We start from the raw sequence: 72,089 nt of genomic DNA on the forward strand, positions 1-72,089 counted from the left end.
TTGATTGATTGATTGATTGATTGATTGATTGATTGATTGTGTTACTTTCGCACGGGTGCAGGCGGTAAGCGTTCCGGCAGCCTCAAGCGAGGTTGGGGAACCGCAGCGGCGCGGGCCAGGCCCCGACCCCTCTTGCGCACCCTGACCGGAGTCGAGACGGGCGGCGCGAGCTCCAGCGCGGCGCCTGTGCCCGCGTTGAATGACGTCATGCTCCTGGGAGGCTCAGCGCCCGCCATGACGCCCATCGCGCTGACGCCTCCGCCCCTGCCTGCCTTGGAACAAAACGAGATCGACGATCTGGCGCAGAGGCTCCGCAACCGCAACAACAAGTTCGCGGGCAAAAAAGAGGAGGCGTTCACCATCATAGAATGGAACGCTTCTATCGACTGAGCAGCCAGGCGTTGGCTGGACGTATTGGCAACTATTAAAATTCACGCCTGGAAGGAGACACCGGTTTTGGGCACCGCTTTTCTTTGGAATAGCGACATGAAAGACAGAGGCAGAAAAGTAAGAAAAATCAGGAAAACCTAAAGGCGTTTTTTTTTTAATTGCTACCATGTGACGCTGCAGATGGTGAGGCAATGTAAAGTTGAGAAAGAAGTTTCTGAAATTTGAATGTGGAAGTAATTATTAATGATAGTTAACTTGCGCTAAACTTTATTGTACTCTTCATAAAGGAAAAGGCACATCGAAGTGGAAGAAAATTACTTGCACCGATGAGAGGCGCACCCACAACCGTTGCACAACCCGTGGTATGATTTAACGACTGCCAACTCTGCTCACATTCTTGAGTAATTTTGTACGGTACCCAAGATTTCTTAGCCAGTTTGTCAATCATGGTCGTGGCGGACATGACAGTATCCTTTCAACTGCATGCGTCACGTAGTGCGTGAACTCGGGTGCAGGCCACGAGTCATTGAACCCCTCGTATGCTAATTCGAGAGGAAGATCCTCACGATTGAGAAGGTTCAGCAATAGAAACTATTTTGGGATAGAGGTCATTCTGAGTGATTTATGACCTTGAATGATCTTGAGTCGCATGTGCTTGTACAGGCTGGTACTCGCGAGCACTAAGGTTCCTGTCCATACAGTGCAGAAATAGATATTTAATTTCATTACCTCAACACATAAGCAAAGTCTGCCCGACTCTTGGCCAATACCCGTGAGTTGGTATGCGCCAAACTCAAGGGCATCATCATCATCATATTCAGTGTTTCTGTCGGAACGCGTGCCCTCAGGCCAACAGTTTCCAACGTGTGCGAGCCTGGCCACTAGGTGCACGGTTGATTACGGCGCTACTTTCAAGGCACCAAGAAAGCAGACAGATTTGTCAGCGCAGGAACAAAATTTAAAAAAAACACGATAACACAAACTCCGAGCACAGAAATAGCGGGTTGAAAGGATTGAGGTCACCTTGAAAAGGTGCGACTGAATGAACGAGTAAGCGGCAGAGACTGCAGCGCAGTGTCTTCAACAAGCGCAAAAATAACAAGTGAACGCTTTCGTGAATCAGTGTGCAGCTCCTGTCGTGCACAAACCGACCAGACAACGTTTCTCCAATCCAATCCAATCCAGACAACGTGCCGTAGCCGCTGTCTACTTCCTCTTCGCAACGTTGCAGCTTTCTGCGCACAGATCTCTCGCTTCGCTATTTTCTCACTGGCCGAATCAGGTAATGGACGACAAAGAAAGGAAAAATTCCACCTGAGAACACGTTCGTTTCGATTATCGAACGCTTCTCATCTCCATAAGAATGACATGCCAGTAGGGTAATTTTCCTTTTGAGAGCTCGGCCTTTTTTTTTCTTTTCAAATGCTGGTATGCTGGTTCAGGCACTTTGCGGTTCGAGTTATCGTATATATATATATGTCGCAAATAGAGAGCAAGATAGAGGGAAGTTTCCTTTCTTTATCTTTGCTCGTTCGCTTTTTCTTCTTCCCAAGAAAATCAGATAAAAGGTGGCGGAAGAGAAGAAAGACCGGCCCTTGGGAAAGAGTCCTTCCTTTACTCATGGTATGTGGAAGGAACGCTGGAGGGCAACACAACACGACCTCACTAACTTTATCACTATAGGACTGTATTTTCATTAACTTCGCAGGTAAAATTCTTGGTTGCTACTGGAGACAGGGTGGGCGAAACTTCCCTTTTTTGAATTTTCTCTTGTAGCCTCAGTGCCTTTAGGTCTGTGTGACGTCATGTATTTCCAAGGCACTTATTTCGTATTGGTGACCAGTTTGGCGCACTACAAGTTAGAAACATTCCGTGAACTGGGTAAGAATGCGATGTAATATTTTGACGCTTTTATAGGCTAATCCCTAAGGCCAAATGTGTAGACGCCGCCAATTTCTATACGATGTGGAGGCGTGCTACTACGGGAACTTTAGCACGACCTTGCCATCCTGCTCTCGTTTCTACGCCTTGTACGACAATGCCGGCCTTTCTCTTAAAATAAGTATAGCAGCTAACATAGTACAGAAGCGTGATTTGCAAGCTCATCTCGACTGAACCCTATATAGATGATTTGCTTAAAGGAAACACAACAGAAAGGAAAATTTGATGGAACCCATTAGTTTTTACAAACGTTATCCCTTCACTTTTGTAACCCGTATACCATAAGTAAACGTCATTTGTGTCATTTAACCTCGGGCCTAAAGTTAGCATCATTCACTGAAATATATACAGGAACAAATAACATGCAATGCCAATGCTAGGCCTCATGTTACCTCGTTCATTACTAACTGTTCAGAAGTATATTGACATACGATAGATGGGAGGAAATACCATTTGTCAGGAATTGTTGTTCACAGACCGTGAAGCAGTCATGTGGAAAGTAGTTGTTAACACGGCAAATCGGTCTCAGCTGGAAAGAATGAATGAAATTATGCGGTTTCACGTACCCAAAACTACGATTTCATTATGAGGCACGTCTCCAACGTGCCCATATGGGTGCCTATACGGGAGGCAACTAGACCTAAACATTAACAGCGCGATAGTTTCTGCATGAAACATCAGTTCTGGTGGTCCGCAAAATATATATAGGCTATCTAGATAACGCAAATTCGTTTCTTGTTTGTCTTCTATGTAAAGTGCGGCGGCACTCAATCAGTAGAGAACTCCTCGGAAAACGGCGGGACAAAGTACCTACAAGAAAAATATTTTATAGGTCTACAAGAAATGTACAAACTATATATAGACTGTACAAGTGTTTTTGCATGGTGCCTGTCTCCTGCGGAGATGCGGCGTTTGCTCGGAAGACAACTTCTTGAAGAACTAGGAGACAGTCCTTACAGTACGTTGCGGAGTTAGGCGTTCATACCAGCGCTCGCTTGAATATGAGCTCGTCACTCTGTAATAATAACAACTTTGCTCATCTACAAGCAATGTATGGACCTTTCAAGGATTATCTAAATTAATTATTGCAATGTCTGTCACCTGCGCCGACACGCTGCTACGCTCTCCTCCTGGTGTGAAATGCGGGACAAAGTGTATAGAGGAAAATATTTTCTTTGCCGATCTAAACGAAACATATATGCTACCAATAGATGATGTACATTCACTTTTAGGATACTCTTTTTCTGAGGCACCTTGGGGTCGACTTGAAAGACAACTTTGACTTGAAACGTTACAGTCCCTACAGAATAACATTTGTTATGTTCGGTGGTCTTCGATAAGCTATAGACTGTCTGTAGATTGTCCCAAAAATGTGTTGTAAGGTTTTTCTCACGCGATGCAGCGCTAACCACTCGGGAGAAGACTGACGAAAAATGCGACACAGTCTCTGCAAGAAAACGTGTCGACCTGTGACCCACAAGAAATAGGCAGGGTAGCGCGGTAATCTATATATTTTCATTTTCGTAATGTTTGTCCTTTAACCCATGGCCGGGGCTACTTCGAAGATAGGTATAGTGAGAAGTCCAAGACAGTCCGTACAAGAAATATATGCAATATAGCATAAACGACCATCTATGGACTGTCCGATTTCCTACTTCTGCGGCTTGTCTCCTACAGACGCGACGCTGCCAACTCGGAAGAGAGCTTTGACGACAAACTGCTGCGGACGGAGTCTCTGCGGGAAACATTATTTTTGGCGGATGAAGGCGCCGCCACGCCCCTCCGGTCACCGCGGCCAGCTACTTTTCTCCGAACGCTTCGCCGAGCGCGGAACAGGCGAAAAGGAACTTCCTCCGGGCCTTTCTGCCGGACATTCTATTTCCATCCGACACGGAGAGGCGCCGAACCGCTACGTGCCGGACACTGCTGCGTAAGCCTGGGACTCCCTCCCAGGCAGGATTCCCCGCCGACTGTCCGACTGACTGCCTGCTGGCATTCGGTCGAGAATTCTTTCTTTCTCCGAGCTGGCCTTAGCCTTCGTTTCCGCGAGACTAATCTCGCGGACCGGAGGAAGTCATAAAGACCACTTACCGTGACTTTAAGAAGAATGAGTGGGAGAAGAAGAAAGGAACTTGAGAATGTTACTTTCGGTCATTGTTCAGCGACCACGAGAAAGCTTGGCATTGGGGAAGTCCCTCGCATTCTATTCGCGGGATTCACACGCGAACCCGCGAGAGCGTTTGACACTCCGACGGCGTTCTTCCTCTAGCCGCGGACGGCGTGGAATAGCCGTAAAACAAGAAGAAGAAGAAAGCGTGGCAATTTGACAAAGGAAATATAAGAAGAGAGGGGAAGAACTTTCTTTTCCATCTTCTTGGGGCGACAACGAAAGACGCAGACGCCTATTTGCATACACGGAAATGGGACGCCTTTAGAAAACAGCCACATCCCCCCACATCCAACCGCCACCACCGCCACAACCACGCTCCTCTGGTCCAATCTTTTGGTGGCCCCGCGCAATCACGCACGAAAAGAAAAAGAAAAATGAAAGAACGGGACGGCCTGGCACAGCGGCGCTAAACGCCAAGCCCTCGGGGGTAAGATCGACTTTCCAGATGGTTGAAGGAACCTCCGTGCCTCAAGCTCTCGCTCGGCGGGCAGCGTTCGTGGGCGCTTTCGTCTCAGTCATTTCTGCTTTCTCTTGTTTCTTTTTTTCCTTTCCTTCATAGAGAAAACTTCTACGGCGCCCACATTCACCTTATCCTCGCATCCCTCCCTTACTACTCGTCGCCCTTCCTCCTCTCATCTCGGTCTGCCCCGTACACCTCGTTCTACCTCCTTGCTTTTTTTTTTTGTCGGTCGGAGGAGACCTCGTTGTTCCTCGTATGTACGGGCGCATACGAGAGAGACGCGACGTCTCGTACGCACGCGAGCTATAGGCCCGCTCGCAGGCACCCCAAATGGGTCATTGCCTCCCCTACCATCGGCACCTCTTTCGTATCCTCTCGTACGCGCCTAACCTTGGCTCCTCCTGCCGAAGCAAAACAAGCCTCTCTCAGTTTCGCCAGTACGACGATGAAAGAGAGAGGGATCGTGCGTTGTTAGCGGCGTCGGCCTTTTTTTTTCTTCTCTTTCTCTTCCAGCACCTTCTTTCTTTGACTTCTTCTTCCATCTTCCTGGTTCCGACGTTTATATAAAGAAATGGGCCGGCTCCATCCCTGGCAAAAACTGCGAACCTAAGCACCTGATCGTCATATCCATACCGTTACGAAGGAAGGTGGGGAACGGCCACGAAGAAGCAACATGAGGACCCGTAGCCTGGCCTTCACCGGCGTCGCGATGCTTCTAGTACTGCTCGCCCTGACGGAGCGATCCACGGCCCAGAACGGCATTGGCACTGTGGCCATGGGCCTGATACAGTCTCTCTTCTCGGGTCAGCTCGGCATCGCCGGAATGCTTCTCCGTCTGCTGACTTCGGGCGCGTCGTCCGCCTTCGGCTGGATCGGACGTCGCGAGGCCGTGAACCCGTCGTCGCCGGAGCAACACCCCGAGGACGCGTACTTCAACGCCATCCGGGCGCTGGACGACAGGGACTGCATCTCGGCGCTCCTGTGTCACGTGGCCAAGGCTCCGACCAAGTTCAAGTCCTTCGGACGCGACGTGACGGCGTACTTCAAGCGGCACGAGTTCGACGGCTCGCCGAGCGTGGCCCACTACCGCAAGGCGTTCGAGCGGGGCCTCGCGGGAGAAGAGTGCACGGTGCCGACTTGCAAGGCCGACGTGGTGCTCCTGGGAAGCCTGCTGGCGGGAATGGTGTCCAATCCGTGAGGTCGACGCGACGTTTGTTCGAGTCTTTGTTGTGGACTGGATGTCGTGAATTGAAATGCCATATTCTAGAAGAGGCAACGGCGTGTTGATAGGGGCGAGCAAGTTCGGCTATGCCAGCTCTGTCGCCTCATTCGAAGCTTGAAGAGCACTCCACCCTTGCATGGCCCCGTCGGTTGTTATGCCTTGGAAACACGCGTTATCACAAACTCATATTCAGGAATAACGGTACCAATATAAAGCGACTACGGAGAGGAGACAGTGAAGACGTCCGGTTAGCTTAATACGAAATGCCGTGACAGTACTGACCATAGAAATCCGACTTATTCGAACATCGAAAGCACCTGGACGATGTACGTTATATAATTGAAAAGTAAGCGCTGCGAGCATCTACCAAAGAATGAACACGCCTTTTATGCAATCATCTGTGGGTCTTATAAGGACTACATCATGGAGGGTTCCGAGATGCTGGACTAAGTGTGATGGGAGAAGGGGAAGTCCATCTTTTCACTGTGTACAAAGAAATGAAGGAGTCGCACAATGTCACATCCCAGCAATTGCTTTATCTTGTACTTAGTCTACAATCATTTATTGGTGGAGCTAAAATATTCTCATTACTTGTAACCCGCAGCTCTGTTAACAACGAGCGTATTGCTTATGTGTGCGATGGCTTCGGAAAAGTCCAGAAGTACAGCGTTTTTATAATCAAGCTGTCACGTGTGTCATGTGCGCACTATTGCGGAGAAGCGCCGCAAGAGAAGTGTCTTCTTTTTATTTGACCTTTTTTGCTTGCGTGCAGACTGTGTGTCTATTTAAGGTCATCAAAATTTCTTCACCAAAGATATTCGCACTGGTGTTCAGATTGTAAGCTTCAAAGAGAAAAACAGCAGTCGTTAAAGACCGTGGCATGCCAGTTTTGGTTCAGAGCACCGAGCATCATAATATCAGATGCTCGGTGCTTATCAGAGCATCATAATAAATCTTTAACGCCTATATCTCCACAATTGATCGTAAATAAACCTATGAACGACCTTCAGCCTATTTAAAGTGATATGTGCTAGAGTTTTCTAGTTGAAACTAGGGAATCACCGATCGCTAATTCTTAAAAGCGGTTTTCATCGGCCACCGTCAATAGCGAGGAAGTAACCCAACTTAGTCATGGTTTTTCGCGTCCCTCATGCCGTTGCCTTTCTCCTCGCCTGCTCCGTGGGACTCGGTAGAATTTTCAATCTCCTCTCATAACAGGTAAAATTGGCAAACATTGGCCGGAAGCATTAATCACTCCCTTCGGCATGTTATTCTTCCAGCGTTGGCCCTCGTCTGTCGAGAAAACGCAGTACTCATGGCGGTTGTACGAAAGTTTCCATTACATCGTTTCGGTCATTGTTATGCAGCCGATATTTCACTGAGGCCTCATCACTTCTCAAAGTGGACAATTCTTAGTCATTAAGAGCGTGCATGTCGTCACATTTATGTTCTAACACAAGTGGCATTTTCGTACAAGATGATGTCAAACCTACCTACCTCTATTTCTGTAAAATAAATACTCTTTTTGTTAAATCCTACATTGGCGTTCGTCTCGACTACGGGGGATAAATCCTTCGCTGTTTCTTTCACGCTGTTGAGCAGCATATCTGCAACAAGTTTCTTGGCGATTGTGGCGTTCTCCGGTTGGGCACGAGATGACAGAGTATCCAGCTGCGAAGGCTTTTACAAAGGTGACATTCTCGAAATCAGCCTTGCACTTCAGGAGGTAAGCGCTCATTCATGTTTACTGATGGGCGCCTCTGGGGCATGGGGCGCTGCTTCTGTCGCGCTATCTCCAGCAGAAAGCTTTGTTTGCGTTGGTAGATTTGCAAGGGACCTGGCCAACTCCGCCACTGATCTTGCAGTGTCCAGGATACACTGCATTTACCACTCGCCAAGGAATTGCCACTTTCACGCACGTGCTAAACGTGTCTTCAGTGTACCTTAACCGCCATTCAAAAGTGATACCAACATCTAAGAAATGGCGCGCAAACGCCTCGGATGTCTTCCCTGAGGAGGAACCATATATACGTTCTCACTTCTGTCGAACGTGCACTTCTCATAAGGTATGAAGGATCTCGCACGTGTGTGTGTGTGTGTGTGTGTGTGTGTGTGTGTGTGTGTGTGTGTGTGTGTGTGTGTGTGTGTGTGTGTGTGTGTGTGTGTGTGTGTGTGTGTTTGTGTGTGTGTGTGTGTGTTTGTGTGTGTGTGTGTGTGTGTGTGTGTTGAAGGGGCTCATGGATGTTTTTCGTTAATTAGGGATAAATGTACTTATGTTTCCTGAGAAGGGATATCCGCCTGGCTGGGTAATTCATATATGTAGAGACTTTCGTAACCTTTTACGTATCCGTTTATGCGTTTGTACGAAGTAACAGACAGAACTGTGTTCCTTGGGAACGCCAGCTGAAGCGGTGCCGGAGACCGTCCTGTAGAGTACTATTTCCAGAATTCGTCTATAACGCGACGGCGAGAACCGCACCCTGTCCTACTTACTACCCGTGTGTCAAAGTAAACGCAAAATTTGTGCCGCGGGCACGGAAACCTTGACATTTTAAAAAGAGACCAACCGCGCACCCATTTTAGGGCGGCGGCGCTTTCAGGCTTCCTGACGCAAATCACGCAGAAAAAAAAAAGAGAGAAGCAAAGAAAGGAAGGTCAGCCTACTGCCGTCACCTGCCGCCTACGTGTCATCACGAATGCAGAGAGGGCCTTAGCGAACCTATTTCGAGGAAGTCGCTTCAGTCATTACACCACCTCCTTATACGTGCAAATCTGCGCACCGGTCCTGATGGAGGAAATGAACGCGTATATAGGCCACGCATGCCAGCGCATAACTGAATGCGCCGTGGTGAAAATTTAAACGCGGCCTTTGTCGGGAATAGTTGTCGCCGAAAATGGCCGTACGCATACCGAAGTAAAGAGTGCAATTTGAAAGAAGGAAATATTTTATCACATTAAAGTATGGATCCTTTCTTTCCCTTTTTTTTTTTTTTTTGAAGAGTTTACTCGGGCGTGTTCTATTGTGCATTTCTGTGTGAAGATAAACGTTTTGTACTTACGCGGCCGTAATATCTTAATTCAACACGGTAGTTTTCCACGGTGGGGAAATCGCCAAGTATTTCGCTTGGCGCTACACATTGTCGTAAATGCAATACCATCAAAAATCTCTCCATCTGCGACCCCTTCCGAGGCTACACTTGTTAAAGGCTGGCCATTAGACGTCTCTTCTTTGTGAGGTCGGGACACCGGGAAGCATTATTGTGACGGACCGGTTATTTTTCTTTTCAACGAGTTGAATTATATAAGCTAATGACTTGAAGTGCATAATTTGAGATATATCTTCAGATATAGTATTCTCCGCCGTTCGAAAATTGATACTAGAGGAGTTACAGAACCGTCATTTTTATGGCAAATATTGGTTTATAATGATCGAAGATTACAAAAAATGGCGTTGCCGCTTGCGGTGACGCAAGCGACACGTGGTCGCAAGCTTGCTACGTGGTCGCATTTCTACCTAATGTGGGCAAGTTACAGTGCGTACCTCACGGCAATGACAGTATCACTTGCTGCGATTTTAAGGAGAAAGCCCTAAGTGGCTCATAACCCAATGGCCTTGAAAAAAAAACGCGCCGTACGGTCCCATGGTACACCAACTATCATCATCATCAATGGCTCATACCCCTAAGCAAGCAAAAAATACAATGACTCATCCCTTTCGTAATGCTGAGGCTACAAGCACTCAGCAAAGTGACGCGGACAGTACACACATTCATTGGAATCACACATACAAACGCGCAGAAACGCGGCATCTAGTCGAGTGGTAAAAAAAATATCCACGCCACCTTCTCCATGACTCATACCCCAATATATGCGACGGCTCATACCGCCGTAAGGCTGAGGCTACAAGCGCTCAGAGCAGTGAAACGAACAGTGCGTGCATTCATTGAAATCACCCGTACGGCGCATATAAAAACATACGTTTCAATCCACAGCTGAGAGGATGCATCCTCAAATCCAAGAGGAAAGTCATTGACACGAGTCTGACCCCGCTATACGGGCGCGCGAAGACGCAGCTAAGCGTCGAAAACGAGCCCAAGAAGCGGAACTGCGAAGGCAGCAACGCGACGATGCGAGACGGCGCATAATCAAGTGCGCAGCAGACTTTCACCTTTACGTATCACAAGAGTGTAACAAGCTGCCTAACTCCTCCGTTATTTAACTGGGTGCAAGAGCAGGGCGTCAAGAACTCTTGGCGGGACACGGATTCACCTGTTCAGACGAGAACCACTATTTCGACCAACTATCTTTTCTGATTTCAATTCCACAACGAGAAAGCATTGTTTATAACCCGCTGCCATTTGCAACATCTCTTTCTATTATTCCGAGTACGTGTGTAGTAAATATATAAACAAATTAATTTATGAGAGAAGCATTTCTTAATCTTTTTCCGACCACGCCGGCTGTCATTCGGCATGTTATATTTGAGGAGGAGGAGGAGGAGTAAGAAAAACTTTATTGGTTAATCAGAGGGAAAAGGGAATAAGGAAAAGGGTAGGGCGGGAGGGAAGCGGTTGGGTGGGTCCCCATTCCAGGACACCAGTGGTCCTGGCTACTCTCTCCGCCTGGTCCAAGAGGCCCCTTTGGGCCCCCAACCCCGGCCGGGCGAGGAGGATCTCCCACGGCTCCCTATTGTAGGTAAGCATCCCAGTTGAATGTCTCCTCATCAACGCTTATGTCTTTTTTTAGTGCCATTCTTTTTTCTTGTCGAATGCTGAATAGCAGTTCAAAACTTTGACGCAACGCAACTTTGCCGCTTTTCTGTTATAAAACAAATGTGCGTCTATCTCCGTAGACTAATGAAGGTGCGCCTGTCTTCTTCGAATAGAATCAGCGTAATTGGCCTATGAAACTTATCGCCCGTAAACAACCGTTCATAGACGGCGGGCTGACCTTGTCTGCAAGCTCGCACAACTATGCAATTTCTCTCTGTAATGGACCTTGTCCCAGGGCACAGCCGCAGCCCTCGGCGACCAACCGCTGCAGACGTAGGCGTAGAGCGCTTGGTGCCCGTCGCAGGTCTTCGTGTGCAGGGTCCCAGGCCCACTTTAGAGAAAGGGTGAGGTCCGCCCCAGCCGAAAGCCTCCGGACATAGACTTCCCGCGCCTTAGTGAGGTTACTGTGTTCACGATCTGTCAGCGCAACAATAGACTGAGACTAAAAAAAAAGAGAGTGGCGATCAGTTAATTGTAGCACTGGAAGAACGTGAACATATTCAAACTCGCACCGCCCTCGCTACTTGTGTAGGAGATTACTACGCTTGCGGGCTACTTCATTTTGCGGCAACGCAAGAAATGCTAGAGGAGGCAGATGGCGCACTAGTAAAAGCGCTTCTGAAGGAAAAAGAAATACCCCATTCTTTATCCGCGTTACTCTAGGCTGGGGAAGAGTAAACATGTTCTTCTCTTTACACCAGCCAAATAAGACCAAGGACACTGCTGAGTGCTAAATTTGACACAATTTTTTTTTCTGCCTTCCTCTTCCGCGTCTCGGCAAATGCGAAGCGGTCGCACGTGGTATAGCTACGATGACTCCAGCCTCTATTCCGAGAAGCCTAAAGCGCATTCAAACGCTGCCGGACTAGTTGGCGTAGCAACGCATCTTCAGAAGCTCCACTTCCGTGGCTTTCCCTGCGTTACCACAGAAAGTCATCCGCAAGTACGGAGCGCACACGAACTCGAGCCCGTATGCATCGTCGGCAGAAGAAAAAGGTGCAAACACATTCGCGTATACTGTAAAAGAAAATCACTGCAATATCGTCGCTCACTGCGGCCCGCCACGGTGATACAGCGGCTATGGTGGAATGCTGCCGAGCTCTAAGTACGTGGATTCATTTCCTGGACCTAATTTAGGTGGAGCGGAAGGGAATGACGCTCATCTGTTCTCTAATTCGCTTTGTGGGGTCGTTAAAAGAAAACCAGGTGATTGAACTTATTCAGGCACCGCCCGCTTCAGTTCCTCTCCTAGTCTCGTTGTTGCTTACACAGCGTTTGGTACTCAGCAGGCGACATTGAGAAAGCCACGCAAGTAGTTCGGCCGGGGAGGCGAACTACTTGCGTGCTACGCGCGTTACGCTGAGCACTTGTTTCGGATCTGCTTGAGGTCCTACTGAATCATTGCTTCATGCACTAACAAACTAAAGCATGTAGATGTAGGTTACGTCGAATCAAGCGTTCTCTTCAGCATGCGAAGCACCATGTTGCAGTTGTGACCGCTGGTCGCGGGAATGTGTCGTTCCAAACCTTTGGTGCTGAATAGGTTGAGTCCTGCGATCCCGCTTCATGCGATAAATACGCCATACATTGAGACATAAAATTGCGAAGCTGAAGGTTTCCTCGAAATTACGTGACACGGGCCCGTGCCTTTCTTATATGCACACCTCACTTTTTATCTTCTTTGGTCGTGAACGTGTGCAGTCACAGAAATCTGTCGAGCCTTCGCAGCGCTGCATGCTATGTGCGTAACGGAGTACAGAATCGTTCAACCCCGTCATTCAAACTTTATTTCAGAGTCTTAAGTTTCATTGAGTGGGCAGTCACAAGCATGCAGACATATTATTTATTAGACTGGTTCTCTTTTTTTTTTATTAAGGTAGAACTGCCACCTACGTAATGCTCATTTCTTCCCTCAGTAAATTACTTCGCGAATAAAGTAATGGAGGATAAAAAGTAAGAGCCCCTTTAATGGAAGCGCTTAGCGTAAGCGATCGTCTTTTGCTGCAGCTGCCCACTGTTTGAGCAAAGGATTAGAATTCTCCTAAATTACTGAATATTTTAAGCTAGGTTGAAGAGCACATCTGTATAACAAGGGATCACCTAATTAAACTCTGCGCGCCTAGTTCATTTCTTTTTATACCACGGGTATATTTCAGAGCCTTGTCTGCGTAGTTACTTATATTTGGCATTCATCAAAGGCATATGCTTCTCTACGGACTGAGATTAATGCATTATAAATGCCCTGAGGCCCACCTACAGATCGCAGTTATGTAGGTCACAGCCCTGTGTGCGCTCTTCCTGCGGCTTACTGGGGTAATGGCAATGTTGGCAAACGTTGGCACTGTAGCCATAATGGCCGTGACATTTCAAAGGGGTGGAGTCACTTGCGTGTGGAGCGATGTCAATGTCACATTGTCCCCTTCGGCTCATTGTAGCCGAATGGGACAATGGGCGCTAATTGGAAATTTCGGTATAACCAGCACACATGAGAACGACACTTCTTTTGTGCAGTAAGTTAGACGCTAGAATAATGGAAAGTCTTAATATGGGAGGGGGGGTGCATTGCTTTTTCGATAAGCGAAGAACTGTTTGGAAGTGTGTGCGTCCATGTGTGGTGTGTGGTGTTAAATTACGCGAAGCAACTTCACCTCCAGAATATACGGACAAGTGGCCTCACAAAACTTTTTATCTAACCTAGTCAGATAGGACTGGTGAGACTCGTTAATCTTGCCCCTCTTTGAACTCCTGAACAATCTTTTTCCGATGGATTGTAGGAAGTTTCATGCTTCTTCAACGCATAATGTAATTCTTGTTCGTTTAAGGGAAGTAACTGCGATAACGAAAACAGATGAAGCCAGAGCAAGTGCCCTGAAGCAACACTTCGGCCTAATATACAGTAAGCAACAGGTGTATGAAAGCGGCCGAGACCAAGAACCATAACAAATGTTGTCGAAACATTGTTTATTTGGCATTCGGATTGCACATAATTTTCAACATAGCTGCAATAAAGGCAAAATACGTGCATCGAAAACAGCTGCCTTTATGCGGAACATTGGGTGCTCTTAACCAAAGTCACAATGTAAATTGACCTTTTCTTCTACTCAGGAAAACAAATTTTTCCGCACTTTCGCACAGAAATTGGCCTCTTTCTGAACTATCACTAATAAAGAAATATCAACTCTAGCACAGTCCTTTCATGAGGTACACCTAAGCTTGCCTGCGTTCGAAGCAAGGAAAGCATTACGCATTCTGCTCAATGAAGCGCTCTTCAATCTTTTCGGCATTTCGTTTTCGTTTGCTACATCAGAGGTACAATTATTACACAATCAGGCAGTTCCGGAAGTACAAGTTGGTGCAAGTTTTCAACCGACACAACACTCACTGTATCAGAGAACACTGTTCGCAGCGTAAAGCCACCCTTAAACGTGGTAAATGACAACGAGAAACTGCGGCACATCACATCAGGGTTTATGAAACATTACCAAAGCGAAAGCTCGCGCACTTTGAGATCTCGCGCAAAGAATGCGTGCACAACAATGTTCAGAACATCTCCGGTAATGTAAAAGCACTATCGCACTTACCTCGAACAATAGCGGCTAGCTTTAAACAACACGGTCTGTCAGGAAAAAAACACCGAAAGCTTTCAAAGGAACACGGATTAAGCTTGCTCATTCAAGGCACGCCAGTCATAAATATACAGAACACTCCACGGGAAAAGCAGAAAAACGCTTAAGGCATGGTCTGGTTAAGCATGATGGTGCCTGCACGCGACAGTGACAAGCTGTGGAGCGTGCGATGTGGCGGTCACATTCCACGCTCAGTAATAAACGTTTCGACATTCTTTGTCTGAAGGTGTGAATATTACACACGACCTGGGGTCCTATAACGTAACATTATTCCAGTAAGTGTTATTCAGAAATCCTTACGTCAAATTTTCGCATCCGCTGATGCAAGCCTCGGGTGGTGACCCGCAGCGTTCTTTAAACCAACCAATCAAACGCTCCCCTTGTTTCTAGGAGGTATCTTTTGTTTTCTTTAAATACAAATAGCATTGCCTATCTTGACTGAATTTTCTAATCTAGTTGACCCACAAGAGGCGAAGAAGACGCAGCAGTTGCGAGAGCTTCGGTAGGGCCGAGCTAGAGCAGTGAAAGTAGATAGCCGGAAGAATAGGGCGTTGCCGGCGTCTGCAATTGGTCCGCTTTCCCTTGCTTACCTTGCGGTGGGTTGTAGAATATCTTTGTGGCGTGCAACGGAACGTAAAGCGTACCGCTAAAACAGATCTTTAGCGAGGGAGAGTTGGCACATCAATTTCTTAAACATGTCGAAAGAGATTGAGAACATTACACTGCCGTGAGAAAATTTTTATTATACGCAAATAAATTGATGGTCCCCGGCAGCTCTGATTAGTCAGTGTCCGAATTCTCCATAGACAGATATCTATTCCTTTCTAAACGGGGCACTCTCCAGCTATTGCGAAAAAAAGTTGTGTTTTCTTCGCCCATTCGTGCACCTTAAATGCGTACACGTCATTTGGACGTGGTGCATTTTCGCAGTGTTGTGAGCCCGAAATCTTTTGACCAATAGCGCAGGGCCAACGACATAAAAAAAGTGATGACTTGGAAATGTCTATTTTTCGTTTGTTCGGTCTATCATGCAAAATCAGTGTCTGCACGTCATATCAGATGGGGAGCTTTCGCGGTTTACGTGACGTTGTGTGATGGACAAGCGAAGTGTGGGTGGCCCGAAATAAAATGTTTTGCCAATCGTGGAGCACCGATTGCAGAAAAGTAACAAAAACAGTTTGGAATAGCTTTACGTTATATCACCCCTGGCTTTCATTACCTACTTGGCAGACATTGTTATTCATAAAGGTGAACTGCAAAGAAATATAACCGTGTTAACCTTGCCATCTGATCGTCTTTTCTATCATTTGCATGTTTGTTTGAAAACATGCACACATGCAGTTTCTCTACTTCTCATTGCAGATGAATTACAACAGGAATGCATGAGAGTTTCCGGTACTCTGGGTACCACGTGTTCTTAAGTATGAACTGTTTTTGGCGTAGACTATAGCGAAGAGCGAGCAAAGAAGCAGTGCGCGCTTCACATGATGCAAAATGCACGAACTCGTTCGCAATCCATCAGGCATAAAATTGAGAAGCAGAATTGTTATTAAATGTTTCAGTATCGTCACAGGCATTTGGAAGACAGAAGGAGGCCCCATAGTCAAAGAGCGTATCGGAGCCTCCTTCACAAAACAATTGCTATAGCTGAAACAATTAGTATTTGCTTTGCCACAATCTATCTGTTTTTATGTCCTTTTAGTTCTTCAGCGCAGCTTTGACGGCGAATAGCAGCTGAATGTTTTTTCCATGAGTAATTAAATCGATGGGTTTAACGACACAACTTTTTTCATTCGCATAAAATGACTATTGAGAAATGCAAATATAAAAATAAAAGTAATGCCCTCATGTTCAGTGCCAACTACTCACCTACATGTGCACTAAAAAAATGAACAGCGGTCATTACACATTGCCCACCTATACACGTGCGGTATTTTGTGTCTTGTAAGATTAAAAACATACGGTATGTCCAAAATGTACGAGGGCGTATCAAATACGGCAGAGCGTGCAGAGGATCTCTTATCGTTTCAAGAATTAAATGCAACGCGTCTGTCTTTGTTATACTAGCCCTTATGTAATAAACCATTAGTCCCTGTAATATATGCAATAATGCCCATAAAGTACTATTGAAAGAGTTTACTAAAAGGGAGGGAATATGCCAACTTTCACTGCTAAAGCAACTACGACCGTTAAGGCTATGTATAGACGTGTTTGATTACGACATCAACTGTACCACTTTAACCTGTTGCGGCTCATTTTATTCTCTTACTACGCACCGCACGGCATAAAAGTAACGACTCATATTGACCTTGCACAGCCATCTGAACAACTTGGAATTTCTATCACGGTGATGTATTGTAGACTTGAAAAGACTGCCTCCTGTGCTCAATCCAATGATAAGCGAAGGCTTTTCGAAACCTCAAATGTTCATCACATTGCTCGAAAACACTTGTGATAAAATGTAATTAGTGCTGTAGAAACTAGATTATCTATGCATCAGTGCATCTTTATTGAATACGTGTTGAGATAAGTCGTACAGAATAAGAAGGTATAATTAAATAACAAGACATGTTTAACGAACACAACAAACAAGGAGTGATTTGCTACAATGGTGCTAAAACAGACACGCTATAACAGTAAAAAATGTGCGTATGTTTTCAACTTCATTTGCTCGACAACAACATGCATAAATATTAAGTTGCACTGAGAATCTAAGTTGCTCAGTAGCAGGCAAAGAACAACAACACAGTGAAAACATTCCAACTTAGGTTGCAGTCGAAGTTTCCTTCTCTTTGTTTTTATATGTCAGCACATATGGTGACTCAGATAACAAAGCCCACATTGTTCTTAGAGAACTTTGCTTACCCTAACAGTAACCTAGATAAGGTCTGCAAGGTGAAATAATTTTTAATGTCTACAAAAATATAATGCCCTTTAATGATGCAGGAATCCTCAACAAATATATTGGGTGCTATTCGCCAAGTTTTCATTTCTGTAACTTCAACACAGTTGACACGTGAAGACGTGTGAGAAAGGATTACCCCGAGCACGGCTGTGATATTTCGGCATTTAGGCCAAGTGCTTCCAGTGACATGGCTTGTCAGACACTTCGGCATAACAGTGCTTTTCAACCGCGTGCTCTATTGTCAAGTTCTGCCCTGAACCACAAAATAATGAATATCTTGTATGAGGGCTTTCTAAGAGAAAGCAAGCGCAACTTCAACGCACTGTACACATCGATTCGAAACGAACCGCTTGTAACCCTTTTTCAATTGTCCAGCAAACGCACAACCAAATTATTGAGATGCACGAAGTATAATTGTCTGTCTTCAACTGTCTTTCAAACCTGTCACATGGACACTCTCATCAGCAACACTGCTTGATTTTCATTGGATTTTCTAGGTCTCACTCACGTGTATCTTTCCTTTTAATGTAAACCATTGTGACTGTTCTGGTAATTTCTTGATTTTTTTCGCATCAAAGAATCTCGTTTATGTCCCCGACTCAATCACCATATACGTCGCTTCACCAGCACCTTGCCTTAGAGAGCCAAATCGAACAGGAAGCTTAGGCCAGCCAACTTTGGTTCAAGTCCCCGTGATCATGAAGTGCTTCGGATCGCACTTAATTATTAAAATATTACGTTTTACCTTAACTCTTAAACTTATTCTTCGGTAAAGCATTGTACGAGGAGGCACTCCTGTGGTTGTTTACGTGACACCACGATTAACAAACCACGTCAGACAGTCACGATTCTAGTTCGTGACAGAAGGTAATGGTTGCTGCAGCAAGGCAGTTAGTTGCCTCAAGTGGTAAACTATACTGAAGCTTAGTGTCTGGCAGACCAGAGTAAAACATCAAGCGAGCAAATAAGTGCAGTTTTTCGTGTGCCCAGTGTGGTGTTTAGTGTCATGACGTATTAGAACCTCAACTTCAGCATGCACGACTTCAACCTTCAATATGGTAAAGCATGTAAGGGAGGACTTCAGGCACATTACCCCGTCTTAGTTCATCCCTTCGTTTATGTCCTTCATGCGGCTTTACTATTCCTAGTGTCGAGCAGACGAAAACCAAGCTTCCATCCTACCCAACCACAAACACCTTTCAGGAGGCTCAAGCCAGAACACTGGCGCAGCGAAATGGTAGCGTGACACCTAGAAAGTCCAACAGTTGAATTCGCAGCCTGGCTTCGGTTCGCTCAGCATAGTGCTATGCCGAGGCGATCCTCGTGTATGTTGTCGTGTGCTTCTCTACTTGACCTTGCTGATGGCTCCAGTGCTGGCCCCAGGCCCCAGGCCGTTCTTCAGAAAAGACGACTTGGACGACGTGGTTGTCACCATGTGCGTGCTCGAAGACGTCCGGCTCTCTGTTCCTGACGTGCCCCCGGAGTTCATGGTCGTTGTCGGCGTCGTCGCAGTCTTTTTGCCCGATGTACCTGGAGCGCTGGACTGCTGGTTCGTGCCGGTGCCGGTGCTGGTGGTGGCAGCGTTCGTCGAGCTCTCGACCACTGTAATTGGCACGACCCGCTCCTGGCCGTGCGGCTTGTCGCTGCGTTTGGGCGCCTCGATGATGAGGAACCCATCCGAGGTGATGGAACACTTGACTGCCTCGGGCTGCACGTCCTTGGGCAGGGTGCACTTGCGCGTGAACTCGCGCGAGATGACCCCGAGCTCGTCGGTGCGCTCACCGTGCTTGCCGTGAATCACAACCTGGTTGTCGACGGTCTTAACCTGCATGAGCAACACCCAGCGTTCATGAGGCATTGGCACAATCGAAAGCATTTGTGTAAGGACTGACTCGGATAGAGCATTATCTCGCTCCAATGGCATCTTCGACTTGCCCTTTGGGAACTCTCCGAAGGGGCTAAAGTTTGGCCGTGTAAAGCAAGAAATAAACTTAGCCACGCAATGAAGCCGGTTTCAACATGTGTAGTAAATCTTGATTAACTTTTAGAGCATGCTTGTCTTCGAAATGCAAATTCTCTCCTCCACCGAACACGTACAGTTGCCGGAGCGTTTTGAAATGGCCAGTCAAAATTATCCCTAAAATAGAGAGAATGCTGGCATAACCTTTTCGATTCGAAGACAGAATAGAATAGGACGCTATTCGTGAATGCGAATATTTTTCTAATAATTGTCCGATATTTTAAAACGTCCGACTGCGCTCAAATAAACATCAAATTGCAGCACAAGTACTGTAAGTTTTCACGCCCGCGGGCGTAGTGCAGACATAACACATGAGAACTTGCTTAGTGGACCAGGCTTAAGATAGCCATACATTATAGGTTTTGCGGCTATCATTCGCTCTCTAGAGAGCCCTGTGCATGCGAAAGAACTACTTATCTGCTTCGAATGCTGGAATTCGAAAGTTTCGAATACTCGCACACCCCTACTAACTTTCTTTTGTGAGATTGCAATATCTTGCTTTCTGTCCACTGCCACCATTTGGAATCTTTACTAGCTCTTCACTTTGTGTAACAGTGTTTCAACCTTGTTCAAAATTCTCACAGAACTTCATCACCCTCAAACAAATAAATGAAATGGAAAGACATGAGACGGAAAATTGGAAATGTTGGATTGGAGGGGGGGGGGAGGTCTTTATCTTCATGTTTTTTGTTCGTGTGTAGAGTATCGAAAAATGAGGTGTGCTCTTCTGCCCGCCTTCTACCCACCTCGAGGTCATCGCTGTCGAAATGGCCGACGTCCAGTCGTAGGCAGAATCGTTCGGAGTCGTTGGAGAGCGAGGTCCAGACAGAAGGCTTTAGTGGACTGCCGTCGAACAGCCTGCGCCGGATGTCGTGGTACCGGTTCTCGTAGCACCGGTACTCGCGGTCCAGCCGCGAGTACTGGTCATTCAGCCTACTACGAAGGTCATCCAGCTCGTCCGACAGGCGGCTGCTCGTGAACAGCGAGGACATGGCTGTTCGTGTGCTCTCCTTCGCACCTTTTAGACTGCAATCTGAAGGGGGAGGAATTAAATCAAATCAATCAGAATATTTATTCAACGCCTCCCACGTTCGGAGCGCCGACATAAAGCCAGAATTACAATGGCTTGACGGGCTCTAAGCCCCCGGTGCCATAATGCACAAGGCTTGAGGCGGAGATGGGAAAGGGGTACAAGATGCAAATATTCACCAACAAGTGAGTAACACGTGAGCAATTTCTGATCGCCCGAAGAAAAAAAGCAACAACGCCATTAAGCACAATGAAGTTACCGCAAACGTAAACAGCTTGAGGCTCACGCTTGAGGTTCCATTTATGCAGACGAGGCAAGAAATCGCTCACTAAAGGGTAAAGGTGAGAGCACACCGATGGATAAGAAGCGCATTTGAGATCGACTGGCAGGTCGAGGCAGATTGAGTTTAGATTTCTGATAAGCTCTTCCCGATAAAAGAAACGTGATTATTCTTTCCACGAACGTCTGAACATCTGAACTCACGTAGCCATAAACAGTTATTGCCATAATATTACAGACCATTCAAGGTAATTCTACAGCGATAACTGTTTTGAGCCCTTTCCTGGCTCAAATCGTTGTCGAACGTAAGCGGCATGAGCCTGAAATTTGGAAGAAGGAAACTGCAGGATTCCCTGCCAATTCCACAGGGTGCCAGGCGATAGGACTGCGGCAGAGCTAATACCAGCATGAGGGGGAAAATGACGTTTGAGGCATCCCACGAGTGCTTCCCAACGCGCCGAATGCAAAACATATGTAGGGGCGTCATAAACGCGTTTCCCTTTTCCTCTCGTAGCATACACGAAGTCCGTCAGTGTACTTCCTCGAATGGCAGGGTCTTCTCGACCCCTCCCTTCTCACCGCCCGGCTGTTCTACGTATGTGAGCTATGCAGTGCGGGTGTGCCGGACCGGGTGACAAAACCTCTCGCGGAAGTCGTTCCACATGCGAATTATGGATGACTTTTACCTAGTGGCTCTGTTGTATGCATTTAACAAGTTCCTTACACTCTCCTCTTCGATATTCTTCCTCTCCAACACTCCTCTTCCCATTGCTCACCGCTGTTCAAGTGTCAGTAGCAATTTACTTCTCCTCTTATGATTTATTTATTTGTTGAAGAAAACAGCCTATTACTAACTGCATATGGCCAAAGTATGTATTCTCATAAGAAAGCAAGTGAACGTCAAGTATTCGAAGCGAGATAAGAACGTTAGGTCCAGTAAGGCTTTAGCTCAAACTGAGAGTGAAAAGTGGGCTAAGCAGAATTGGTCGAGTTGATGCAAGTCAGATTAAGAGTGATGTAGATCACCAGACGTGAGGAATCGTTAACCTGACCAACGAAGAAGGGTCCGAAAATAGGAATTCAGTGAATTGATTCATAGAGATCATCTTCCCGTTTATGTACAGGTTTGCCAAATTTCTTCTGATAATTATGGGGGCCCTGAAACACTTTTCTAACTAATCATGGAATGACCTCACAGTTAAAGTGCAACGTACCACTAATGTCGTACCTCAAAATGTCGCGTAACGATTCAATGCAAGCGGAGTTATCGCACCGATACCCAGCTTTCTTTCTCTGTTCGTCTCCGCTAGCGCACTGTAAGCTGCACAGCAAAGAAGCCGAAACGGCAAAGCCCCGGACAAAAGTTCGGTGTTGCGGCAGCGAAATGGCTCGTGGCGGCATCCGGTGGCGGCCGCGAAAGACTACGCTATGCAGCATGCTCTTGCCATCTCGGAGGCCATTGGCAGCAGTTGCAGATACGCGCATCGAGAAAAAAAAAAGGGGGGGGGGGAACTGCAAAAGAAGATAAAGTGAAAAAAACAGGTGATGTTCTGATGATGAAGTTCCGAAACGATGTACTGATTTAATCAGTAATTTGCTTGCATGTTTAGTAATGTATACTGAAGTTTTCCCTGGATTTATTTACGGTTGTTCTATCATATACATGTAATGCCGCCCATTATGATAAGTGTTTGAAGTATTTCAGGAAGCTTGAACCTTGTGATTGCTAAACTTTTTTTAATTATTGTATATTCTCTCTAATAAGACATTTTCTTTGCAATAATTCGTGTTTACTGATTCTTGTTATCTTAATTATTATTTATTTGTTTCGTTGTGTATGTTGGGTATTTTCTTGCCCCATTCATTGTGATCTCCCCTCCCCCCCAAAGTAATGTCCTCTGGGCTATTTAAGGTAGCTGAAGAAAACAAAAGATGAAATTATTCGTCTGTGCTTTTTATATCGCATACATATATACCTTTAATTTATTTAAGACAACATTACCCCTTCGGTATTACTGAGAATGTCCTCGCGATCATGTGATCGTCCAATAGCGAAGATGAACCAAATGCGCTTCATGACGGCGCATGACGACATTGTGGATGAGAAACCACACGTCTGTTGACTGCTTTTCCCGCGAGATTCTAAATTCCCTGCTGCATTAAGTGCAATAATATTAGACTCACATGTTCACAGGAGCCACATTAATAGATTGGCAACTTTTTTTTTTTTTTACTACGTTCAAAAAGTGTTTCAGGGCCCTGTTGAACTTTCTTTTTTCATCTTATTGCGAGCAGCCGTCACAGGTCGGCCTCCGCTAGCACGGGTCAACAGCGATCTCCTGCCTATATAGTTGTTGTATTAGCTGAACATATGTTTTCCTACAAAAAAAAAACTACATCTGTTGTTCCAGCCGGTATTCGTGACACGACTGTAGAAAGGCTCATCGCATTCCATCGCATGTAGATGCATTGCCCAGCGCTCTAGGGGCCGACGAAAATATCTCGAGCGGGGAGCGCAATCACCTAAGCTAACGGCGTCTTATACCTAGAGTGCCTAGCATGCAAACTAGCTAAACGAAAGGCCACGTCCTCGGAAAACAAAGGCAAGAGACGTGGTTTGGCGCGCAAAAGGAAAATACGCCGACTCGAAGAGGAAATTCGGGTGTACGCTCTTTCGCGGAACGAAAGAACGGCATGCGCAATCGAACAAAGCTGGGCGTTGTACGGCTGACTGGAGAAGCGAGCGAAAACCGAACCTATACACAACCACCGTGTAAACATACGAGCCTGGCACATGAAAGGGTTGCACGGCCGACCAACGAAGTGAATTAGTGCCCTCTGGTTAGATCAGTTGGAAAGTACTCACTTGGTCTTGCGTACCCGCTTTTGGGCCACGATATGAGCCAGCGTTTACGGCGAAGCTGTGGACTTCCTGCACCGTTTCAGCGCGACGATAGTGAAGGCTGACGGCGCGCGGCGGCGTGCTCGGTATCAAATGTCGAAGAGGAGCCAACAGCGCAGTCGGCGTCGGAGCCCCAAATTAGCTTACAAACGTTAGTGTTTAAGCTTTCAGATTAAAGGCTTTCTTTAGTATACCTCATTGAAGTAAGCCACAGTTTCTTTACATTTTACCTTATCTAGTAATTTATTATTTTTGTTTTTCCCGTGGCGTTGAACCGGCTCCACCTTGGAGGTCAGCTAGGAGTAGGCCAAATCATTTTTGTGTTGCTTCCGTTAAAACTAAACCCTCTTGCACATAGAAGAACTTATTCTTTGCAGCTTTCTTGAGTTTCCAGCGACATGTCACGCCAGCGAAGCGAGCGAGGCATCCCGTTTGCCTTTTTTTTGATGTAGTTCAGGTGTATTGCGCTCTCGGCGTATTTTTTTTTTCGTTCCTGCGGCACTTCGGCACGGCACTTCTGCGCTATTGTACCCCAGCAAGGGGAGTCGTTTTTATAGTCGTCGATGCATTTCAAGCAATTTAGGCTTAGGGCACGACCCCGAGCGTAGTAACGCCGTTATCGCAAGACTGCTCGGCTTTTGTGGCGCCGTAAGTCAGGCGTGTACTCAGCCTGACTGGGGCACGTTTGTGACACTTTCTATGGGCCCCTACATTATTGCAACTTATTTTGGTAATTTTTAGGGTACCTTTTTAGGACGCTGGATGCACGGGACATTGTGACGCAGTTAACGAAAAAACACGTCGACCGCTGTGGCGCAGTTCGTTTAACGTTTCTTAGTTACGCGTTGACTGAATCCTACAGGGCCAAGCGTGTAAAGCTTTTTATGCGCCCCCTCCCCATCCAAACATATACCTTCTTTCGGCAATCACGCTTATTGAAAACCTGACTAGCGATTACACGGGAATGTGTTGCTTGCGCCGGCGGAACCTGCAGAAGTAACGCCGCGGAGCTCAAACACCAGGGATCTGTAACTCGAAAAGTCTGTCTCCTGAACGGCTGAAAACAGGCTTTGCACCGACGCATACGTCTTGGGGCCGAGTAGAAGGTATTCTTTCAACATCTAGCATGGTGTGACTGGGAGTCTGTGTTGTAGCCACCTCTGCGTACGTGCCGCACCATCGCGCGGGTGAGGCCAGTTGCGTCGAAAACGTTCACTCGCCCATGTATTTGTGCTCTTAAAGAGCCCGAAAGAAACTCCGGGAATGGAGGAACGCTTGAAAATGAGTTGTTTTCGTCATATCTTATGTATTGCCTTGTCTGGGATGAGTCAGATGTTTTCTTCGTCATATTTGTGAAAGCAAATTGGCTTTGTTCGTAATGTGGCCCGTTTACCGGTCTCGCACGTTACGCCTCTACACCCAGTTTACCTTTAGGTCTAAATACCAAAAAGGCCACGTGCTTGTAATTTACATTTTTCTGCTGGTGCCATCCGGTGGAGCTTCCCGCGGGAAATTACAGCTGCTTACCTGGTGCTAGCACATCGGATAGACGCACAAAAAGCGTGGAATGTGCATATATATAGAGCCAAATAAACATTTCCTCATTGCACAAGCTAGCTTCCGTCTACTTTATGAAATTGCAAGTTGCACAGGGGACAGGTTTGATGAAGGCTTGTAAAGATCGCTCGCAATCGTATTTATTTTACGAAATAAATAAAAAAAACACGGTTCCGCTCCAAGACAGCGCGCGGTTGAGCAGTAGGAGCAAAAAAAAAATGCCGCGCCGATCATGCGCATCCGGCATAACGCGTACCGGCTCGCGATCAAAACTAAAACCGGAAGTGGGGCTCAGGTTTTCACATAGGCAGCTTGGTGCGCCATAGTCGATTCGGCCGCTGGGCTCTATGGGAGTGTCCGCTCTTGCTAAATATCGGTCTCTCTGCTTAAGAGCATGCAATTGTTGACCTGGGTGATTGTGGCGTGGGCAACTGAGTGTTTTTGTCCAATGAAATTTCTTTTTGTAGATTTTGTAGTTATGGTACGTGATCCAGGCACCTGGGCATGCGTGTTAGGGTGCGGCTAGCTTAATAATAATAATATTTGGGGTTTTACGTGCCAAAACCACTTTCTGATTATGAGGCACGCCGTAGTGGAGGACTCCGGAAATTTTGACCACCTGGGGTTCTTTAACGTGCACCTAAATATAAGAACACGGGTGTTTTCGCATTTCGCCCCCATCGAAATGCGGCCGCCGTGGCCGGGATTCGATCCCGCGACCTCGTGCTCAGCAGCCCAACACCATAGCCACTGAGCAACCACGGCGGGTGCGGCTAGCTTGCTGCCAGCGTTTACTGGCCTGCCAGGCATCCCTGCTGTTGCGAATCTAGGGATAGCCCACCATCGCCGGCTATCCTGGGCATTGTGAGGATGACGTTGAGAGTTCTCACCCCAACGTCACTAAAGCAGTTATCTTTTAGTCACAATGTGCCCAAACACACTGCGTCTTTTGAGAGAATCATAAAAAAATGCCAAAGAATCTATTGGTGATGAAAAAGTGCTTTTGACGGCCTTAAATACAAAGACCAGGCCTCTGCTTTTACGCTCAGGTTTCTACGCAGGTATTTGCGACAGCAACGATGACAAGAATAACGAAGTCAATTCATCACTTTTGTTGTCGTTCCGGCGCTTCAGTGCGCCTAAAAAGAAAGATATGGCGAGTACTTGTAAGTATACTCGTCTTTGGGAGCCTGACAATTCTTGTCATTTGCTTTAAAGTCTCGGTTGTCGGGTTGAGCCACAGAGATGTTTGCGCAGCCGTTCAGGGGTTCTTTGCCGATACCAACCGAGACAACTAGCTATACTCGTTCTATTTTCTTAACTTCTCATACATCTCAAGTCACGCTGCCTGATTAGTTTTCTTTTCGTACATTCAAGGTGCAGATCAGCCTTACATGGAGTCCTTACTCTTCAGCAATGCTCGTAAAATTTATTTTATCTTATCATTTTGCTGTGTGTGCGTAATTCTTGGCCAATACCCCATCGCCGGGTATGAGTCATGAAATGGAAAAAAAATTGCAACATGAAAAAAACAAGGAAGTATTCATAATTCGGCGAGCATTATAGGAATAATGAATCATAGAAGCGGATAACATAAGATGCGGTCACAGCGTACGCAAACTAGTCACGTAGCAGACGACGACTCGAACAGAAGCCAACTTCGAGAGCAAAACAACGTGCGCGTTTTCTTTTCCAACAGGTGTACCGGAGGCGGCAAGAAAAAAAGAGAAAAATTACGAAACAGCTTAAATACGGGAAAAACAGCAACGTCAAGCGTGTGCAGAAAAAGAACGCGCAAACGAGGAAGCTACGTCAGCAAATATTTTCCGCACACAAGTAACAAGAAGAGACGGAACTAGCAGACGATAGACGAACGCTCGTAAACACGGAACAGACGTGAAGGAAACCCATAGACGCCACGAAGAGTACCAAAGTACAAAAAGAAAGGAAAAAAACACAAGCCATAGGAAGGAAGGTGGAGAAGAAAAAAAAGAACCCCTGTAACACACGGCGGTTTAGCAATGCCGTGTCGTGCCAGATTGCACCTGGCGGCAGTTGTGCAGATTGGAACGGCTTCGCGTGAACGGACACACAACGGAACTCCTTGCCGGTCATAGAAGAAAACACGTGGTGATAGCAGACGACAGAAGTGACAGTATGCGCAGGTTTTACGCGTACTGCGTTATAAGCAAAACTTGCTAGACCTTATCTCCTTGTCTCAGGTGAGAACTTGACTAAAATTACCTCTAGAACAAGAAATATGGCTCTTGAAATAAATGCACCTACGAATACTGCAACTTTCTTCGGTTACGTCACACGGCACCGTGTTCGGGGCCTTTTTTTTATGTGCAGTTAATTCACATAAATCACCCCCGTATCCTCGGGCCATGATACAAACTCATGTACTTGCTGGCTATTGTGCGGTGTACAATACAATAGCCAGTGGCAAAAAGACAACCAAGCAACGCAGTTCCATAACCCTAAACGCCATAACACCATTCCCGATCATGGGAAATTGGAATAACACGTCCATCTTAATTTTTGGACGTAGCGAACACATTCCTACTAAATATTATGGAAATGTATTTGAGGTACCAGTAATGAATTAATTATTGATTGGTTTTATTGACTGCACCCAAACGAAACTTTCCTAGGCGTAAGAATAACGCTACTACAGGCGTTGCGTTGCGATTTTCGCCCCTAAATCGGCTACTTGAGATATCGAAGTCAGCGTATTGAAAACGATAACTTGGGCTTTTGTAGGCTTGACTCCACAAAACTTCCTCTAATAGATGTTCGCGGGAAACTAAGCACAACGAAAACAACCCGTTGTTTAGTCTATCAGAAGAAATGAACAGTACTCTGCGCAGACAAAAACAGACCCCTACTTTCAGTGGCGCAACCGGGTACTTTCTTTTGAAGGGGGCCAGGCACATATATGCCCGGGAACGGGGCTGAAGAGAGGAAAGGAGGAGGGATCGTAGGGATCTTGATAATGACGATGCACTTTACCATTTTTCCTTTTTGCATCAACATTGCCTGACTGTGAGCGGCAGCAGCACACGATTCAAGGATCGGCTTTTTGTGGAAGAGGTTTGCGGGCAACGAAGCTGAACAGTCTAACGGTGTAAAGGCATCAAAATGCGCTGGTGCGTGAGATCAACTAGTCCGTGTGTCATCGCTCTCCGTACGAACAGCCCAGTGATCCTCAGTGTCGTTCCTGCTGGTCACGCTGTCTTTATAGCCGAAATCCTGTTTTCTGGAAAGACGGTGACATGCACTGTTAACAGCGAATTCCTTGAGCTTTGAAAGCAAAATGTAAGCAAATAATGAAATCTTGGGCTTAAAGTCTTGAAAGTGCAACTACACAGTGGCTCATGAGAGACCGCAACGGTAGTCAAACACGTGAACTCGTGCTCAGCCGTAGATGGCCATAGCCACTGAGACACCTCGGTGGTGAAGATAGGTGTATTACGTACAGAAAGTATTCTGGCATTGGTGAACTATAACTTACAGACCTGAAAGGCTGCCCGTGGATTGCGAGAGAGCTTGTCGGTTTGTCTCGTTCTCTCACAACACACCGCCGTATATATGAGTGTTGACGGCGAAGCATCGATTACTTCCAGAAAAAAAAATACGTATGCAAGCATGTACGCACGCGCAGACAGGACCACACACACAAACGTTCACACAAACAAACAGCCGCAACAGTTGCACTGTCAGTTCCCGCGTCTGATGCAGTGCAGCAGCGATCCAAATTTTCGGCTGCTGTGTAATCCACTGGAATGATTACGTAAGCAGCTTCGCACCTCACTTACAGATCGTAGGGCCATCGGCAGCCCCACTTGCTCGCACCTTCCAGGCCTTCCCTCACCCGCCTTTTCTTTCTTTCTTTCTTTCTTTCTTTCTTTCTTTCTTTCTTTCCTTCTTTCTTTCTTTCTTTCCCCCAACACCCTTTCTCCCCGCGCAGGGTAGCAAACTGGACGCCCGTGTGGTTCGCCTCCCTACCGTTTCTTGCTCTCTTCTTTTATCCTCCTCCTACTCGCATTTCAAGCAAGCTAAACACACAAAAAGAAAACCGTTTCAATCTTTCAACAAAGAAACGAGACCCTCGGCCACGAGCATGAAAGGGAACATTCAAAAGCATGCCACGAACACACCCGCACGTGCCCACACAAAACACAGACGCGGAAGTGGGAAGTGTTTGGAGACCAGCCTTTGGCGATGCCGCTCAAGGGCTCTAGAAAAGGAAACAAAAAAAAACAGCGCAATGTGACCGGAACTAAAACTCACGCGTAACTGCTTCGTAACCGAACCTCCCAGAGAAGGGCAACAGGTTGCGGGCCACGAATAAATAAATATATCCATCGGAGGCCGCGTCTCTTTATGCTGTGCGTTGTTGCTCTTGTAGTTACTTTCTTTATTGTCTCTGTTTTCTCCATTAGCGTCAGTGGGGCCGGGCCACGCCGCCATTGCCGATTCACGGTCAGGCGTGAGCCTGTTGCCGGGGGAAGGCCTGCCCTTTGCGTAAGACACAATTCACGACTTTTCGGCGGGAGACGCGCATCGGCGGCAGGCGCGCCGGAAACGTGCCTGTGAGTCTGCAGGTTGCCTCCGCTGCGGCGACGCGGGCGGAACCGATGGCGCACGAACTCGCGCGATGGGGGCGAGTTGAAAAGAGTCGAAGCGTCGAACGAGGAAAATTACTAAGAATAACGACGTGGGGATAACTCCGCTTCAAGCTCTCCTCCAGTTCCGCGTCGTGGACGTTGGGCGTCGCCTTCTGGAGGTACGCTACGTGGGGTTACGCCTGTAGAGAAAATTCCCCACTAAAGTTGGCCAGCAGGAACTGGAGCGCTGATATCGTTAACCTATACCCCCCACATCATGTTACTTGGATACGTCTGACCTTCTCTGATTGTCCGATTTGTACTTGTGGCTTCGCAAATTCCGGTAGCTTTATTTACTGCGCCTTATCCGTCTCGAGTGGCCTAACTATTTCGAAGGAATACCATTCGTTTTTCGTTCTTTTGTTAATGCGATAGCAATTATATGGACACTCCAGTTCCATTTCTGCCGTCGCCGCGCGTCTTATGCTGTATTTGCGGGTGAAAGCACGCGAGGGAAGTCGGCGATCGCGGCTAAATCCGGCGCGCGCGAAGGAAGAAAGCGGAGGGCAAACGCGCCGTCTTCCGCCGCGCCAAAGGCCCAGGGTGTATGAGATGGAGCGAATGTGGAGTCGTTCTGCTCCGGCAGCAACTGCGCATGACCTTTACGAAGGCTTTAGCTTTCAGAATCGGATGGGCCAACGACGCCTACTGTGATAACTGTGGTAGCGAGGAGACTCTTCAACACCTTCTCTATGACTGTCCTCGCTAAAATTTACAGAGACGATCGCTTGCAATCGCGATAGCACGCTTGTACCAAAGACCTTTAACAGAGGAAATCATTTTAGAATGCCGACATTCTAAGCCATCGCAACGGAGGGCGACGAGGGCTCTCTTGCGGTTTTTAAAGACAACATACTTGCACAAGCTGCTGCAGCCTGAACTGATATTTACAGTGTGCTACGTCTCAGCACTACCAAGGGTGTTGTTTGACATGTGGCAAACGTTCAATTAAGTGCACCTCCTAACCAGACGTCAGCGCGGCGTGGACAACGACTAGAAGCCCTCACCCCACTATTACCTGGAAACCGTATAGAAGAATGAACGGGAGGGAACCACGACGACGGATCGATAAGCGCAGTTAATTAAACGAGTCAAATCACCACCCATTTCTCGGCGCTTATCCAGCCATTGAGACAGTCTGTAAACCAGCCGTTGCAGGATTACACGAAAGGACCTCAGCCCGCGCCTCACCTTGCAGGCTGTGCGAAGAACGGGGTGGGCCACGACGAACCAACCAGGTGTCGCCGGATGATTTCTTTTTGCCACAAATTCCAAACCAGTTTTTTTTTTCGAGGCGGAGTTACTGCAGGTTATTGATACCCTGGGCGAGGTATCGCAACGGAGTCGACAATGGCGATTTGCTGCTAGATAGTGTTCAGATTCCCTAGTCGCCGAGATGGAGTCGCCTAGGGAAGGCGACGGGATTAAAAACAGGGACTTTTCGAGGGTGAGACAGAGGCTCCTGGTGTGAACTGAGACGTTAACCTGCTTCTGCATGGAGTGGGCTTCCGCACTGGAGCCGTGTAACTAAGTTAAATGAACCCTTTTCCCTTTATTTTCTACAACTTGACATCGTAATCGATGAGATTGGTGGATTCCATGCACCGAACGCCACCCTAGCCGCAACAAGTGCTACAACGGCTACTGTGCTGTGCGGTGATCTTATACGGTGACAGTGACTCACTGTGATTGTGTATCTGTGCTTCCTTTCTTTCTCTATCTCTACTTTCTTGTCATTTTACCTCCCCCTCTCGTCTCTCCGCAACGTAGGGTAGCAAACCGGATCTTCCTCTCTGGTTAACCTCCCGGTCTTTTGCATTTTCTGTCTCCCTCTGAGTAGTGGACTTAAATTGTCTGTCAAGTTATGGCTTTTTACAAAACACACTGTCTATTCCGAAGTCTGCCTTGTAAGCCCTGCATTCGTTTTTGTTTTCATGGGTGCTGTTTAACACGTATCCCTTAAAGCTAATAGTAGGTTCAACAGGTTGTCTTCGATAGCTCTGGAGTGCTAGCTATACCGTATTATCGGCTGGTCAAAACGGCGCGCTTGAAATACAGTATTCGGCTAGTCGGTTTCGGATGCTCGATACCTGCTCAAAGCGTTGCGACAACATATATCGTCGGGGCAGTTGTAGTGATATTATGCTCGCATACTGTCACGTGACACCAGCGTGCACCCGCATCTGCCATTGCCAAGTTTTCTGTTGGCACTTAACTGTGATGTGTCGCTTTCCTCGTCAGCATATTACTTTGCACTAATGATGCGCTTGACTCCGCAAACGGAAACTAAAAAAATCGGCAGTGATAATCGATAATGACTGGCAAATGTAGCATATACTACTCTGATATGCGATGGAGTTCAGTTAAAAAATTTCCTTTACATAAAACATATAGAATACCAAGGAAGGATAAGTGTTCCAACATCGGGGAAGATAATGGCGTGATACGCAGACACTACCACGTGTTCCCATCACGTCACCCACGTGACCAGGGATAACACGATCTCCCGGATAGACCCAGTGTACCATTAAACTCTCTTCGAGCTCGGCCCAATTCGCTCGGTGACAAACCAACCGAGCAGGTGCGTGAAACCCCAGGGAGCAAGACGAAGGAAGTTTCGTTGTAATAAAGAAATACTTCGCTTGAACACATATCTTTGTTCCTGCACTAATATTTGGGTATCATTTCTTCTTTCGTTGTATAATCCGTAGAAAACAGATGTGGTCAACGGCACAGCTGTGGAAGTAGTACAGACGGCTTATAAGGCGATTTCTTATGTGTGCACCACATGCCATTTCTTAGCGGTCGCAGTGACAGGCCAACCAGCCATATGTTGATTGAAAGACTGGATCATCGCAGAGGAAGTAATGCGTAAACAATAAACAATTTGAGTGTATTGGCGTGGTCTTCCAATTCGATCTGCATTCTGGGCCCAGTCAGTCAGCGACCCAGCCGGCGGCTTCAGCTGTTTTCTGCGCGGCTTGCAGAGAACCGCCAACATGTCTCGCTGTCACGTTTTTGCCATTCGCTCGTCTACCTGCTGTCAGAATGAGACGCACTCGTCCGACATTCACAACGGTCATCTGGCTCCAGTTCAGGGCAAGCGCAATATTGACTGACGCCGATCCGAAGTAGCGAGGGCCAATGGAATTCTTATGCAGTAAACCGAACTCTAAAGCTTTTTTCTTTTCCTTTTCTTTTCTTCCTTTCTTCTCCTCCTTCTTAATTTTTTTGCGGAGTTCAGTCACCACTGGCAAGACTGAAGATTACTGAGCGATGCAGCCCTATAACGGTGTTTGCACTTACGCCGTGCAGGCCTCTGCACTCTCATGCAGCCAGCATGAAAAAAACAAGAACCCGCGCACGCTCTCCGTGGGTCTATATCTTTAAAAGCGCCGTGAATGATGTCAGCAGGGTAGCGATAAGGCATACATGACGTCACGTTATTCTTACTTGTACCGATATGAAAGCTTCGGTAAAGGAAAATCTTGTTTTATTGCGCAATACGTGGAAGGAAGGAAGAAGGCGACACGACAGCCTTCTTCTTTCATTCCATGTACTGCGCACTAAGACAGATTTTCGTCGTCTGAAGGAATATTCCGCGAAGCAGCCCAAGTAGCCAATCTTTTCAAATGAAAGTCACAACGTACTGCCCAATTCATGCAATAGCCAGAAAGTAACCATTTCGTGTTCCAGACGCCAAACTCGTGGGGACAAAAGTACCATACTCTACACAAGAGTCCAGGACTCCGAGATTGTTATACCATCTGCACCTTCAGTGAAAGCCTAACCAAGATCGAGATGCTTCAAATGCAATAGCCAAAAACTTCTTATTTTATGTTTGTTACCAGAAAAAGTGAAGTAAGATTAAAACATTGGAGGAATGCTACAGAGAGCAACAACACTTCCTAGAAATTTATTTTATCAGTTTATACAACGTTTAAAGCACTTTTTATCTGAACGAGATTAATTAATTAGCGCAGAATGATGGGTGAAGGGAGGGGACTTATGACCTTATCTTACACATATTGGCGACTAATGTCCACAAATTATGCGCAAACAACCTTGTAGGAAATATAATAACCACAGCACATCACAGCAAATATACTATAAAACTGATTTTGTCTGCAGGCAGTAGAGAGTTTCTTTAGCTTAATGAATGGAGACCCGATTTCACAAAGCTTTTCGTTCTGAAGTATTGTTTGCTATTGGCCGCTAGCCATCGCTAATATTATGTCCTAGATCCCGATTCGCAGGCATAACCCCTTACGAGCAATTCTGTAGCTGAAGCACTTTTTTTGTGAATGCCGTCCCACGTTTATAATGTTGATGTCACTTGGACATTTTGTATCAGGGTCAAGCCCGATCGGGATTGAATTTCCCCACTGCGATATTTCCCTTGTCCGATAGTTCCCTGTGCAAGCTCGCGTACCGGTGCCTTAGGGCTTGCTCATTTCGGTCACCCACAGCCAATATGTTATTGAAAACGTACGTGTGACATGAGATGAGAAGTCCAGCGTAATCTAAAGGAAATCTACGGACAATTTTTGAATAGCCTAATAGCGGTATCACACAGCCACGTTTGACCGCGATTGGCTCCCTCCCACAACTCGCTGAAAAGGAGCCAATCGCGACCGAGCACTTCGATCCCGACAGGGCTCGATCGCGACCGAGAATACGCCTATGTGAGACCGTACAAATAAATTTTCTGTGGATCACACAATGTTCTTGGCCATTTGATCGATACTCAATCGGCAAGCCAGAAGCGCAAATTTCTGTCGTCTAAGCAGAGCTTTCAGTTTGCCCTGCGATACTTATTTCGACATGTCACCTCTCGTCCAACACGGTAGAAATGCTGTTCCAGTGAAAGGCAGCAGAGGGGTACAAAAAATGCGGTGGGCGCGCAAATACATTTTCCGCATTGCTTTCCTTCGGCGTGTGATAAAACGTGTTCGGTGTCCCCAAAACGCATGGACCGCATTCCACTTATATCAATGCTCGACAAGGGAGCTGCACAGATTGACGTGCCACATTCCACGTACAAAGCGACAGCGCGACGCTGACGCCCGGGACGCCATAATTAACCTCGGAGCTGGGCTATACGACCGTTGACCCTGCCAGAACAATATACGGCTCTGCCAATGCTGCGTGTATGTAGAACGCATTCCGACCGTCGCACCTACTGCTATGTTACGTGCTTGTGTGGCTGCCGTTCTTTAGACGTACCTAAGTGGCCCATTCCAGTGGGCCCATTGCACTCTTGAGTAATAGTAACAGCCGAATGAAGGGCCCAATACCTTATTTGTTCGATACATATCATCCCCGGTACCATGGTACCCAGTTGGGTACCGTGCTTTCAGTTTGGTCGTAATGACCAAATTACATATTGGTCCACAATGAGAACAAACATGAAAAGTAATTACGTCCCTGGGCGGCCAACTGGCCTGAGCAGGCTAGATTTCGTATATAACTTCTGGTCTCGTCGACTATCGATTACTACTCGAATGAGTACCTTCTTTCGTTTTGTTCACTTGTTGGCATTGGCCTTGTGAAAGATGACCTGCTTAAGGCCGATGGGTGAGGATGAGGGAGGAGGAGGATGGGGGTAAGACGCGCAAGGGTTTAGATTGTATTTCATCCAATGCTTTCTTGGTATGACAAGTTGGGCGTACGAATACACACGCACCACAGGAGCAAAAGTAGAACACAAATGCCGTTTGTCCTCCTGCCTTTTCATGCGATGAACTCCTGGCTACTTGCTCGGCTTTCTGTCGCTCTGAATTAATTTCCTTCTCCTGTCCGTACGGCCAGGCCAAGATTCATCTGAACTCGACGTGGAAGACTGTATCTCCGATTTATACTAGAAGCCTAGAACAGGCAACACATGAACAGTCAGTTGTCCGAGAATAATGAGACGCACTATAAAATGCTTGCTATGTTTTTTGTAAGCAACAGAAACCCAGCCGAGAATGAAGCTAACTAAATAGTTTCAAACGTGCCACTGTACTTGTTGTGCGCACTGTACAAGTGATGAGACTACATAACATCGGAGTAATTTTTGCTTCGCGTCACATAAATTCTAGAACATTATCTACTCGTGTTGCGTTTTTAATGTGCACTTATCTTTTGTACCTCTTTAAAGTTCCGATTGGACGATAGTATAAACTGATATCAAGTCGGGCACATAGGATGTCAATACGCTTGAGCAAGCCGATGTAGCATACCTATGTGGGGACGGCACGGAAAACAAAACCCACCTTGTGAGACGACGCCGCTCTAAGCTCTTCTGGTGGCGTACTTTTCGAGCTGCTCCGGTTAGCCAAAACGCTCACTCATTTCATGCCTGCTTACTTCAACGGCTGTTTGGTACTGTGACGTGAGAGCGCAAGCGAGGAACTAATCTCTCAAAAGCACTTCAAGATGCAACAGTGCAGAGAGGAAGAGAGAATGAGCAGGTGACACGCACGCGCATAGTTTCAGAGATAACACCGTACGCGATGCACTTGAAGCCTCGTTGCTGAATAATCAGCGTGCGAGAGGAGTCTGACAAGAGCAGAACGTTCTTATCGGTTCACTGTTGACGGTATCAGCTGCTCTGAAAACCTGTTGCGTTGCTTTCGCTAAGTGGAATATGGGACACTCCTGACTTGGCACAGTACCCTCACAGAACCATCATACAGAAAAAGCGATATATATATATATATATATATATATATATATATATATATATATATATATATATATATATATATATATATATAGTTCTATACGTGCCTATGTTATCAGTTTCTTCCCAAAAATGGAAATTGTTCATACCAAAAAATAGGTTTGGCAATAAAATTCATGCTTTCTTCGCGAACCCGTTATGCACGGTATACGAACAACACCCACGGTTGACGTAAGTACTTGCATAACTAGCTAAAAGTTGTTGTGTTGCAGGGCTGCTTAGTGAGGCATAATGAACTTGACTACTGTACTAGTCACGTGATTTTGCTGCCGTATTTACTCTCCTAGCCTGTGTTGCAAGCCAAAGGTTGCTGCTCAAAGTGCACCAGACGAATTAGTGGCGCTCAAACGTAGCCCACTAGTGCAAGTGTTCGGGATCGAAGGGGTGCCATTGTGGCGATATGCAGTTGAGCGCCGGAGGCTCTAACCACTAAGCTATGGCATATTGCGCAGGTTTTTCTATGTGACCCAGACTCTGAGATTTGTGGCGCCTGTGTGTGTATTTCGGAGCAGTCGCTCGCCGCGCGGCTTTTAGCATAACAGTCATTATCAGCGTGTCTTCTTTCTCTGTCTTGGATGTCACTCAATGATGGGTCGTGGTACTGCCGCCGTAATTGTCATGACGTCAGCGATACAAAGCACCGTCACCTTCGTTTAATGTCACCGTGTTGTCCTTGTTCCGCAGTCGTGCCACCATCGCCACCGCTGTAGTGGTTTTGTCGCCATTGCATAATGCCGAAGGAAGGGTTGGTGGAGTCTTGCACATTGTTGGACGCGTTGAGGGAAGTCAGTTAGCAGCTGTTGTCGCAATTTATAGCGGTAGGTATCGCTGCGCTCTCTGAATATTTTTTCTCCCTGAGGTTGAGCTATTATTGAAGATATGTATGAAAGCACAATCGACAAACTACAAATAGTATCTGATTCCAACGACGTAACTTTTTAGGCGCAGTCCTACAACAGGCTCCTTATATTTTCTTTATCGGTCTTAGGCTTCTTCAAAACAAGTTGTTCTCATTACCCGACCTCGTTTTCAGGTGGCTAAACCACGTGCTCGCCTGAATTCAGTTTGTCGCGCTGTCAGCATCTTCATTCAGCAAAAAAAAAAAACTTCTACAAGCAAGCCCGCTCGACACCACCGTGGGTAACTCGCACCGTTTTCACCCTCCGCTAGACACGGCCGAGCAGTCTTTAACATACGAGCGATCGCTTTAGCTACTTCTCTCGGCTTCTGCACTCGCGTTACCCAATTCCCACGCGAGCAGTGCGGGTGTATACGCCGAGGCAACAAGGTCGGGCAGACGAGTGCACGCCAGCGCTACGGAAACCTCGTTATTATGCGGCGGCGGGGGGCATTCGGGCGCATGACGCAATTTCCTTGTTTACCGAAACGACCACCCAGACCATGTCCCGCTATAGCGATCGTCCTGGTCCACGCGTCGCCGTGAATCAGCGCCGACCACGCGCGTGCCGTGTGTCATAGGCAATTTGCCGCCTCTACGCTGGCCACTCATTTGGGTTGCCACGCGCCTTCTTAGCTGGACCACGTAAGCCTTGTCTCTAAAAGGCTACAGCGTGTGCTCGCCATTGTCACCCATTCTCGTTTCCTTTAGTCGACGAACACCCCTGTTCTATACTTACGTAAACTTCGTCTGTAGACGCGTGGAAATGTAAAGGCCCCTGTCGCAACTGATGAGCTACAATTTCTTTTACGGCACTCTGGTAAACCGCCTAATGTAGACTGGTTTATGGAAACGGCCTAAATAAGTGAGAATCGAATTTGGCAGGATGATCAACCCTAGACGTGTCGACATGCATTGATTAGGAGCACTGGAAAAAGGAAAATACCCACGAATGCAACTGATGACCGTTAAGCTGCCAAATAGTCCTCACCGGCCTATATGTTGGGTCCGCTGGCGGGACGAAGGCCTCTCCCATACATTTCCAGTTACCCCTGTGTTGCGCCAGCTGACCCCCCCATCCTATACGCCTGATAATTTCATAATTTCATCACGTCACATTTCTCTGCCATCCTTGACTGTGTTTCACTTCCCTTGGCACCGGTTCAATAACTCCAATAGACGATCGGTTTTATTGCCTACGCAGTACATAGCCTGCCCAACCCCGTTTTTTCCTCCTAACCCTATAATGACGGCACGTATAAACGAATAAGAATGGTTATCGTTCAGCTAAAAGACCAAAGCACATCGAGAACAAGCATAATCAACGAAAACAAAAATATATTTTGCGGAAATATTTCCAGCAATCGGAGGGAAACCGCAAGCAGAAAAACTAAGTGGGCTCCAACCCAAGCTAGCTGTGGCTTCGTTTGGAATTTGCACATGCATCTCTCGTCACATCTGAACCATAGGTGTACATAAGTGTACACAATGCGGCGGCAGATGTTAAACCGCTCTGCCTCCTCTAACCATGATCGTGATGATGATAATGGCAATAGATTATTTTTTTACACGAACACACCGTAAGGCTATGGGCCACGAACCCGGTGGTAATATGCTCTTAAAAAAAGATGAAAAAAGTAATCTAAGATGCGAAAGAATCCAATAACAGTTTCTTTCAATAGAAAGCAAGTCACGGGCCAAATTTTTCTTCGTCATTCTGGGTTCCTGCTTTAAGCCAACAAATGACGCTTGCTGCCTGTCATTGAGCGCTGGCCAAAGGCCAGAGAGTTCGCACTCGATACTGAAACTCAGCAAGAAGTAAAATGTCTTGTATGTTGCCTGTAGGGAACACTGGTCAAGAAACGGTTAAGTTTAATTAGAACATCGGCTACCCCTGTTTGCACTCAGATTGATCCCTCACTTATTACATCTCGTAGCGCTACGTTTATTCTTTTTCGTTGTATCACTCGCTGAGTAGTCTTTGGCATCTGATCAAGCTTGTTTGCCGATCTCGAAGTTTCTGTCCCGTAAGTTAGTGCCGGCAGAACCCACTGATTGCCCTCTTTTCTTCCAAGGACAGCGGTAAGCCGCCACTCATGATTGCCCACCGTATGCGCTGCAGCCTGACGTCATCTTTTTGTAGTTTTCTTTTTCGATCTGGGTCCACCGTGAATAAATGTCCTACATAAACCTGGTCTTGCACTGATTGTAGAGGCTGACTTCCAGTCAAGATTCCTCGTTCTCTTGCAGAGCCACTGAACAATTAAAATATCAATATTTTGCATATTATTATTCAGACCTACTCTTACACTTCGTCAGCTAAGGCCCTCGATCATTTATGTGAAGTCATTTCCAGCGTTGCTTATAACAGGACAAAGACATCCTGACACCAAGGGCTGCTTAGATATTTCCTGCTGATTGTCACAGCTTCTAACAGATGGAACAATGTTAAGCGTGCAGTGAATAGCAGTTGCTTCTCCTTGCCTGACCCTGTTGTTAATCATCGTTCTGCCCCTTTTCCCGTGGCGTGCAGAAAAGCTAAAGCATCGCGTTCTATACACCATATAGTAGTCACTAATTGGAAGGCTGACTACTCCGTTCACACATTTATTTTTAACGGATCATCTGTACCTTTATCATTTGCATTTTGCCTATTATTTAATAGTATTCGATTTCTGAGCTGTACCCCCCAGTTGGTCTGATATTTCTTTTGGAGGGGGGGGGAAATAACACCATCTAGGTTTTATTTGTGACGTCCCACCGTCTAAGCACGCTGGTATGTTTTAAGTGAAATGTAACACAGCGTCGACAAAACATTGCATAGCATAAGTCTATCTGCGCCATACAAAAATAAAGACATTCCAGCTGGGATTGGTAATGGCGACAGTGCAATTTGTCATCGCTGGTCAGACGCACTTCACTGTAGAGTGGAGGTGATGGCAAAGATTTATTGATCGTGTACCTGGCCCCACCAAAGTCAAATTTCGCTTTCACGAAGACAACTTTTGCTTTCCCAAAATAGTTGTTTATTAGGTTTTAGGAATTGCGTTATGATATAGAAAAACGACTTTAAGGTAGAATTTGACTAGTCACGATAGGTGAAATAAGTCCGACATCATGCAAGCAATCTGAGGATCGTAATGAACCTCAAAGCACGTGAATGTCTAAAAATGACTCCACGACGAATCATATGCCTTCGGCTACGACGACCTCCAAATGACTTATATTCATACAGCAGAAAATAGACGTCGAGTGAAATTACGTAGCAATAGGAGAAACATGTGCTATTCTGTGAAATTTCATTCTCCGTCCCTTTCTGATCTCATCATCCCCAGCCCGTTGTCAAAACAACAATGACATGCTTGTTATCAATGATGCAACGCCGCCATTGTGCGCGGTTCCGCCTCGTTTCAGCTTTTCCTTTGTTTAGCAGCGTGTATAGCGAAGTTCGTGACCGACACCTTGGCAATGAAAAATAAACGTGGCAGAATCAGTCACGCTATATCAACTGTGTGACCGTGGTTCAATGCCCACTCCTCAACCTCCGGCCGGTTGTAGGATCGCATACTCACGCAGCCACTAGCGCGAACACAATTGTACTTTTCGAAAAATTGAAACTTAATTGAGAATGAATTACATTTAGTTACTCATTAACAAACTCCCAAACTGCAAACTGCTTTTGAAATGTAACTCCAATAATTTGAGATTACTATTTATACGAATCACTATTGTGATTCATATAATATTATGACAGTTACATTCTGACTCTATTCGGAATACTAAAGAACCAAACTCTTAAATTGTTTGTTCAGAACATCATACTAAGTTACTGATGCGAGAATATTACTCGCTATTTGCTGCTAATTCCAGAAACAAAAGTACAGCTACAGCATTTTTTACCCCATAAAAATGTCACTAAAATCAATTGCACTGTTGTCCTTGGTGGAGAGAAAAGTCTTGAAACGGCCAAGCATTGGCGGTTGAAGCTGCATATGGCGTAAGAGACACGTACAGTCAAAATGGCTCCATGCGCTAGCGCGGGGACCAGGAAGAAGTGCTTGGGATTCACCGTTTCTCAATTGTAAAGCAAAAAAGTTCTGAGCGATGCTCCTGCACATATCGTTCACGAAAGCTATTGTTTTGCGACGTTGTACACAAGTAACAATGACACTTACAAAAGTAGCATTGTTTTATTGGCGCTAAGCATGCGCTGCGAAGCCTCAACGTGAATGAACTAGAGCTCCTAGCTGGTGTGACGGCGTGTCCCTGATGAATAGCGGTTGACAAGAAGGCTGCTAGCGTAAGCACCAATTGCTGCGGCGCCTCACGAAATTTACGAAAGGATACTTACAGTCAGTCAATATAGACCACTTTTCAGCCATAAAGAACTAATCAAAAGACATTTTCTTATAGGCTTCGCAAGTGAGAAAACTGCAGTTTAAAAATACAGAAAGTTGAGCTAGTTGGTATGGATCTACTGTGAAAGAAGATAAGGTGTGCAGATACGGACACAAGAGAAAAGAACCAGATAACACAAATGCCGTTCACGGTAGTTTAATACTGACCACCGCAGTTTAAAAAGGACTACGGCAGTTTAAACTGACGTAGTCCTGCTGATGCTGGATTTCGGTTACGTTCATGAACCAGTACATTCGTTCCTACGTCTTTTTTTTTATTCAGGTTACAAGAAACGTCGAGTTTAGTTCAGCCTGTCGCAGTACTTGATGTGAGCTCTGCGGCCTTCGCATAAAAGCACAACTGAGGAAGCGCGAAGGTGGAATTGCGAATTAGGAGTAACTAGCACACAAGTTGATGGGAAGTTCCAATGCAGGTGACGGTAGACCGCCCTTGAAAATACGAGACAATGGCTACAATGCATTCCCGTGACACGTGCACTACAGCCAGCAGCTGACCAAAGCGCTACCGATGGAGGAAATGTAGCCGCATAACGCAAGTTCAAGAAGGCTACATGTTGGGCGATTTGGAACATATTTTTGAGCATAGCATTGTTTGAGCACATTTTTGTCGGCGAACTGAAAATCAGACGAAAAATTTACCGTACACTAGTAGCTACTTCTACGTAATCAGCCTTACACCACTTCGGAGTAATCAGGGTATGGTGCTATCGTGTACCATATTTAGCACACGCGACTACAAAGTAATCAGTATGTCGGGGTAGTTGTTCTGTAGTGTCTATATCGCCGTTACGCAAGAGCTTTTTGGTCTGTTCGCGGCAAGCTTCCCTACCCTCAACTTTGTCTTCCTTTCGACTTTTGTTACCTCATTTCCAGTTTTCCCGCACTGTCCCGCTCAAAACCCAATTGTACCTTTTAACATGTGTAACACCGGCTAGCCTGTCCAGATGTAACGGAGCAAGGTCTCCGAGACATTCCTCGCTGAAGCAACAAACTCACACGAATCAGAACTATTCGGAAGTCTTTTTCTCTGCGGCATGACACTTACCAATGAAAGCCTGCGTTGCATCCGGCTACGCTGTCACTTCCCGTGTGTATCGCCAGGCGGAATTCCAGAAGCACGGACTATGTCCACAAGCTGAGCTTTCAAATTTCCAACGGAAATGAAGGCCTAACATTCGCGTGCAAGGTTAGCGAGGAGAAAGAGCTCCGCCACGGCTGCTTAGACGGGGAACGTGAGCGGCAACCACGTACGCTAAGCATAAAAGAGACTGACGCCGACTGCCACCCCGTGACGTCAGCCTATGCATTTATAGAGTGAACATCGTTAGTTCTGTACAGTGTCTGTACTACTTGCGCGCGGAAGAACTGTGGCTCGCACGTTTATAGTGAACTGACGGGAAAGCTGCGCCACGATCGATCACTGTCACATCCGTGCAGCCACGTGTTGCCTTTTTCCAAGCAGTCAGAGAAACATTTACGTTGACATAAAAAAAGAAAAACTGAAAGGTAACAATCCATTTCATTTTTTTTTTCAGTTTTTGCCACCCTTCGTCAGTGTCAGCGGACACCGTTGAATCTCCAGTTGTCGTCGAGATCACGCACTCGGCGTCACAGATCATGAGAAACAGCAACTGAAATAAATCGTTGCAAGATAAGGGTTTCGGTCGATTTGCGCACATTTGCAGACATGAAAACAGTGCTGAGATGTCTGTTCGTTGTTTGTGGGTCGATACAAGTGCGAAAGAACCATAGAGGTGATCAATGAGTCTCGATTGTGTTGACTGCGTGGTGATTGTTTCGACAAGGACTTCTTCCCCTGAACTTCAACAAGGGGGATGTTTCAGTGTTTTCGAGCAGTCTGAAAAGGCACGCTTCCACTCCAAGAATTAGGAGTACGTGGAGACAAAAGCGTACAGACTCCGCAAAACAGAAACCTCAACACCTGAACGCCTCAAACAGAGTGTGCCGTTTATGCACGCCTGTTTTCCAAACAGAACGAGCGGGAATACGTCTCTCCGGTACAGGACGATCACATGCCCTATGCTCCAGCGTCGACACAGTTCAAAGTCATTTGAACAAATGCCCCTATACACATCCAATCGAGGTCGGAGATATCAGATCAACTTTGACAGGCGTGACTCAGCGCACAGCTTTCTGTTTCTCTATTCTAATTTCCCAGCAGCCTTTATTAAGCCTGATGAGCAGTAGGCGCCACGAGGCTGTCACAGAGCGGAACTGCACCAACGCCAGCACGCAGCGAGCGAGACAGAGAGAGAGAGAATGCGCGCAGACCCTGACCCGCACTGCACGCAACTAATTAAACGGAGCGCCGGTGCCGAGCGTAATACCGCCCACGCGCACAGCGCTTATCCGTGCCACACTTGCGCGCACATACGCCAGGTCCCATAGGGCGGACTTCGGCGAGCGAATTCCACAGGCAGCAGCCTAACGACGGCACGAAACCCATAGCAACGGCAGATGCGCAAACGCCGGCTACGGTACGGTGACGGACGCGTGCTTGTGCAATAAGCCTAAAGCGGCGTCCGCTGGCGGCGTCAGCAGCGTCGGCGTCTTTTCTTTTTTTCCTTTCATGGTTCGTTGACGTAAGTGCAACGCCGTACTGCCGCACTGCGCGATAGAGTGAGCTATCTGTTTCGAAAAGGGGGTTGCAGACGCAGGGAGGGAGTGTTTGCAGCGGTTGTTTGTGTCGGAGCTATCGAATGGCGAACGTGAGCGATGGGTCCTGGCATTGCTGGGCATTGTAAGAGGTCGAGAAACTACGGGTGTCCGAATCGACCCCGTTTTTGTCGTGTAGTATGCGGTATCTGGCGTCTTTGGAGATGCAGCCGGTAAAATTATGCAGATCCTTCCCGCTCTGCTCGGGCTGCTTCTACAGAACGTTTCAGAAACGCGTAATGCAGTCGCTTTACCCTAGGCGCCTGCAGATATAACACCAGGGTCCACTGGGTATGTGGCCGTACACACAAACACGTACATGTGGGAAGCACGACTTCGCGGTTATCTTCGGTTTATATCGGGGGCAAACAAACCGCAGACGACCGGGCAGAATTGTGCTTCTCAACTTCCTAAATACGTTTGGACCACTAAAAAATCCAGTCTATATATATATATATATATATATATATATATATATATATATATATATATATATATATATATATATATATATATATATATATATCGTGTTTTTATACGGTCCAAAATTTTTTGAAATTGCCTGTATTTTATATCCCAATTCCAATCCTTGATCTAAATTTGCTCGATGAGGAGGCCGTTACTTCTACGAGCAATCAAGATGCCTAATTAAATAATTGCCCTAACTTTTATTTAATTATTTTACGCAAATATTTTTACCTGCGAATTGTAGCTAGTGTGTGGAGAAGGCGTATCCACTTGGAAAGAAATCTCTGGACTGCATCAATATAGAGATGTTAATTTTCAAAGCGTTCGACGAAATGCGTTGGTGTTCCAGTCACTCTTCTGCTACCAATGCACCAAACAGCGTTTTCTTAAAATAAGTTACTGAAATGCCAAGTTCGAAGTCAAGTTCACAGTTTAGCTTCGAAACTGCCCTGACGCGGATGCCGCAACCAAGCATGCTTCGCATTTCGCCGAACGCCAACTATTCTAGATTTTTGAAACGCACTTTCTGTCACGCGAGAACTTAGGGGTTTCTGAAGCTTTAGCTGCTGTGATGGAGTGATCAGCAAATACAGCTGCCGTGCAATTTTGGGCTTTTCGAACTGTTTTTTTTTCTCTTTGCTTTAGAAACATATAGTTGGCCAGGCTGGTAGGGATATTCATACTACGGACAGGCAGGGGTCCGAAACACGGACACAAGTATTTAACGGGAATAGATGGATGGATGGATGTTATGAGCGTCCCCTTTGGAACGAGGCGCTAGGTAGCGCCACCAAGCTCTCGCTATTATACTGCCTAATGACCGACCTAGGTTAAAAAAGAAAAAAAAGAAGAAAACAAATACGGTGAACTCCCACGACTAAATTTTCTGACCCCATATTGCGAACTTCGCTTTTGTACGCTTCCGTTTCTTGTCATTTCCCTACTTTCCTTCAACCACTCTACCAATCACCTCTTACTAACCTCTATTGCAGACATGTTTACTTTTCCCCTGCTCTCGCTGAAGCCAAGGGCTTCAAGTAGGCCAGTGGTGCCTAAATCGACCGCTGGGCAGATGTCTTCACAGTCTAATAAAACATGCTCTATTGTTTCCCTAGCTCTGCCGCAGCAAGCATATACTTCTTCTTCTTATATCTCGCTTTATAGGTGTGTGTTCTACAGCACCCCGATTTCGCTTCTAAAAGCAGTGAGCTTCGCTTTGAGTTATCATAAATTGTTCCTTTCCTGATTTCTTTCTTTTTCCTCTTAAGTAGTTACTCATGGCAGGCTTCTCTTCCATTGCCGCCACCCATGAGATTATTTCAGCCTCTCTGACTTTCCGCTTGACGTTCTTTGTTGCTGTGTTACTCACCCTATACAGGCCGCATACTTGCTGGTAAGCTTCCTAGTTCTTTTCCTCCACTGTGAATCAATGTTTTTCCAGTACAGATACCTCACCACTCTCTCAGCCCATATCACCCTGCACAGCTTCATTTGCTGCGTTCCCGTGAGCGTCCAGTGCGAGGCGTCCCACTGACCTTTGCTTCCCATCGAGTCCTGATTGTACCCCTGACTTCAAGCAAACAACTGCATTTCCAAGTAAGTCCTGGAACCATTACACCTTTCCACATAGCACAGCAACCTCTAGCATTTACGAAAGCGTCTAGGCCTACTTAACTGTGTTCGTGTATTGAAGGCCTCTCTTTGCATGACGCCATTTGTTTCTTTTGCTTCCTTTCAGTTCCAATGTAACGCCTGTACAACTGTAAATTGCTAGCAGTGCAGTTGGTGTTACGATGCTTATTATCGACCAACCTTCAATTGAGTACGTAACACTTTGCGCACAAACGCTCTCAACGTAGCGCTTTGACGGACGGTTCTTGGTAGCGTTGCATTGTTAGCAGTGCATCGGGCCTGGCGACAAAGATTGGAAAGAAGTGAGAGAGAAAGGGAGAGAGCGTTTGTTTGACTAGGATACGGCGGCTGCCTACACAGTGCAAGCAAAGCAGAAACAGATGCATCATATACACGGCTCGATGTAAGTGCATCGATCTTGATGACCAACGTCTGTTTTTTATTTAGGAAGGTGGTTGCTGAAGTGACACTATCCGCGAATCTTGGTTTTCTTGTTGTCTTTCCTTTATTCAGAATGTCGCCTCGTTTTGGCGGCGGTCCCCAAGGACGGTTGAAACGATCGTAACCACGTTGAGTTTCCCAAATTGAGCGCTTATTCAACGACATCATGCGGCATTTTGAATTACGTAAACGAATTCAAACAGTGCCTAAAGCATGACCTTCTGCTGCAAACCCTGTTCCTCGCATCCCTTTCAAGAAACAGAGACTAAATGCCGTGAAATTCGCTGCTGTTCCGGTTAGCAGTTTTCCGCATGGCGCCATTGTTCCACAGTGCAGAAACACATCAAAACTGGAACAGCAATGCGCTTTTTTTCTTTTTTTGCTGATCTGAGCAAGGCATAATTTGTGCAAGGCATAAGAAGTTATGTTTCAAGTACAAGTTGACTTCAAGTTTGCAATTTGGACATTCCTCATAAAGTAATTATTCAAAAGTCATTTAGTGAAAGTTCTCTTAATAATTTATGCATTGAAGATCAGTGTACTTATTAATGTCCGCCGCTTTTATTAAAAGATTGGCCAGCGAAAAATTAACTTCTTTCGGGTTACCTATATTTAGTAATCTGAATTAATCGTGTTCTTTATATTATTTGTTACGTTAGATGTGGCAGACAGCATCGGTCGGTATAACCAGTTGCCGTTATTAGTGCTGCTTTATGTTAACTGCACTTATATACGGGGGCATATGTACTATCTCTAAGTATTCACAGACTACTTATCACCTCATTTTATGACGATGAGATAGATAACGCTCATGATTGCAACAATGACACTAAATGTCGTCACTCACGTATCTTGAAACGAAAAAGTTTGCCACAGAACCCATCTCGCCATGAATGTCGACGGTAATGCGATTAGCCTACAAGCAATGCTACGACACACCGTAATATTGAAGTCACGTTTATGTAATATCCGTAGTGATTATTCTGAAATTTCCGTTGCTTCGGTTTATGCGCCATACAATGCCTCCGGTATTGGCCAACTTTTTCTGTGACACTCCCTTGTCAAGGTCGACCATGAATATAGCGGCACGACGACGAGTGTATGATGACGATGCAGTGACGACGATGCAATGACGTCAATGGAGCGACAACGGCATTATGACGACAATAGCATAAGACCGAAACGACAATTCTTGAATGATGACAATGGTATAAAGACAATAGCGATGACGGCATGGGCACAATGGAATGACGACGTATGCATGATGATAATGTTAGGTGTGACTACGACGGTATGAAGACAGGCCGAAGACGATGGCACGAACACAACGGCATGACAGCGATGGTGTGACAACGGACGCGTGACAGCGATTGTGTGACGACGACGCCATGAAGAGGATGATATGTCAACGGCGGCGTAATGAAGGTTGAATAACGACAGCGTGATTACGATAAAATCACGAAGACGTCGATGGGAGACGAAGGGCGTATGACAATGAGGACGTGAAGATAAGGGGATGACGTTTCGGAAGTGATGATGATGGTGAAACGACAACGTTAGGACGACGGCATGGCTACAATGACATGACGACGAATGTGTGAGAACGTTGGCGCGGCGACGACAGCATGATGAAAGTCGCATGACCAAGTTTTGATGACGACGACGGAACGGCCACGACTGTATAACAGTCAATGCGTGATGACGACGGCATGATAGATAGATAGATAGATAGATAGATAGATAGATAGATAGATAGATAGATAGATAGATAGATAGATAGATAGATAGATAGATAGATAGATAGATAGATAGATATAGATAGATAGATAGATAGATAGATTCAAAGCACATAAGTTCGCAAAGAATGCTAATCGCATTAAATGTGTGAGCCACGTTTCAAAGGTCACGAACAGCCATGGCACTATCGCGAGGAATGACTGTCGCTACACCCGCCTAACTATTTCATGACAAGTGTTCCCTTCGCAACCGCACCGACAGCTACTGCTTCATGTCATTGCTTAGTTTGGTGGACTTTTAAACAGCCTCTAATTGCGCAACACATGCAGGAGAAATTAATTCGATTTCATCGTCTCGCTTTTACGCAAGTGTACACCTAAGAAACTTCAGACGTAGACACAAAAGTTAATCAAGAGTGTTGCTGAGAAGACTGAGATGGATAACACAGGTGGTCGAGAGCTAGAGGAACCTTTAAATTATGGGGTTTTACGTGCCAAACCACTTCCTGATTATGAGGAACGCCGTAGTAGAGGACTCCGGAAATTTCGACCACCTGGGGTTCTTTAACGTGCACCTAAATCTATGTACACGGCTGTTTTCGCATTTCGCCCCCATCGGAATGCGGCCACCGTGGCCAGGATTCGATCCCGCGACCTCGTGCTCAGCAGCCCAACACCGTAGCCACTGAGCAGCCAAGGCTTTTTTTGTGTGTGATTTCACTGAGCAACCACGGCGGGTCTGAAGAAACTTTAGTACAGCTTTCCTTCGTGCGTGTACCTTCACACGTCGCTTCACTGCGTAAGCGCTCATCTTTTATGCACACTGTGTGGCAAGCTGCCCTTCTCGCGAATGAAATCGATAACCCCAGGTTACCTAGCAGAAGTTACGGCAAGAAACACTGACCTCAATTTTTTTCCCGTGCCAAAGCTTGACGGCATTCCCGTCAACTGATCAATAAGTCAATAAAGATTCCTTTTATAGGAACAGCAATCGATTACCTGGCGCGTCCCACGTGGAACAAAAAATAGCTCTACTGAAAAACTATGAAATAAAAAGAGAGCAAGAGAGCCAGAAATAAGTGTCTGCGTATTTGAAGAAAGGCAGAGAAGTCAGCCGTAGCCACGGCAGTCTCGTGTTCTGCCAATAAGGAAAAAAAGGGAAATAGGAAAGAAGGGATAACCAATGATGATCATCACGAGCAATCTTTCAGCCCAGCGTGACATCATGCGACCGCCACGTGACGTGACGTGCAACAAATATAAAGCGGAATGTAGGCTGAATAGAAAGGAAACATTTGAAATTTTGAATAAATCATATCAGAAAGGGAAGAACGGGCACAACTAATGCAATGTGCATTCCCCGATATCAATCCAAGATGTAGATTGGATACATGGAAACACACCAGCGCCAGTAGTCTACGTGATGCCTTAGCGCTGGGTAGGAAACGTCGGGTGCTCCTTGACGCAATATGTTATACGTTGTGATATCTTGATTTTGCAAAATATTTTATAATAAGATATATTCAATGATATCTGCAAGTTAACTGTGCCAAATCTCAGAGGACGAATGTAATTTGCTTAAGCAGAAGACGGTAAATGGATGTGAGGTGCGAATGCTAAAATAGGAAAGCTTTTTTTTTTTTCAAAAGCTTTCAGTTATGTCAAAGATTCTTTATGGTAACACTAAGAACAACAGTGAAGTGGGAGAGTTCTATACTTAGTGCAAAAGGGATCGCTATATCTTATACGTGCACACGCGGAATTTCTTCCGTGCATGCAAAGGAAACAAACCTCCAAGCCATGCTAACATACAAGTTCCAACTGTTTTCCTAAAAGTACAGCGTGCCTGTACGAAATTTTTGGGAAGGTCGTCGAAAATAGAGAAGCTCTATGACATTGAATCTTATAGTGTTGTTGCAGTTAAGATTTCCCACCAACTGCAACGCTTGAAGCTGGATTCCGTAACGCACCGAAAGGTGAAGCAATCTCGGGTAGCTCTGGTATGTTTTAGCTGCAGCTCGGTGGTGTTACTAAGTGCTCCCAAAGTGCGAACGACCGAAGTAATCCCGCTTGTTTAAGCAACTGTCCTGAGTGACCTAACATGGCAAATAGGGTTACTGCTTATGGTGGGTTCCTTTTTTTCAGCTTTGCCTTAACATTAACGTTCAGTCTTTGTCACCTGGAGCACACTTGCACGGTGCTCCATGAAGTCTCCCTTAGAACAAAGGAAACAATCGTACAATATTTTGAAGGTGTAAATCATTCCTGTACCAATCTTGTATCCATAAATTCTTCATTTGCATCGCGATGTCTTTATGCACAGTGACGTCTCCTCCAAGACTGAGCATGCCCAGAATGTTCTTTACAATATTGGAAAGTGCAAACAAAGACCAATGCCAACCCTTCGTGCTATGCATAAAAAAAACCTGAATGAATAAATTTGCACCATAGTAACGCTAGTCGCGTTGCAGTTTTCTATCTTTTGTCTGTCTTGGCTGTTTACGACTTGAAATTCTATACTTGATTAGGAGGGCCTGCATCGTTGTCCACTGGCGCTTTTTTTTATCCGAGTGTAGGCTGAGTGACCTAACATGGCAAATAGGGTTACTGCTTATGGTGGGTTCCTTTTTTTCAGCTTTGCCTTAACATTAACGTTCAGTCTTTGTCACCTGGAGCACACTTGCACGGTGCTCCATGAAGTCTCCCTTAGAACAAAGGAAACAATCGTACAATATTTTGAAGGTGTAAATCATTCCTGTACCAATCTTGTATCCATAAATTCTTCATTTGCATCGCGATGTCTTTATGCACAGTGACGTCTCCTCCAAGACTGAGCATGCCCAGAATGTTCTTTACAATATTGGAAAGTGCAAACAAAGACCAATGCCAACCCTTCGTGCTATGCATAAAAAAAACCTGAATGAATAAATTTGCACCATAGTAACGCTAGTCGCGTTGCAGTTTTCTATCTTTTGTCTGTCTTGGCTGTTTACGACTTGAAATTCTATACTTGATTAGGAGGGCCTGCATCGTTGTCCACTGGCGCTTTTTTTTATCCGAGTGTAGGCCTTAACATCTGCTTATCTGAACTTCCGGAATTGCAGCATCCTGTACAGGTCCCACTCAATGTTGACATTATCACTATCTCGTGCCCTATTAATATTTCGTACGTGAAGTGCAAACGCAATAGCTCAATAAGGTAATTTCATTCTCTGCGCCACGAATGACTGGGACTTAGCAACGAAATTATAAGTCATCCCACTCCGTGCAGGTGGAAGACCAGCGAAGCTGTGTAGCACACGACAAAGCGGTGACGCCTAATTTGGAACAATGGTGCGAACGTATTTATGGTCTGCATCGGTGGTCACCGCGACGAAAGGTACGCACACAGATTTATTTTTATACATCCGCGTTCATCCGTGTCATACATTCGTTATGTGCATTCGTGTCTTCACTTCGTAATATATTGCGGCAAAGAATATTTCAGACCGAAATGACCGCACCGACTGGCAGTGGACCAGTCAGCGCTTTCGCAGAGGGAGGCGCAGACAGTATGGGAACGCTGGCATGATGAGTGGCAACGGAGCCAGCCATGAAAGACGGCGACGAACGCGCGGGCAGTGACGCGAGCTATTGCTGATGATGAAAGTTTTTGCTCGCACACATTTGTTGACGTACACGAAAAATGCGCCGAACCTTAGCCTCAAACATCTCCGCTGTAATAGGTCACTACACTAGTTTTCTACTAGACTCTGGTAGTTAATTTATTTTTGTTATGTCTTGATAAAGTTGTCTTGCTTTACATTTGCCTTTGACCTTGCTGCTTCGTGCTACTGCACTTTTATTTCTATAATGACCGTTCTTGTTTCAATTCCCTTCCAGTCATAACCCTTTATGAAGAGCAGTATGTAAATGTAGAATAAATTAGATCTGTAATGTCAGCACAACAGTGGATTGTGATGAAGTGGTAGTTAGCTCTCTTTCATTTTCTCGTTCTACAATATGATTTTCCCCTTTTTATGGTTTTGTATAGTATGCCCATTGTGAGCTTCACATTGTGACACATCGTCACATTGTGACACTTCAGTGCTCTGTATACCCTCAACCCCTACCCTCTTTCTGGGGGAATGAACAATTAGAACATTCGATGAAAAAAAGCGTGGGGCAGGAACATTTTTCTGAAACGCTGTCAATACACTCCTTGTGCATGCATGTATATTTACCAGAATATTCCAGACACGTTAGGTGGGAACTTTGTCAGACCAGACCCGAGTTTTCCCAGTCGCAAACTTCAGAAGCGCCGAAATGCTTTAATTAAGCATTTCCCCGCATCGGCTAGAATAAATTTATTGAACATAAAAGAAAAGTACAAATTATACTGACTCGCACGGACGTAGAGTCATGACTTAGACTTCGGGATAATTACGGAAAGCATGCTGGAGCCCGTATAATGCCCAAAAGACAAGAAATAGAGCACTAAGTTTATATAACTCTGCAATTCCTCCGAAACATCGTGCATGGCAAACCAGATAACTATACGTAGCAGATCGTTTAAAGTTGCTAAACTTGTTGTATAATGTTTTGGTTTAAAGCATATGTAAACAATTTGATAACTGAAGTTGCGTGAAACTGAAGCAACCAAGTTAACAAGCAGTTTTAAACTGCTTAAGAGAGTACAGCTTGATTGTGTTAACTCAACTTTTTCGATCAGCCTGTCATTCTTTCCCCTTTATGTGCAAGAAATATGATTACAACAGTGTAAGCGGCGTTCAAATCGGAGCACCTGAACTTTCTCCACGCATATAAATAGATTGAAGTACTTGAATAAAGCTTACTTCTTGAAGAGCACTGAACATTTTGACATTGGTCATACCACCCTTAATGCACAAGTTCTCTAATTAACACTGTCGAGATATTATGGCACATACTACACGCAGGAAATTAGACTGCCATATGTTAAATGTTCTACAGTTACGTCACAAGGGAACTCGTCCATGGTAGCATGGAAATTGCCAACACCTACAGCATGAACTGAATGTCATTTAATGTCACTTCAAAAGAAGCACCACTGACGAACATACATCTAAAAAAAAAACGAAACGTCAAGCTGAACAGGTTGTAAAAAAAAGGTTGATTTGGCAAACACTTCATTTTTATGCATTTCCCTTCAGCGAACAACATTTCAGAATGAACTTATTCCGGAAGTCTGCACTTTATAGCCATACAGTTTCCTATAAAAATACTAGATGGAACTGTGATGCTGGGATGGTTCGTTTACCTCGGAAACAACGTTTAGAGCATGTATTTCTCTAATATTTGTACTGGAGGCTTCAAACATCCTACGATGTTTAATATTGCGTTTTATCTTTCTATATTTCCGAGCACCCGTCGTAGATTTATAAGAACATTAAGGCAACTAGTCTTTGTGCGTGTGCGTGATCCTTGTTAATGAGTGTGTTTAATAGCAATGTTTCATTGAATATGACTAATTTGCAAAGTTTCAAAGCTGTTTGAAGTCAGAAGGACGAAATTAAGGCAAATCCATATATACCCATTATTCCCATACTTGCCGAATCTCCAAGCTTGCAGAGCCAAACCACGCTAACGCGAGAGTTCCTTCTGGCGACTGATACCGGTATAGGAAAGAATGTCGCTGAAGGAATATTGCACTTTTTTCTCTGCCACCATTAATCACTTCAAGCTTCCGTCTTCATGTGAACATCTCTCTCGTTTAAACATTCCCCTGGTAATTTTTGTGCGAAACTTGGTGCTTCCTGCATATCACAGATGCGCATTTCTTTCACCGCATTCTTTACTTATTCGTTCTGTCTCATCGTTCACCGCTGAGTGAGCCGCGTGCTATACGGCGGAAAAGACGGTCCCGCATTAAAAACGCGCCTGGCACATTCCTCGAGCCGTGATAGACGCTCGCTGCGCACCTAGCAGGGGGTAAGAGAAAGGGGAAGGGGGGTGGGGGATGGCATGGCACCTGTCTTCTATGCTTCCGCACGTACAACGGCAGTGTGTGCGTCTATGCTATTGTTGGGACACGTATGCCGCGCACATGCCACGAACGGAAGCAAAAAAAAAGTATAATACAGAAAAGCAATACCTATGATATCGTGCAGCAAAGCTGTCATGGCTGGCAGCACAAATATCTATGAATAAACGAACCTCTCTCTCCCCCCTCTGAACGCCGTCCTTTCCTCCAACATAACGTATTTTCCGCTTTCATTTTGCAGAGCACAGTCTTTTGATCGATAGAGTAATGACTCACCCTTGAAGCGAGAGGCCAAGAAGCAGACGAAAGCAAACTCCTTCGGAGTGAAGCAGACGACACTACATGGACGTTCTTGACACAGGCGTCAAAAGTGGCAGCCGTCAGTCGCCCAAACACACGGCTGAGACAAAAGCCCGAAACGAACTATTCAAAAGGCGCGGTGCGGTAGCTTGAGGCGACGAAGCGAGGAAGCAGTTCTGTCGTTGCTCGTCACAAATGTGCGTGTCTGTGTTTCGGTCGAAGCTGGAACCGCGCGCTACCGTTCGCGCCGCACCAGTCGCGTTAGAGATGGCATCAACTGTCGACGGTCCCCGCTCACCTCTAAAGAAGCTTAAACCAGCCTAAACTGCGCAGCGCCGGTTCCCCGAAAGTCGGCTAGAGGGGGCTCTTGTTGATTGGAAACTTGTCCCTTCAGATGCCACGGCACCCACAGAACCACGCCACAAAAGGAGAGAAGTGCCCGGGGTGAAGCAACAACAACAAAAGCAGACTAGAGTGCTTCAATTTTCGCCCACGGCAGGCCGAAACAGCAGGAAGCGTGTACTACTACACACGACTACGCAGCAGAGCCGTCGTCTGCGATGCGATACCGTTCTGTCGTCTGCTAGCGTCGATGCGGGCGGCAGGCGTTGGCAAGCTCTCTACTACTATACAGCTACATCGCGAGCCACGTGACCTCAGCGCTCAGCCTCACGTGGGATGCGACGTCGCCGTAGCGTCACAAATCACGTGGGCGTGACGTCAGGAACTCGTCATCACTCCAGCGGTGGCCGGGGGCGACGCCGGTGGCCTTGCGCTTGCTTTTCTGGATGTTTCGACGGGCCGCCGCCGGTGGCGTCACCCCGCCACCTCTCATTCGGCAGCGCTCGTTGCCGAGGTTTTTCGCGATTTGGCGTTGTTTGTTTCGACCTTTTTTTGATGGAAAGCTTTCCTTTTCTTGCCATTTCTGGCCGGGTCAAGGTTTCTCGGAGCGTTCGGTCGCTCTTTCGCAAGTCAGCAAACATAGCTCTTGGTGGCGATAAAATAAACACCTTGATGGGGCACTTTTCGTGGCTGCATCGTTTTTACATACTCCCACGCCACGCACTCTTCTCTAGCAAGAACCACATATGACGCGTACATCATGTTCTTTTGGCCTCACGTGCGCCGGAGTTATGGTGTATAACAGAGCGTCATTAGCTTCCGCAAGCCACATGCGAATGAATTAGCCTCATACTTTTGCTTGCTTCCTTAATAGCTGCCGAGAAATTGTGGAATTTTACTTACCTATTGATTCATTTTTATTTATTTACTACTGTAACCAACGCAAAAAAATAGTAAGCATGTTAATGTACAAGCTTTCATGACATTGGCAATCACGCGAAAAATATCGCACACCGTCATAATTTAGGCTTACAATAAACAACGAAAATAAAACGGAAAATTGTGCTCCAGAAATTCATTTCAAGGAAAACGTATCCTGTGTGCAAACCAATAAACCCTAATTCAGCCAACGAAGACGAAGAAATGTACCAGTATGTCGAGGACAGGCGCTTTCGACACGTGCACATTGTTTTCATAAATTGTTACCGGTCGGTGAGACCGATTGTCTGCTTTTCAAGTGCAGTCGGTTTTCTAGGGAACAATGCTTCGATGTTTAAATAAGTGTTATGTATTCAGAGGGCTCCTCTCGTCAATATATGAGATACAAGTGACCCCGAACTTCACGAACAGACGCTGGCCTTTTCATAAGCTGCTGGTTTTCATAAGTGAGTGCGGCTATATAGATACAAATTTTTCACTGAGGTATAGAAGCTCAGTTAATAAGGCCTCATTCTGAGTTGCACAGTTGTGTTGGCTCGAAATGTGGCGTTGCGCAAAGTTGTGGCGACGTTCTTTGATGAACGGTGGATAACCACTTTAGGAAGTACAGAGAAATGGCGCGAATTATTTGCGAGAAGCGGCTGCCGGTATTCGGCATATGTGGAACACGGTATACTTGAGCATAAAGCCATCGGTCGTACTCAAGCTGCTTTGCTGCTTCTAAGAAAATTCAGAAAAAATGGCAAAGCTTGGTCGTACCTCTCAATGTCACGGTCTCTGACCGTTTCATCGGCATCACAACTTGCCAACAATGCCCAACTTCATATCTGGGTACAGTTATTTGTTCAATAATTTTTCGACACCACAAAGCAAAAAAGAAAAAGAGAGAGAGAGAGAATTCGGTATGGGGATCCACTACTAAAAGGAAGATGAGATTAGTGTTTCAGGACTGCTGATAGCGCTCAGTCTTCCCCCGAAGACTTCCGCAATACTTTTCTGCCGATACAGGTATCCCCAAAGCACAAAATCAAGCACATTTCTCCTATGATATTGATGATGCGTTCATGTGATATTAGATTAAACACTAATTAGGTGTTCTGTTTAAAGGTGGATAGCAATATGCATACTCTGCTTTCGGATTATCATCAAAGACACTCACACACATCGCAAGAGGAAACTATTTGAACATAGGGAAAAGACAGGATGGCGTCTCGGCAGGCGTACAGCAGCACGAGGAAATAAACCTACGCACTCAACTGACCGAAAGCTTCCGCATTAAACAATAAGACGCAACAAGTTCAGGACACAATCCCATGACCTTTGAACATATGGTAAACGTCGTATACTCGCCACAACAACACTCTACTACTGAATCGTCAGTCGACACTCCACTGTAATGCCACAACTAAGGCAGAATAACAAAACTTCCAAGCCTCGCTGTCGCCACTGGCATGGGGAGAGCGAATTACAGTAAGTGCAGTGGTGTGCCGTTCGTGCATTTGCGTCCAGGCGAACCCGCAACAGCTGTGATACGCCCCGCGATGACCCAAGGTTCAATGAACCGAAGCAAGCGACCGTTCTTTGTCGGTCGCCATGGGAGAGATATATCGCCGAGGGCAGACTTTCTAGACGCCCTGGGAAGACGCATTGAGGCAGCAGCAGCAGCCGCCGCAGCAGCAGCCGCAGCACAACGCTTTCCCATACAAGGCGTGTTCGTTCCCATCTGACAGCCATGATTCACGGCGAGTGTTTTATTCCACAGCGATCAGTCGTCACGTGTCGTCTGGGTCCTCGCTGTCGCTTTGATTCTGAAGCCTCACTGACTTAATGTATGTGGTAAGTGATGTTGGACGTCGAAGCAATGTCCGAACAATAAACACATTTCTGAACACTGTCACGGTCCGCCGTATCGCAGATATCCGCCATATTTTCAGCTCTGATTGGCTCGCAAGGCGGCTATGCCCTCGCTCATTGGTTCGAACGGTCAACGCGGCGGATTCAGAGAACAAGGAGAGGTTTCACGACCGGAACATCACCAATGCACATCGTAAAACTTCTCCCCATTGACGATACCGACATCGTCCAAGTTCTAATTGGCTGACGTGGCAGCTGCACACCGATAGGTTCAAAATGGGTACGGGGCAGAATTCGCGAAACCTGACAGCGTCCGGGAAAACATCCCAGAACGATTCTGTCAGTCGGCCGTTAAGAGAACCGAAATTCCACATACATACTGTCGCGTGCAATAGTAACCGACTCCATCATCCCCCCATCGTTTTCTGAACCACGATTGGGCAACTCGAAGCAATGATTGTCATTACTATATTGCTTATCGCTCAATTGAAAACATTCCAGAACGATTATCGCAGTCGGCCGAAAAGATAACCGACATGTCACGCACCTACTGTCACGCGAAGAAGTAACAAAGTCTTCCCCCAGCGTTTCCCAAAGCAGGATTGGGCAACTTGAAGCAATCATTGCCGTTAATTCCGTCTACGCTTACTTATAGTATACGCGTACACCTAAAGGATGTTCTTAAATAGGACAAGGACGAAATACTTGCTGGCTTAAAGAAAATAAAAATAAAAACCGAAGGCGGGAGTTCGTGCTGAATGCCACATGCGCTGTCGTCGACAGCACATACTCTCTCCTTAAAGGTTGGCGAGAACCATCAGCTCGTGTTGTTACCCGTGTTGCCGCCCGTGTTGTCTTTATGTGTCTTCCTTTTGTGTGTGTTCAAATGCGGCAAAAAAACATGTCTTTCATCAGCTCCCTTCACGACTAAGTCAAGGAAATTCATTTGGCGCGCTCTAACACCTAACATTGCACGTATTTTGGTCGCATAAGATGGGCCTCCGTCCAGGAGGCGGACATCGCGGCATAGACAATCTCCCGGTGCCAACTCTCGGGTATTTCTATCCGGAGACAATATCCCACAGCCTTCCATAGAGTATCGCAGCGGGGGTATACATTACACACAGCAACTTTCCAACTAAAGCGTTTACGTATGCTTGACACGCCGAGAGAGAGAATGAGTGAGAAAGAACGCAAATAAAATTCAAATCCTTTTATCAAGGAATCGATGGCATTATGTTCCCCCTTGGTGATTGCTCCGATAAATCTCGTCAGGTAGACTTGGTCCGGTTAGCTGGTTTGTCTGAGTAGGCAACTGAGCTGTGGATACGTGGGAGGTGATGGCATGAGATAAATGGGTGTTTTGGGTTTGCTGATGGGCGGGCACTCCCAACTGTAGTCAAATACTATACGTATCCGCGTTCTTATAAGGCGCCCTCCCCACAGCTGACAAATATTCCTCAGCTCAAGTGTGTATTCGTGCTGGTGTTAGTAATTGTTAGGTCTTGTCGTAATGTGTAATGCTTTAGTGTTAGGTTTGTGTGTGCATGTGGAAATATTCTTGCTATTCTGTGAGACTCTATACTCCTGATTGTTCTGCGCTGCCGTCTGAATTTTGCCCGGTGATGCTGGGAAACGCGGCAGTGTATCCTGATATACAAACGGTGCCTTACTGGTTTGTGGAGGAGTAATTGCCGTTGCTTGGTAATGTTATCAGGCTCTTCTTTCTCTCCCTTTCTGTACCTGTCGACATGCTGCCATGGAGTCTAGCTGTGAAAAGCAGGTATTTATGGCAGATGGGGTGGCAGGCGTTGGATAGAGCATCCTTTTTCTTTTTAAAGAAATGCGCTGTCATAGGCTTTCTAATAGGTGCAGGGTCTATATTCACGGTAGGCCACTAGTGGGTTCAAGTGAAGTATTCTAAGATGGCACGGGCATCCATCGCACGTAATGTGTTCGTTGCATATACGTTCGCACCAGTTTGACCATCACTACTGTTAGAAAGAAACGTACGTTATCATACAAATTGTGCGACAAATATGACCACGTCATGGTCAAACGGTTGTCTGCAACAGGCACAACCAACCGCAATAATACCGTTCAGCCAACACGCGTGACTTTCAAAGAATGCACCGAATAACTGTCAAGCGTTTATAAAGACGGGACGCCAGCTCGCGTAAGCTGTCGGTGCACGTTGTATAGAATGTATAGAGTGTGTTCTCGAAGACTGTGAGCTTTACGAGTCCGGCATTTTGAATGTGAACTATGTAAGCATTGAAATGAAACGAAAGAGGAATTATCCAACACCGGCTAACGTCTCCACAAATGTGCAGTCTGACGCTGTATCATCGCTTCCACCATTGGGCGAAGCTGTTTGCACGCGGTCGTACAAAGGTATCTCTCAAGATGTGTAGAGCGAAAAATAAAAAGAATCATGGACGAAAAGAACGCTCTTTCTGTCAATTTGCTCTTATTTATCACTCACCTTTCATGCCACATTTCTTGGAAGTTATGCATCCACTAGCACGCCCTTGCACTTTGAGAAAAGTGCAGTTCGCATCAAAGAGCCAAGGCGAACATCAGACCTTTTCACTCCACTCTGCTATACTCTGGGCAGTTTCTCCGCTGGGCCTCTTCAAAACTGTTTCTGAAAGCTGCACATACATTAAACGGACACTAGAATAGAATATATGCACTAGAAAACTCAATAAACGGCTTTCTTCCTAATTAATACAGACTTGAATTTACACATTGCGCCTGGCTCAATATGACCCGAGTCGTTCCTGCTACAAAGAGAACCTTACCTAACTATGCATATCTGAGAAAAAATGCGATCGCGTGAACACAAGATAGCCTGTTCACAGCGCCGTTAACCATATAATACCTCAGCATACATCAGCATTTGTTGGAGGGGAAATGAAATGAATAAAACAGAACAGGAAGAGGGACTGGGATAACTTTATCAGGCAACTTAAAGTGAGGAAACCTACTAGGAGAGTCTTCTGTATACCGCGTTTGAAATAAAAACCAACGTTTTTTAGCAGAGACCTATATGACGTTCTTTTGCGTCAACTAATTATCAGCGGCAGCGGAGAACACTTAATATGCGACGAATACATAACAAATAGTTCGTTTAGTCCATGTTTGCTAATGAGCTCTTCGATTACAAACTCAATGACGCATGTTGCAATCGCAGCTCCATGGAATCTGCTAGCCGCTCAAGGCGTGTAATAAATCTCGAGACTACAGCCAGATTCGAGATATTCAGCCCAAAATTTGCGGTCACATTAATTGGTGTTCCAGCCATACACTCAAACACCTTTATAACGAAGCAACTATTCAAAAGGAATATTCTTCCTTGTAATCCTGGAATCGCTATACAGCACGAAATATGGCTAAGAGCGTGCTGAAAGACAGGAAAATTTATCCTCACCATGCTAAGTCGTTTTTTTTTCCTTGACGATTCTTTCTTGCACGAACATTTGGCTAACTGCCGCAGATCTGACGCTGTCGAGTACAAAAACGTATTCAATTGGCAGTATTGGCGTAAGGAATGGTCGTAAGCTGAACTGTGTAGGCATTGTCCGCCATTTTGCTCTTCTATGATCTATTCTGATTATACTTGCAGATGTCGCTAACGGCAAGTTATGCAAAATAGTGCTCACGGCGGCTTTTGTCTAACATCGTTCTAGGACAAACGTGATTAGACACCCGTAGGTTATCTTGGTGAACAGGCAAGTTCGTTGTAATATTTTTCGTTAAAATGACACACAATATATGTATAAGACGCCATGCTGACAAGGCCATGCTGTTCCTTTACTAATACAGGTCATTTTGTCATATAGGTATTTGACTATATATATATTTTCCTAAGGAACATTCCTTCCGTATAGTGCGCTCAACATTTAGATGACAAATTAACAAAATGAGGTTGACTATATCTCTAAACTGATGCTATAATCTCAGCATTCCTAATAAGTGTTCATGCCATCGCACTGATTGCCTTCACTTCCACAAGTGCAAGAAATTCCTCAACGCATTGTTAATTCACAAGTTTAATTAGGTATTCAGTGACCATCACATATCAATTGACGGGCTCCGCTGCTATAGTAATAAGTTGACGAAGACAACATTGTCGTCATGAGACGAGTTCTCAAAAATCTGCGATATTACCATTTACTTCAAATCGCATAGTGTAAACAGTGCAATCCGCAGAGCGTATTTTGTGCTTACGTCGCGTGCTACTAGATAGATATGCTAAAACAGATTTGACTGGCAGATGATTCTTTGAAAACTCTCTGTAACGAAAAGTTCCTTGCTGACTGCCGGACAAAGCGGCCACACTTCCATTTCTTTTTATCTTTTTCACGCTCATATCAACGCACTTCTGACCACCATGGGTGATGTCACGACGTTCGCAACGTTCCGACGCATCCGCGCTCATTCTCCTATTTATGAGGCGACAAAAGTTCAAGGTTTCGTTTTCCTTCTCCGGTCCTCTTTTTCGGTCATAAAGTAACCACATAGCCTTGGCTGGACGATGTGAGGATGTATGACACCTCGGCAAACTGGTGCATGAACTTGGAAGTAGGCGAAATCGCCCGTTTTGATGCGAAAGCATCAAATGTCCCATTCAGCGGAAAAGCAGCCATCTGTAGCAGCGAAGCGGCGCCTAAATTCCCATTGGTTGCGACGCCACGTCACAGCAAGTCTCGATGGAGCAGAGCGGGCGAAACGGCACACCTGCTGCTGCACTAGCGCGCCAAGTGTTGCGTGAGGGGAGAGGGCATCCACGCGACGTGCCTCTCTCACCCTCACTGGGATTAGCTTCAGCGCGCGTCTGCCGGCGTTGGTGGGCGCTGCTGCTTCCTCGGTCTCTCCTCGCGCAGGACGTCGGTGCATGTGGCGTTGGCACCGCAGGGTGCTGCTGTTTGCTGGTTGGGGCAGCACGTACCCGTGGAGTCTGAATTATCAACATCGGCGGCGTCCGCAACCTCGGCTGTAGCAGAACCTGCCCGTCCACGCTGGTACACTGCGGACGAAGTAAGGGAGCAGAGGAACGCAGCAAAACGAGCGAAGAGGCTGGCAGCGAAATTTGCCATCGTTGTCAACTTCCCCTATACAGGGCGGGCGGAACGAGCAGCGGCGCAACGCACTAGGAAACAGTACGAAACAATTCGAAAGCGTGAGGCTGTAGAGGATCGCTAAGCAGTATCATCTCAGCCACATTATCCAAATGATTCCGGACTGTAGCAAACATTCTAACGTAGAAGCTGTAGAAAAAAGAATAACTCGCAGCAATTTAATCACGAAACTCAATAACATACCCCGCACCAAAACTCGAAAACATTGTTCGCAGCGCTAAACTTAAGGAAACAATTAGCGGCGTTCAATTGGGCATTAATGCTTTCGCATTCACAACTCATAGTAAGTGCTTAGGTATCCTCGGACATTTCTACATCCCTGCCTATTTTCCCATTATTTTATTACCTTAAAGGGACACTAAAGTGAAAAATGATTTCTTCTGCATCAGTAAATTACCGTTCTACAACACCAAAAAGACCACTCTTGCAAACGCAAAGACGTTTGGTAAGCCAGAAAAAGCGCAAGAACGAAATACGGGTGGCGACTCCTACTTAAGTTCCCGCACCTGGGGGCTGTGACGTCTTGGATTTTGATAGCATCTTCTCGGGCCTACTAATTATATATAGCGGTACAGATTGACTACATTGTGTTCTAAAGGAACCAAATATTAAACATGGCAAGTTTCGGGAACCTTTATTCAGCCAACGCGGCCCAAATGCGAAAACATACTTTGGAATCCTTGACGTCACGCGACGTACCGGCGTTGGGGTTTCGGCGCGAAATTCAAATGCTTATACTTGGATCTTCATTTCTCATTTAATAATCAAACTATTTTTTTAAATGATTGCCTGCAGGGTTCTCAAACAATGCTTCATTATTCTAAACTGATTTATTTCGCTTTAGTGTCCCTTTAAGGTTCATAAGGATTACGGCAGGAGGGAATGTTGTTCCTACCTGGTGTAAGTGCTCTAGTCTGGAAAAACTTGCTTAGTCAATTTCATCACTTACTTCTGCCTAAAGAGTACTCTTAAACTGCATTGACAGATCTAAAATATTTTGGGACTCAAAATTCAGTAAATAATGACAGTATAGCTTTAAGCTAAGTGTAATCATGACAACACCACGGTCCCGGTCTTTAACAGGCAGCCATAAACGTTCTGGCATGTCTTGGAAAGAGCAGGCAAATATTTATTTGCCTACTGTAAACCATAGTGACGTGCTTTTAAAATTCACATTTTATTTCTCAGGCCAACATGGTACATACTAACTGTGGCACTTTACTATGTGAAATATGAAGCCTCGTTAAACCTTAGAAAGTAGTAACAACACTCGGCATGGCACATATTTGCCTCGGGCATATAACGCCATACCTTAAGAACTTCACATTTCTATTTGACCTGACACCTGAAAAAGGTTTGCATGCAACACTGCCTGTAAAGGTTAATTCACAGCTAATGCTGTCCCAAAACATGGCAAGTCAGTGACATGAGACTTGATTCTAGATCGAAGTAAAATTAACAGGACTTATACCTAACCGACATAAAACTTAAGGTGGTAGCTCACAACAAATAACATCATAGATCATAGATATGGGAAAAATTTATTTCACAAGTTATTTTTTAAGGTTCAAGCCCTTCACATTTACAAGCACACTAAAGGTATTCAAGCGACATCTACATTACACATTCCAAGCTGCACCATTGCATGTTATTGCATTCTTTAGAGGAAGCTTCTGGACTAAAAACACTTTTTGCAAACTTCTCCAGGATTGCAAGTTATAAACAAATTTAAAAGAAAAAAAACTAATGTCATTGACAGTGTTCAGAAGCATAAAACAAACATTAGGACACAACTCCAAGCGACTTGCTTCAAGATGTTTGCACTTGAGATTTGCACAGAGGAACTAGCCATGCTATTTCCTCATATAGTGTTGTATTTTGCCATTACGCAACCATCATCTTCTTCATCATTCAGTGGCATTTATATAAATGGTACATCAAAGAAATAACAAAAACAATTTAAAGAAATGATAGGCGTTTATTTGCTTCAACAGAAATGACGGGGAGCCTGCAACAAACCAAGATATGGGACTAGCACATATATTATGTACTAAATAAGGCAATCCTAGATGCAAGTGTGATAGCTTGCTACAGGGTATACGCCTACATTAGGAACTATATAAATGCCAGGCATGCTGACATGGTATACTTACTAAGTATCTATTATCACGAGGTTCTTCAATAAAGGCAAAGTTGGAGGTATACTGTCTCATTAGCAATCTAAATGCACATTGTAAGCATGCAGAAGTCTACTAACCTACTATGAAAAAAGAGTGCTGTACACATATACATTGTGGTTGCCAAGACAGCCACAATTTGTATGACATGCCTGGGTAAGTACGAGGACACTAGGAAATTATATAACAGTAATTGCTTCGGTCATGGTAGTCAAACTCAGACGCACAGGAAAATGGTGAAGCGATTAAAAGTAGCTCAATAAGGGAAGCAGCAACAAATAAGTGGCTTCTCCTTCAAATGTTGGCTCAATACCAAGACCTTCCTTGTTCAGGCACTGTTAATCACTTCGGTTATGGTATGAAAGCGGCCAACAAGAAACCCATAATACAGGCACGTTAAAATATGGTCATAGCAAATAAGATAAAACTTTTTAAAGGACAGTGATGGTGTAATGCTACACGTCAGAAAGAAACAAAAATTTAGCAAAATGTGCTTATAGCTCGTGCAGAACAAAACCTACCTGCAGCCATATAAAATCACAGAAAGGGAGCCCATCTTAATACAAAAGGTTGAATAAGGACCAAACCTACTACATTTAACACAGTTCTTGTTGACATTTTCTATTATGAGACTTATTCCATAAATGCTACACGTTTTATAGATTGTGAATTGTATGTCTAATTCCACAGTTATTACTGTGCCTAAGTGGAATTCATAAGTCACTCATTCTATTGTACTTTTCAGGGGAATTTCACTGGAGGTTGTGCCTTAATCACTGAAAAGGTGGGGTGCTAATAATAAAAGGCTGCATACTGTTCTCATTAAATGGTTGTATGGGTTCACCACCAAATTTGTCAATCATGGCTATATTTATGATTTGGTACACTAAGACCATACATTAAATCAACCTATACAGTCATTGTCCGAGAAACCATTAACACCTATTTAGTATTAGGATATTGCTTAATGCTGAGTAAGTCATGACTGAAGCAGTCACTCTTGCAACCAACATACTATACAAACATTAAGACAACAGCATAAATTTTATCATGTCTCAGCAAATATAACACCAAACATGTACATGAAATACTGCTACTTCAGCCTATGAAGCCCTTGTGCTTAAGCTTACTGATCCCAAATTATTGTGTCCAAGGAGATATCTGCATATAATCAGAATGCAGGAGGAAACACACTATGTATGGCGACATGTTTCTGTCATCTTTGTGGCAGCGATTCTTTTTGCCCTCCCACTATAAATGAATACTAATTTGCCCAGCATTTCAGCATGCTGAAATATGTGTTAGTGGTCCAAGACAAAGAAAATGTAGCAAGCTCGTCTGAAAAAGCCCAGCACTCTGATTTTGTGGTTTCGTATGAACCGTCATTGCACCCCCCCCCCCCAGGTGCAAAAGGCATCCTACTCTCAAAAGAATGCCAATTCCAGAAAAAAGGGAATGTCATGGGCTGGTCTTAAAACAACTTTTATCATCGACTCGGTAATTAGTTCGGTTATCACAGTGTTGCTGCACAACATGTCATTCTCCATACAATGGAATGTAGATTTATGGTCCAAGTCATGGAAATGCTGCAGCTAAGACTGAAAGAAAAGCAGTGACATGGTTCCGCTGCACAAAAAAAAAGAAACCCTTGAAGCAATAATGTATTCCTTTGTGCTTCAAGTAATAAAACTTTTCCTGCTCCTTTGAGCTCTTTGCTTTTGTAATATTACTTTAACAGTCATGGGAACATATAATCAGTTTCCTCAAAGCTTAAATGCCTTTGAAATGTATGATTAAAATGTCCCTACATGGTTTGAAAGCACTCTTATTGCCTTCAATCTGTAATTTTAATCCTGCATTCATCATACTGCTGTAAGAAATTGCCTCCATGCAACAAATTGCTTACGAATGACCCAAGTCATGAAGAGTGCACACTGGAGCCGAATGACTTTTGTGGGCTCTAAAGTGACACACCCTCACTCTACAAAACTCGTTCCTCCACGCAACTGAATGTTTGTTTATGTCGATGCTTTGTGAAGTTGCAAACTAGATTGGACGTACTAGCTTTTGTTGTGTAAATTCAGTTAAAATTACATAGCCTTGGCATCCAAAACAATATTCTCCATGCAATGGAGTGTCTGTTAATGGTTTAACCTATAGTGTAAGCACCACATGCTGGCTTAAAGGTCAACTCTGCTAGCTGTGCTGGTTGAGCATTCGATACATGCAAGTGCTAAGACAGGATCTTCTTTATTTTTCATTTAAATAAGGTTTTTTGAACAATTTACCTATGAGAGTGCACACAGCATACAATAAGTGAACGTTTTTCCTTTAGTGGCAATTAAACTCTGCATCTTCACTTTTATGCTAATCCCAGTTCAATGAACTGAATGGTGACTTTATAAGTAGTTAATGCTGGTCACTGCTCATCGTGGCGACAGTGGCCATACCAGAAGATAAATTTAACCATATTGTTCTGCAGAAAAGCTGTTCGGGGCACCCCGAGATTTTTTTGGGTAAAAGAATGAGTGTAGCAACTTGTAACAACAAGGAAACTTCCAAACTGAGCTCCCATTCCTGCATCTGGAAGAACAGAAATTCGTAATGATCACCCATGTTGGTACATTCCAGACTAACAAGATTTGTACCAGAGTGAATTGATTCATCACAGCAAGAAAATAAATGAAAAAAGAAGTGACAGGAAATAAACACACTTTGCAAGACCAGCATCTGTCTAGTTATGCCAGTACCTTTTCTTTCACTGTCATCACTTGCTGTTTTACACGGATAAATGTGATGTCAACTGCCTAATTGACATAAAAAGGAAAGAGCAGGCCTCTCATACTTAGCCAACCAAGCATCTTGCCGCTGGAACCTGTCTCAGTCATTGCTTTCTTCGTGTTGTCCACCAGATGAGAGAGACATACTGAGCCTCAGTTGCAGGGTACCATAGCTCCAGTACTGGCAACCAGCTAGTGCACTAACATGAAGTGGGCCGCCAACAGTGAAAGGAGGGTTTTCCGCACAACGAGGCATCTGAAAAGAAGGCTCGCTTGCCATCACGGATGTGTTGTGGAAGAAGCGGACCTCCTTGGTAGAATCTTGCGGATGAATAACCGAGAACGTCAGAGACTTGCGAAAGGGCCACTGCAACGCCGAGTTGTTGGCAGCTGGACAGAGCTGGACCTTGAACCTCAGGACAAGGTCCTCCTTATTGTCCTCGTCACTGGAGGATTTTGTCGCGGACACCAGCTTGCGCTCGCAGCGGACCCCGAGCCTCAAGGAGTAGCCACAGACGCTCGACGGCGCGCTGTAAACCTCCTCCGCATACTCCGGAACCTGTCTGGTGAAGTAGCGAACCCTGCTGACCACCACGGCTAGTCCCTGCGGTCGCCACGTTGCCGAGAGGGATAGCAGACCGACGGAACGCAGGAGACTGACTGCAGTGGTGACTAATTCGGAGTTGGAGACGCCGGTGGCTTCCCTGCCATGGATGTGCTCGACGAGCGAGTTGAGTTTGGTCTCGAGGCTATACTGGAAGTCGGCGACCTCGGCGAGAGAGAGTCCGCGAAGTTTTTCCGAGTCGCCGGCCGGCTTCACAACGTCGGACGCCGTCACTCCGCCGCGTTCTTGAGATTCCAGCCCATGGTCGCGGCTGGCGCAAGTGTTTCGGTGGTCGCGCGCGCTGGACCTTGGTACTTCGGCGAGACAGCGATCGCAGGAGATGGTGTGGAATCGACACTTCTGGCAGTAGTGGGCCGGGAGATCGCTCAGTGTCCCCACGAAAGGACAGCCGTGCTTCGCGTTCCAGCACTTGACCCGCATGCTTTCCAGTTCCTGCGGCCGTGTAGAGAGCCACTTGACCTCACCTTCGGCATACGCTGCGTCGTCGATCGGGCAGCGCTGGCCGTTTTCGAGCGACGCCATGTAGCACGGCTCGCAAAGCACATGAGAACAACCCAACTGCGCCGTTCCCCTCGGCAACACCAGACACAATGCGCAGTACCTGTCGACGTCGACGGGATCTTCAAACTCGGTTGGCCTCCAGTCGTACTCGGGCGAAAAGCCACTAAGAGTGTAGCGCGCTGGGCGCTGACCCGTAGCCATTACTCACGAAGCCCGAATTTCGACGCAAACTGGCGGTGTTGACAGCGGCGATCGAATCCTACCGTTGGCCTAGACGCGCAGAAATCGGCGCTGATCGGCTCCCTTCGCGTAAACGAGCGCCGACAACCGACGGCGCAGGTTGATAACACGAATGACAGGATATAAACACCGGCTGGAGTGACACAGATGCTTGCGCGAAGGCACGGTACGAGAGCCTACGACGTGTTCTAGAAAAACCTGGATTGGGATTCAGTTGGCTTGTCGTCGGCTTCTTTTAGTGTCGCGATTACTTTATTTTCTTTTAAATTGAATCATCTTAAACGCACATCACTGTATACAAGTTTTTACTAGAAGTACTTTTTAAGTGCAACAAAATGAAGCAATATCATGTGGCGCGATTGATCTGAGTAGTCTAAAGGCGACTGCTGATGAGCGTCTGCTTAAAAAATTGGATTGAGCCTAGCGCTTTAACACGGTATGCTCCCAGTTTCAGATATTTTGCTGAAAGCGTTGTAGTATGCTGCTTAGTTGAATATTTTAATCTACTGCATGAGGTGTCCGTGTAAATCTTACAGATGAAAGAATTGCGTGTCTTCGCACACTTTCATCATAGCAGCGATACAAATCATCTTATTCATTTAGCTTGGGAATAGATTTGGAATATTTCTCGTCACAAGCATTAAAAAGAAATATTGCGTACGCTTACGGCGGTACAATGATGGTTTGAAAACGCATATCTACTTCATTAAAAACGAAATCACAGTAGACGATCGGCGCGAGTTCATAGCAGTGATTGGACGTCACCAGCAGTGTCTGTGCATAAGCAGGATTTGGTTAGACCTTACCTGTGTGAGCAGATACATACTGTGCACTCTAATGATTTAAGAATCCTTGTAACGCTGGGAACTGACAATTAAGGAAATACTCAGTTTCCATGTTACTTCCTTGGAGTACTACGCGAATTGGCGTGTGGCCTGCACCTTGCGCCGCCCAGTAAGTTTATACAAAACCCTGGAATTTACAGTTACGGCTGCAGACACTAGATGTCGCCACGGTCCCGAAATTGTTGACGACGTTTTGATTCATGGGTTGAGTTGCGCGAGCGGCAGTGGCAGCGCATGCTTTGCAGCGAGCCGTGCGACGACGAAAAATACTGTGGCGGCGCTGCGATCGAAGTGGATCAGGTCACATCAAAGTCGCACCGCTGGAGACTGCTGGTGATACTTGTCGGAATGGTCATTCGTACTACTACGCGCACTGCTATATGCGTTCAGACCGCTGAAAGATTGTTTATAATTGCATATGACATGTATTTATGCCTTCGGAATAAATGCCTTTCTTTCTTTTCGTTATTTCATTTTTTTATGCTGCTTGGTGATTGCGCGTGCATTTGGGCCGCGGTGTCGGCTTTCATTCTACTATGTTCGGGTGTGCGGTTCCTTTGGAGAACAAATATTTTTATTGTTTTTCAAGCAGTATGTATCTCTCATGTGTGTTTTTGCGCATATAGTTTTCCATCAGTAGGTCTTGCGAAACACAGACGACATAACATGTGTCAACTTCCGGCTGGCCGCTTCCAAACGAATAAAACATAACTACTACATGCGGCGCCCTGTGCTCAGATTTACGGAAAGTATTCTTATAGAAAAAAAAATAAAGCTGCAGTATATTAGAGAGCTTTAGCAGTGCCGTATTACGCTACGGTAAGTGCGGTATACGGAACGGTATTACCGTTCCGTACTAATTTACCGCGATGACCGAAGACGTTTTAGCTGCGTGTGCCACTCGATGCGTACGGTAATGTGATAATGATGATAGCGGCTAACATTGTGGCTTTGCAGAATGCAATAACTATGCGCTGAGCGCGAAATATTCATTTTGAAGAATACTTTAGAAAGCTTTAGCTTTTCCATACGTGCATTATTTTTTACAGAAGTGCCCGGCTACGGCAAACTTAGACGCCAGTCACAAGGCCGGTAGCGACATCTTGTGACACTTGTCCTGCAACACATGAAACCTTTTGTTTCATAGGTGTTCTTATCTCAATACATAAAAATGGTTTTTTTCTTGTAAATTGCACTGCTGCCGACGCTTTACACCAGCAGATAAGTAGAATGTAGTTAGTCACTGCAATAAAAACTCTGCGTCCCCTCTAAATATACTCTGCATCACTAGATCGCGCCACCTACCTAGTTTTTTTTATGCCACTGTTTACTTCTTGTCACTTCGTCGCTCCGCAGAAGGTGATTTAAAGTAACCTCTTGCCTTTGTATTATCACGGTAAA

General features: G+C 45.7%; 3 protein-coding genes across 4 annotated transcripts in view; 1 reads left to right on the plus strand and 2 right to left on the minus strand.

The window, feature by feature from the left end:
• LOC142563185 (uncharacterized) overlaps positions 1-390 on the plus strand; it is a 3,438-nt gene extending 3,048 nt beyond the window's left edge. The window contains exon 3 of the mRNA XM_075673735.1: positions 62-390. Within this exon, the coding sequence (XP_075529850.1) occupies positions 62-390 (329 nt within the window). The remainder of the gene's footprint in view (positions 1-61) is intronic.
• A 13,507-nt stretch (positions 391-13,897) lies between these two features.
• On the minus strand, positions 13,898-56,020 carry LOC142563793 (uncharacterized). Of its 2 annotated transcripts, none has more exons than XM_075674409.1 (3): positions 55,218-56,020; positions 20,253-20,539; positions 13,898-19,311 (listed from the first exon to the last, which is right to left on the minus strand). In XM_075674409.1, exons 2-3 carry the CDS (start codon positions 20,496-20,498, stop codon positions 18,832-18,834), a joined length of 726 nt encoding a protein of 241 aa, XP_075530524.1. In that variant the 5' UTR covers positions 20,499-20,539; positions 55,218-56,020; the 3' UTR covers positions 13,898-18,831. The 2 variants fall into 2 exon arrangements, with proteins under 2 accessions (XP_075530524.1, XP_075530525.1); XM_075674410.1 differs by lacking the exon at positions 55,218-56,020 and adding an exon at positions 43,033-43,232.
• Positions 56,021-64,678: 8,658 nt separating this feature from the next.
• On the minus strand, positions 64,679-70,051 carry LOC142564274 (uncharacterized). The gene has a single exon (XM_075675215.1). The coding sequence runs from the start codon at positions 69,802-69,804 to the stop codon at positions 68,578-68,580; it is 1,227 nt and encodes a 408-aa protein (XP_075531330.1). The 5' UTR covers positions 69,805-70,051; the 3' UTR covers positions 64,679-68,577.
• Positions 70,052-72,089: the final 2,038 nt, after the last annotated feature.

This window comes from Dermacentor variabilis, chromosome 11 (genome assembly GCF_050947875.1).
Source record: "Dermacentor variabilis isolate Ectoservices chromosome 11, ASM5094787v1, whole genome shotgun sequence".
Classification (NCBI taxonomy): Eukaryota; Metazoa; Arthropoda; class Arachnida; order Ixodida; family Ixodidae; genus Dermacentor; species Dermacentor variabilis.

Bases quoted from the DNA above. Each gene is read 5' to 3' on its own strand.
- LOC142563793 (XM_075674409.1), bottom strand. From the start codon at position 20,498: ATGTCCTCGCTGTTCACGAGCAGCCGCCTGTCGGACGAGCTGGATGAC. The intron at 19,312-20,252 runs GTGGGTAGAAGG...TTGCTCATGCAG, and splicing joins TCGACAGCGATGACCTCGAG to GTTAAGACCGTCGACAACCA.
- LOC142564274 (XM_075675215.1), bottom strand. From the start codon at position 69,804: ATGGCTACGGGTCAGCGCCCAGCGCGCTACACTCTTAGTGGCTTTTCG.